The sequence below is a fragment of the Puma concolor genome, chromosome C1 (genome assembly GCF_028749965.1).
Source record: "Puma concolor isolate L17-30 chromosome C1, mPumCon1.1.hap2, whole genome shotgun sequence".
Classification (NCBI taxonomy): Eukaryota; Metazoa; Chordata; class Mammalia; order Carnivora; family Felidae; genus Puma; species Puma concolor.
This window is the reverse complement of record NC_141674.1, coordinates 151304645-151376733: the sequence shown is the minus strand read 5'-3', so window position 1 is coordinate 151376733 and position 72089 is coordinate 151304645.

Below are 72089 nucleotides of genomic sequence, written 5' to 3'. Positions count from 1 at the left end.
GCCAAGTCCACTGACCAAATTTCAGTCCTCATCTTCCCTGACACTACCAGTAGCTTTTGACAAAATTGTTGCCTCCTGCCTGAATCATTGCTTTACCAGATGGGTATATTGCCCCTATTCAAAACAGAGCTTGGCTCCTGGTATCAACCCAAAAAATATTTGTTATAGCAGCCTCCCACAAATTCTGACATGTTTTGGTTTCGTTTTCATTCAATTCAAAATATTTCCTAATTTTCGCTGTGTCTTTTTCTTTGACCTGGAGTTGTGTACAAGTGTATAGTGTTAATTTCCAAGTATTTAGGAATTTCTAGATAGCTTTCTGTTGTTGATTTCCAATTAAATTCTGTTGGGGTCAGAGAATATACTGGGTATAATTCTAATTCTTTTCCTTTTTTTTCGAGATTTGTTTTATGGCCCAGGTATGGTCTGTCTTAGTGAATGTTCCATGTGCACTTGAAATGAATGTGTATTCTGCTGTTATTAGGTGGAGGGTCTTATAAATAGCAATTATGTTGAGCTGATTGATACTGTTGTTCTAGATCTTTATTGATTTTTTTAATCTGTTTGTTTTATTGATTACTGAGAGAGGAGTGTTAAAGTCTCCAATTATCATTGTTTATTTGTTTATTTTTCCTTTCAATTCTGTTATTGCCTCATGTATTTTGGCTCTTTGTTGATACATACACAAATATTTAGAGGTTATGGCTTCTTGATAATTGACCCCTTCATCATCATATACTGTCCCTCAACCTTGATAGCATTACTTGTTCTAAAATTGACCTTGTCTTATATTTTTTTTTAATTTTTTTTAATGTTTATTTATTTTTGAGACAGAGAGAGACAGAGCATGAATGGGGGAGGGTCAGAGAGAGAGGGAGACACAGAATCTGAAGCAGGCTCCAGGCTCTGAGCTGTCAGCACAGAGCCTGACGCGGGGCTCGAACTCACGGACCGCGAGATCGTGACCTGAGCCGAAGTCGGACGCTTAACCGACTGAACCACCCAGGCGCCCCAACCTTGTCTGATATTAATATAGCCAGTTCAGTGTTTAAAAAATTAGATTTGCATGGTATATCTTTTTTCATTATACTTTTAACCTACCTATGTCTTTATATTTAATGTGAATTTCTTATATAACATATAGCATATAAATGGATACTGCTATCTAATTTAATTTAATGATCTTTGCCTCTTAATAGTTAAGGGCATTTAGACAATTCATATTTAATATAATTATTGACATTATTGTAATTAAATCTGCAATCTTTTCATTTCTTTATCTGTTCTTTGTTCTTTTTTAATATTTAAATATTTTTTCATAATTTCATTTTGTATTCATTTTCAAATATTTTCTGTGATTGCTTTAGGGTTTACAATATACATCTTTAACTTATCATAGTCTACCTTCCATCATTATACAACTTTTTTTTAAGTTTATTTATTAGTTTTTTGAGAAAGAGAGAAAGAGAGAGAGAGTGGGGGAAGGGCAGAGAGAGAAGAAGAGACAGAATCCCGAGCAGGCTCCACACTGGCAGCTCAGAGCCCAATGCGGGGCTCTAACTCACGAACGGTGAGATCAGGACCTGAGCTAAAACTAAGAGTCCGATGCTTAACGGGACTGAGCCACCCTGGTGCCCCCATTATACAACTTCTAAAGTGGAAGAGCCTCAAAACATTGTATATCCTTTTCTCCCTCTCATCTACTTCTCTCATATTATTGTTGCCATACGTCGTACTTCTACACGTGACTCACTATAGTTACTATTTTTAATTTCTCTCAGGGGGACAGCAAAATATGGTCTGCAGTCCAAATCGTGCCCATGGCCTGGTTTTATACAGCCTGTGAGTTAAGAATGGTTTTTATATTTGTAGTGGGTTATGCAAATGATAACAACCAGAAAGTGGGTTATGTAACAGAAAACCTATATGGTCTGCAAGCCTAAAGTACTATTTTGTCTTTCACAGAAAAAAAATTGCCCATTCTTGTTTTAATTACCTTTTAAAATATTAAAATTAAAGAAAATATTTTTTATGTATACTCTTATTTTTACTATTTATGATTCTCTTCTTTTTGGGGGCAGGTGGTTTGGTAGATCTAAATTTCCATTTGATATCATTTTTCCTTGCATGTGAAGAACTTTCTGTAATGTTTCTTTTTGTACAGATATGCTGACAGTGAATTCTTTCAGCCTTTGCTTATTTGAAAAAAATACCTTCAGCTCACTCTCATTGTTGAAAGGTATTTTCAGTGGGTATAGATTTCTGGGTCAGCAATTTCTTTTTCTTTTATCATGGTGCATTGTTCTCTAACTTGCAGTTTCTAATGAGTAGTGTCCTATCATTCTTTGTTCTTCTGTGTGTAATGTTTCTTTTTACTTTTGTTGCCTACAAAATTTTCTCTCTGTCTTTGGTTTATAGCAGTTTGATTAGTGGTGTGGACATTTGTGTGTTTGTTGGTGTTCACCCTGCTTGTGGTTCTCTGGGCATCTTAGATCTATGACCTGTTGTCTTTTACAAATTTTAGAAAATTTGAAGTAATTTCTTCAAATATTTCTTCTGCTCCATTTTGTTTCCTCTTTCTGGGACTCCATTTTCATGTATGTTAGAAATTTAATATTGTGTTCAGCTTTTGGATGCTCTGTTCTTTTTTTTATTATTATTATTCTTTTTTCCTCTTTGTGTTTAATTTTGAGTAATTTCTATTGATCTACCTTTAAGTTTACTGATTTCTTATTTCTTTCCAGACTGCTGATAAGCCTGTCATTGGAATTCTCTATCTTTGATATTTTTTATTTGTAGCATTTTAATTTGTATATATTTTTTAGTAATTTCTGTCCCCCTGTTTGAATTCCTTGTATGTTCATGAAAGTTGCTACCTATTCTATCAGATCCTTTAGCATATTAATTATAGTTGTTTCAATGTTTTTGGCTGATGGTTTCAAAATTTGGGTCATCTCTGAATCTGGTTGTATTGACTGCTTTATCCCTTAATTTTCTTTCTTTCTTTTTCTTTTTTAAAATTAATTACCAGGTATTGTGTATATAATAGAAGAGATTGAGTTAAATAGTATCCACACCCAGAAATTTGCTTGCCTCTTTTGTCAGGCCCATAGTGTGTGGGATTAAGTCAACTAGTCAGGAGTCAAACTGGGTTTGGGTTTTTTTGTTGCTATTTTCACCTGTTCACCACAGGCTTCAAATTTCTCCAGAGTTTAGTTGCTCCTATTTTGTACTTAGAGTAGAGCCTAGTGTGCTCCAGGGTTTTCCTCTGTGTTCCTGCTCCATCTTCAGCTTTAGCAATCCCTTTGCCTGTGCCAAAGATGGCGTCTCTCGCCATGCTCTTGCATGTGGTTGACTGCTTTTGCTTGCTACTCCCTGCTAGTATCGTAGCAGATATGGAAATCTGAATCAAGATTTGAAGCAGATATGGAAAGCCTGAATCAAGCAGGCTTTTTATACCTTGCCTGCTTTTTCAACATTCCTGCCTGCCTTCCCTCTTGCTCCCAAGCTCTGCCTTGTATCTGTGCTTGGTCGTGGGTGGGGTGGAGTTTTCTGCCCCACCCTCATGGTAGCTAGTTTCTGCTTAATGGTGCAGGATCCTGCACCCAAGATGTTTTTCCTGCCCTACTCTCAGGAGCAGAGGGTTTTTACTGATATACTTCCCCTAGGAGCAAATTGATCTGTGCCTGTGTTCCACACCCCAGACAGACACAGGTTTTGTTTCTACTCTCCCCCAGAAGCAATGGTCTTTTACTTGGGCCCCAGGGATGAGAAGATTTGCTGTCCTCACTCAAAGGCTTAAGCTGTTTTCTTCATAGAAAGATGCCGAGGAGCAAAAGATAGTGTTATTTATCTACCAATTACTATGATTTGTTGAGATTTCTATTCCAGAGAGCATTAACTCCTTGGTAATTTTGGCCTACCCCAAATGTGAGTCAAGTATCTGCCTGAGGTTGAAGAGAGCCATCTGGAAGACAGTTCCACGTATTTTCAGTAGGAGTCATCAGAGTGTAAGGAACAGTGAGTGCTCAAATGATATGGTGAAGGCACACACACACACACACACACACACACACAAGACATTGACTACTACACAAGATTCACCAGGTGACAGAAATTCCCGTTCTGTTTGCCTCTCCCAAACCTCAACTCTTGGTCTGGGAATCTGTGAATTATATGTGATCATGGTTTGCTCAAGTGGCCCAAGTGAACTAAAGTGAGCCAAAATAAAAAATTATGGGCAGAAAAAACACTCTAAGATGAAAGGCCATCAAGCATCAAAGCCTTCCTGACAGAAAACAATAAGAAACTATGACATTTTTTCCCTTTGATCAGGCCTCAGAGAATGAGATTGAGAAATAGTTCAAGTTTTTCTAGAGAAAAACTGGAGCCACTAATAGAAAAATATCAGTTTTCATCCCATAGTAGGGAACATGTTGTTGGTTTGTAGGAGGGCTATAAAACCACACCTACAAAGGAATGGCTAATACTGCTTATAACACCAACTTCTAATTCTAAAAATGAATTAAAGAGTAGACATGGGAAGGGGAAAATGTGGCTGGCATCAAGGAAGGTTTACCAGCATTCCTAGGGCAGGTAAACTATAGTATATCCTGACACTATGGTGAGTGAGTTACAGGTGGACATAAGAAAGGCATAGAAGAAGCATGGCTACCTCCCTCTCTATAGAAAAGTACTGGTTATGAGCCAGGGATGGAGGTCTGGAAAAGCAGCCTAGTTTAAGGGAAATGCACTGTAGGAAAGGTAGATGTCTGTTCTTTTTGCTTTCCTATGTCCATTCAGTCAGCTCCTTGTAACAATGCTTGCCTTTCCCTTTGAGAAACAACTATCAGCTCATGAACATCCAGGGGAGTTAACTCTGCTCTCACTTGAGGAGTGGACTTGTGTCTCAAGTCTGATAATCAAAACATTGCATTTTCTAGTTATAGTGAATTAAATTTGCTCCAACTTTTGGAAAGAGGGACATAGTCTCTTTTCTGGTGAACTTGAATCCAGAGGGTGTAAACCCAGGGTTTCAAAGAGTCATGATAAAGGGCTCCAGGATGCAGCCACAGAGCAAAATGCAGGGCTAAGCGATTAGGAAAAACTAGTGACAATACTCCTTTTTTCTCTAGAGCCAGTAGAACCATGGATTTTCACTTGTATGAACTGAGAAATTCCCATTTTTGTTTGTGGATTGAAATTGAAATTTTTGTCACTTGCAGCCAAAAGATTCCTTCCTGACTGAAATATTGACTCAGGACAGACCCTCTTAGGGCTACAAGGTAGTACAAAACAAAAGTCTTCACCTGGAACTTTGTTAGATGTCCAAAGCATATTAATAAGTTGCTTGACTGAAGAAGCTAAATTAGGCAGGATATCCAGGAAGTTAATTTTAGCACAATTAAAAAAATTTTGTTTTACTTTAAATAATTTTTTTATTTTCAAGTAATTACATATTTACAAAAAATTACAAAGACATTATAGAGAATTCCCATATTTTTTTGCCTGTTTTCTTCTACTATTAATGTCTCACACAACCATGGCACATTTGCCAAAATAGTGATACATTGTTATTACCTAAACTATAGAGTTTATTTGAATTTCACATGTGTTCCTACTAATGTCCTTTTTCTGTTCCAGGATCCCATCTAGGATACCACATTGCATTTAGTTGTCATATTTTCTTAATCTCCTCTGGCCTATGGCAGTGTTTCCATTTACCCTTGGTTTTCATGACCTCAACAGTTTCAAGGAATACTGGTTTTATATTTTGTGGAATGTCCTTCAGTTTGAGTTTTCTGACATTTTTTTCATGATTAGAATAAGATGATGGATTTGGGGGGAAAATACCAGAGAGGTGAAGTTGGGTAAAAATCCTAACAGAGTTGATTAGATGATGAGAAAGTGAATGTACTGTGCATACCATTGAGTCAAGGAGGCCTCTGAGTATGAAATATGGTGGTCCTCCCAGGGTTGACTGTCATTCAGAATCATATTGCATTGAATACTAAGCATGGAGCTCTTTGTATTTCAAGGAGACAAAAGTGCATAGTGATTTTCTGGGAGTTTTTTTATAATCATGAGTTTTTACTTTCTGGAAATTTAAGATACAGAGTTACTAATTCATTTCAATAAGTAAAAAGCCCTGTCTTTCCAAACCAAAACTGGAAGGAAAGGCCCGTTACTAACCATGAGAAAGGCACCTTCATTTTGCAGAGACCTCTCTGCTACAAGAGTTCTCTGAGTGGATTTATGCCTGTGCCTCCAAATGATTTTCATAAAATGGTTCAATAGTGCTATAGACTGAATGTTTGTCTGCCCCCCCTACCCCCACCAATTCATATGTTGAAATCCCAACCTCTAAGGAGATAGCAGTTGGAGGTGGAAACTTTGGGATGTGATTAGGTCATAAGGTGGAGCCCTCATGAATGGCATTAGTACCCTTAAAAGAGGCCTCAGAGAGCTCATTGCTTTTCATTGTGTGAGGACACAAAGAGAAGGTGATCATCTATGAATCTGGAAGCAGGTTTTCACCAGACACTATCTGCCAGCACTTTGATTTTGGACTTCCCAGCCTCCAAACTTGTGAGAAATAAATTTCTGTTGTTTATAAGGCACCTAGTCTAAGGTAGTTAGACTGAACAGCAGCCAAACAGACCAAGACAAGTAGTATTGACCAAATATTTTCATACATAGACACACACACACACACACACACACACACACACACACACCACACACACACCACACACACAATTATCAAGGGCTATATAGTTTCAAACAGAAATGTATTATTGAATTATCTTGCTGTAATACCAGGAAATAGTAAGTGGATCATCTACTTCCTTCTTTTTATGAATCAATTGATTATTGGAATAGTTATCAAACTCACTGGGCAAACCACTAGGAAAAAATCAGTAGAAGAGAAACCAAAGATTCAGTGCTAATCCAAATGCCTTATGTTCTAACACAGATATTTATCATTCACATGTCCAAATTAGGTCATGTATATGAAGCATTGTAAAAGTAATGTAACAATATTGAATATTGTACTTTCAATGAGTTCTCCTGCTGAAGACACATTAGAAAAAAAAAGAAACTGATTTTCTGCATCTTTTCACCCACTGTTGTTTCTGAAGTGTGGTCAATTTCCCCTAACTCCAGTTAGGAGTAATTACCTTTTATTTTTAAATTCTAGGATTAGAGGGGCACCTAGGTGGCTCAGTTGGCTAAGCGTCTGACTTCAGCTCTGGTCATGATCTCATGGTTCATGAGTTCGAGCCCTGCATCAGGCTCTGTGCTGACAGTTCAGAGCCTGGAGTCTGCTTTGAATTCTGTGACTCCCTCTCTCTGTCCCTCCCCTGCTCTTGCTCTCTCTCTTTCTCAAAAATAAATAAACATTAGAAAAAATGTTAAATTCTAGGATTAGAAAGTAGAATCTTCCAGAAAGAATTTGTGTTTACTAAACAAATATGTGAATTCAGAAGATCTTTTTAAAAGGTTTCAAAATCATTGCCCATTGATTACAGATTTTTCTTTTGGTTTGGTATGAAAAGCATTTTAAATTATTTTAAAATAGTCACTAACTTTTGAAACTTGAGAGAATTCTCCTAAGAGATGTCTTCTTGGTTTCTCTTGTTGAACCAAAAGACTTGGTATGGTTGGGTATGCTGTACCCTATAGACAGGGTTTGTGGTCCCTACCTTGTCAGCCTTATACCTGGACAGCTTTACTCACTTGCTTTCAAATTCTGGTCAACAGAAGTTAGAATTCCTGGTCTACATCTATCCAAATAATTTAGACAATTATCTGGAAGGGCAAAGGGAACAGAAGTTTGTACTTTGAAGGTAAAGAAAGGAATAATTTAACTTCAATGGAGTTGCATATCCCAGGAATGGAAAAGAGACAAGAGAGATGGTGGTAAAGAGCCTTCTGGCAGGTACTTGACTGAAATGTCCAGATGCAGAAGAGGCATGAGCCTTTGAATCCTGTGAACCAACTTCTCTGCCTTGGTAAAGGCCTCTAGTAACTGAGTTTGCCACAAAGGACTAGAGCCGCTGAATAGTTGTCATCTTTTTTCAGCCTCCAAGGGCATCTGCAAAGCCCAATGGCAGCAGTAATCTCAAAACCCAAGAGCTGGCTTTACTCCCGTTTTGTAGGACCTAATATGCCCCAGAGAGAGAGAGAGAGAGAGAGAGAGAGAGAGAATCCCAAAATACCACTGACACTGGAACCGAACTGCCAATTTCAGTGGGCAGAGAATTAGAGTTAGATTTTATTAGATTTAGAAAAATAAAGAAATGTAATATTACATTTATCCCAGGGTTTAGAACAACTTATTCCTGTGAACCACAGTAAGTGTTGTTTTTTTTTAAAAAAAGAACTTACTTTTTAAAAATAAGAAACAAGAAAGCATAGTAAAATAATAGCAACTAAATTGATTAGGTTCAACTGCATCCACAATTAAGTTCATATTCAAGAATAAGTGATTGGTCTCCAAACTCTTTCTTGATTCTAAAACACAAAATATTGGTAATCTAAGGGAATATTCAGAATATAGTTGATAAATAGAGGTTGAATTATCCAGGCTGGCAGGTAGAATAATTTAACAACCAGATATACAAGGATGGTGATGCAGATATCTATCTTCATTTTGAAGCCACTGTCACTCAACAGACAAATACATTGCATGCAAAAATTTAAATTTAATGGAAATGATGGCTCTTAAACCAAAGTTGACAGTCTAACAAGTTAGAATTTACTATAGGTCACTTTACAACTGTGAGAAATTGTATTTCTTTCTGTCCTGATAAAGAGGTTTTAGTTTTGAGCTCAGGACTTAGGTGTACAACTGCCTTCTAGACATTTCCCCTGATAAGTGCCACAGACACTCCAGGCTCATGTAATCACAATGTTCCAAAATCTCTGGTCCTCCCAAAGTGCCCCTCTGCTCCATTTCCATTTACTAAGTTATCCGAACTAGACACGGGGGAGCTACAATACATCATCAATATCCCATATCCAATTAGTGGCAAGATCCTGTGGACTCTATGTCCTTAACTCTCCAAGGCCATGACACTGCCCTCTATTGTCCCAGCTGCTCTTTTCCCAGACATTCATTATCTCTAGCCAGAACCATTGTAGCAGTCTCTTGACTAAATTTAACATCCAACTTTTAATCCTATTAACACCTGCATGCTGCCACCAGAATGAGCTCTTCATAATTCATTGAAAAATGCATAGAAGCATAGACACTTCGGAAGACAGTTTAGCTGTTTCTTACAAAACTAGATACAGTCTTACCACACAAGCCAGAAATGATGCAATTAGGTGTTTACCCAGCTGATTTGAAATTTTATGTCAACATAAAAATCTGCAAAAGAATGTTTACGACACCTATATTTATGATTAGCAAAAAAATTGGAAGAAATCAAGATGTCCCTCAACAGGTGAATAGATAAACAAACTGTGGTACATCCATACAATGGAACACTAGTCAGAGATAAAAGGGAATGAGTTTTCTAACCTTGCAAAGACATGGATGAATCTTACATGTGTTTGCTAAGTGAAAAAAAGCTACTCTAAAAAAAAGCTACTCTGAAAAAGCTAACTAAAAAGGTTACATAGTAAATTATTTCATTTATATGACATTCTGGGAAAGGCAAAACTATAGAGATGATAGTGTTTGTTGGGAGTTCAAAAGTTGGGAAGAAGAAGAGTTGAACAGGCAAAGCACAGAAGATATTTTAGGATGGTGAAACCATTTTGTTCAATAACATAATGGTGGACACATGACATCATGCATTTGCCAAAACCCATAGAACTTTACAGTGAGTAACTATTCATGGATGCAAATTTTAAAATCCTTCAGGAGGTCAGGGAGGTCCCAGGGTGAATGCAGACTATGGCAAAAGAATCCAACTTACAAATAAATGAAACAGCCTCACTAAAGCAGGTGAAGGAAAAGGTGCTGACAATCATTTTGGAAATGATTGGGATCTCTAAGATTAAGGGAACTGTATATAAGCACTGTAATGTAGTTAATGAAGTTGTTCCCCATGAGTCAATGGGTTAACAATTCTGAAACCACTATACATGTATGATGGTACTGAACAGCTAAGAGAATGTATGGCAGATGGAGTGACCTGGGTTTCTCACTGTTGCAGTGGGAAGTTACAGAAAACAAGGGTGGAAGGAGACTAGAACAATTCTGTGGTAATGGATCAGAGTTGGAAATATGACTTTTAGCTCATGTTTAACTCCATATGGATACATATGGTCACACATAGAAATATTCATGGAAATACATATAAAAATGGGTTAGTATACAAAGGTACTTCCTTGCTCTGTCAGTTGAGAGGGCCTAGAAGCAATGACCCCCTGGTAGTGATGAGCATACCTAGTGCCAAGACCTTAGTTTCTAACCTGGTTCTTCAATAAAAGGAACCAGGGCTCTTTGGAACATGGCCAATTCTAGGACTGGGGCAGGATATATACATCATGAACTTCAAGCATCTTTTCATGCCAGAAAGTAACTAAAAAGGTTTCCAATGGCCAAAGCTGAAACAATTTGAACAAAAAGATAAATAAAGTAGTATCGGATTATAGCACAAAGTGTAAAATAAGCAATCCTGAATCAATACTGATATAAATGATTGAATAAATAAATAAACAGATGAGATTAGACAAGTTTCTCATGCAACAAAAAAATCCATATAATTTGTGTAGGTACTCCAGCTTCAAGAAGGTAAAGCATAAATCGCTACTCCTTATATGTTGGCTGTTCATAGTGACTTCATTCCAAAAATATAATATGCACAGGGTGAAAAAAGAGAATAACTTTACAGTTGAGAAACCTACAAACACTACCTTAGTTAGGTGATCAAGGTTAATATCAGTAGTGGTAAGTCATGTATGCACCTTTGAAATGATGTGATAAAAATGACACTTTACTTTTGTGGTCTTCCTCCCCCAAACCCATAACCCCAGTTTAATCATGGGGATAAGATCAGGCAAATCCCACTGAGAGATATTTTATAAAATATTTGACAAGTACTCCTCAAAACTCTCAAGATTATTCACTGGAAGACAAGTCTGAGAAATAGTCACAGCCAAAAGGAGACTAAGGAGACATGATAACAAAATGTAATGTGATATCCTAGATGGGATCCTGAAATAGAAAAACAGCAGTATATAAAAATGGAAAATTTGAATAAAGTATGGGCTTTAGTTAATAATAGTGTATCAATATTTATTCAATTATTGTGAGAAATGAGCCATACAAATGTTAAGGTATTAATAATAGAAGAAACTGGCTATTGGGTATATGATAAATTTATCTTCATAATTTTTCTGTAAACTAAAACTTTTAAAATAAAAAAATTATTTTAAAAAACTCAGTGTCTACTATGTGCCAAGAATTGAGCTAGACATTGGCAATAGAAATAATAGCTCCCGCACCCATGGAAATCAGTGACTGGTCAGTGAGAGAGGCGTTAGTAAATAATCACATAAATAACTATAGAATACATATAGAGTGTAGAAGAAAATTAATGAATGATATTATATTGTAATGAAAGATTTATTCTAGTTTGAGGATCATATAAATACTCCCAATAAAGTAACATTCAAACCAAGAAAGAGTTATCCAGGTGTGTGTGGAGAAGGGGCTGGGAGAAGGAAAACACCAAAAAACCCCGAAAGGAATAGCATATGGCAAGAACCCAAGGCAGGAGGAAATTCACATTTTGATAGAACAGAGAAAAGGCCATTATTTTTGGAGTTTTGAGCTCAAGATGGAGGGGGAGAGAGAGCAAGAGTGAGAGAGAGAAACAGAACCCAGATCCTTGGTTGGTTTGTAACCTGGGATCCATAGATTCCCAATGGGCTGATGAGTAGAACTTTTTATTTAAATAAAACTCATTATCTCTGGAACCTTATGTACTTTATGTATTTAAAATTGTTATTCTGAGAAGGGGTTTATGGGCTTTAACAGACTGCCAAAGGGGACCAATATGGCACCATGTTAAGGATTTTAAACTTTATCCCAAGTACAAAGATAACACATTGAAGCATTTTACGTTGCTTAAAATGCTTCATTGGTTAAACTTGCCTATAAGACAAAGTCTAAACTCCTTAGCAAATCCTACAAGACTCTCCATGAAATGGTCACCACCGGCTTTTTCAGAATTTTTATTATTCAGCACTTGCTCCCCAGTTTTATCTATCTTGTTCCACATTCAAATCCTAACAAGCCTCTTGAAGTCATCAGACAGGATCTGCTCTTTCCTGTCTTCTTACTTATGCTCATGTTGTTTCCTGTGCCAATAAAAGTCTTTCTTTTTTTAAAAAAATGTTTATTTATTTAATTTTGAGAGAGAGGGAGAGAGAGAGAACGCAAACGGGGGGAGGGACAGATTGAGATGGAGACAGAAAATCCCACGCAGACCCCGTGCTGTCAATGCAGAGCCCCACTCCGAATCCAACAAGAACTGTGAGATCATCACCTGAGCTGATATTGAGCTGACACTTAACCAACTGAGCCACCCAGGCACCCAAAGTCTTTCTTTTTGTATCTGCTCATGTTCCTAGACTTAGGTCAACAATAATCTCTATAAACCTTTTCCTGTGTGCCCAGATTGAAATGAAGTGTCCTTCTTCTGTGGCACATTATATCTAGGTATGGTAAAAAGAATAAGTGCCCCCCAACCCCCACATCAGTGCCCACAGCCTAATCTTGGGACCTTTGAAATACGTTACTTTATATGGTGAAATGCGACTTTGCAGATGCGATTAATTAAAAATTTTTGAAATAGCAAGACTATCTTGAATTATCTGGTATGCTCAGTGTAAACATAAGAGGTCATTAAAACAAGGAAGCAGGAGTGTCAAAGTGGGAGAGGGAGAGGGGACAGTGCAATCGGAGGAAAATGTGGAACTGCAAGGAGGAGGAGGGAGAAGAGATTTGAAATTGCTACACTGCTGGCTTTGACGATGAAGGAAGGGGCCACAAGCAAAGAATGTGGGTGGCCTCTAGAGGCTGAGAAAGGCAAGGAAACATTGTCCTTTAGAGCCTCCAGAAAGAATCCCTGTCAACACCTTGATTTCAGGACTTCTGAGCTCCAGAACTGTAAGGCAACAAATTTGTGTTGTTTTAAGCCACTAACTTTGTGGTAATTTGTCATACCAGCAATACTAAACTGATATAGTAGATACACCTCTATTTGGTTTCTCTTATAGGTTACTGTATTTACTTATGCCCCCCAGTTAGGTGTTATGTATTATATTACCAATTCAACAACACCACGTATGTATTGAGAACCTTGTCTGGGCTTGGTACTGTTCACCATGCTGGAAATTCAATGGTGGACAAAAGACATGAAGTCTCTGATCTTATGAAAAATACAACCCAATGTCTGGCACAAAATGGGTTTTTAAAAACTTTTTTTGAGCAATTCAATCAAGGTGGTTTTATTATTATGACCATTATTTGTATCACTTTTATTCAAATAACAATTCTACAAAAAATTGGTGTTAAAGTTCATCAGAGATGGTAAGGCCACACCCAAATTTTACACCAAAATAAATCTTATACTGTTATTTCTGAACAAGGAGAAATTCATAGAGAGTTGGAATTCTTATTATTAGTTGTTGAGGTTTTTTTTTTGTTTTTTGTTTTTTGGTTTTTTTTTTTTTTAGCTTCTGAAAAACCAAATGTACACATTAGGGTGAACACTATATGTTTTACACATGCATTTGATCCAAGGTGATGATACTTGGGCTGATGAGATAGAACTTTGTACTATTAGGTTAACTTTATACACCAGTAATAACTTGAAAACAAATTCTAAACAAGTAAACAGTTGGGTGAGCCCTCACAGATTTTTATAAGCCTGTTTAGGGGTTGACACATTTCATAGAGGCCAAGAAATAAAACCAGTGTTACAGTAAACACAAAAAATTAATGTCGTTTCTTTTCAATTTTCAGTGAAAAATCTACGAACTTTTCAGATACCATCCAGAATAGCTTCTGAGCTTCAGAATGACCTTCCCCTTTCTTCTCAGTGTTATGCCTTCCAAAGGCTAAAAATCTAACTAATGACTAATTGCTTAGTAGACATTGATCTTCTGGTTTTCTGCAAGGGTCAGGCTCCCAAAGCTGAGATTTAGAGGTGTCTGTTTCTATTTTAAGGTAAAGATCAGCCTGTATGAGCTGTAGGCAATTTGTTGTAAAGCAGATACAGTAAGAGGACAAACCACCATGGGAAATGAGCAGGGAAATAACATAGATCTGGCCATGGAGGGTATATCTGATTACTGAATGAGAGACTCTTAAAAGAGTGAAGAACCAGTCTATGGACTTCTTAGATTTTCAAGCAGAAATTTCTATTGGGAAAGACTGAGTCAAACACCATTTAGCACAAATTCTTCTATGACCAGAATGAAGAAGAAAACATGGCTTTGGAAACTTAGAAAGCTACTCGGACTGAAGGAGAAAGATTTTTAGGGCCCAGGTAAAGGTAATTTCCTTTCCTTTCCATGCCTCTGTAAAATGATAAAAAAATAAGAAAAGCATGAATCCATAAGAACAAGAGAAAGGAAGGCATAACATTAGAAAATATATATTTTTGTGTTTTTTAATGTTTATTTCTTTCTTTTTTTTTTTTTTTAATTTTTTTTTTTTCAACGTTTATTTTTGCGACAGAGAGAGACAGAGCATGAACGGGGGAGGGGCAGAGAGAGAGGGAGACACAGAATCGGAAACAGGCTCCAGGCTCTGAGCCATCAGCCCAGAGCCCGACGCGGGGCTCGAACTCACGGACCGCGAGATCGTGACCTGGCTGAAGTCGGACGCTTAACCGACTGCGCCACCCAGGCGCCCCAATGTTTATTTATTTCTGAGAGACAGAGAGACAGAAAGTGAGTAGAGGAGGGGCAGGAAGAGGGAGACACAGAATCCGAAGCAGGCTCCAGGCCCTGAGCTGTCAGCACAGAGCCCGACGTGAGGCTCTAACTCACGAACTGCAAGGTCATGACCTGAACTAAAGTCAGATGGTTAACTTACTGAGCTAGCCAGGCGCCCCTAGAAGGTTTTTGTGTTTTTAATTTACTTTGCAATGGGAATGGGCTTAGTATTTGGGATACTACATTCCATCACTCTCTTTCCTCTAGTTCACATACACTCACCTAATTCATATGTCTATTCATAATGGAACAAAAATGCTGACTCCAAATATTAAGCTATAAACAATTCTGCTTGGTCATACTGGAATCAAAAGTCCTATTAGAACAACATATCATCTGCTGAGGCATCCAGGGTGCCTGTGAGATTTAAAACAGTCGAAGAGCAGATGGAGCTGTGTGGTAACTGAGCAGGCGAAGCGGCCATGATTTATAGTGCTTACAGAGAGAAAGGCTGGCCGAAGAGAACGGATTAGCACAGCAGAACCAGTGGGAAGCTCAGCATTTGGAGGCAGAGGTGAAGCCCTAGATGAAGCAAATGGGAGCTGAGTTAAAGACTATATAAGAAAACTGTTACCCCCAACACCAGCCCTTCCACACAGAGCACCAGACTGATGCTCACCTCCTACACACTCCTACCCTCTCCACACAGGAAGAAGCCAGAGCTTTATTCTACAGAGCAAAGGCAGATTTGCTGGGCAGGTAATAAAGCTTTAACTTCAAAGTCCCTCATCGGACCCCTTTAAGAGAGAGAGAGCCCGGGACAGGACTGATAATATATTCATATGGCCATAGACGGTTTTTAAACGTTGCAAAAGCAAATATTTTAACTATAATTATTTAAGACTGCTATCTCTTTCTAATTCAAGTTCCTTTCCATCATATTCCCTCTCCTTTCAGATATCTTTGGAGTGGCTATGTGCATTTTATAATATGTCTATGGGAAAGTTGAACTGGAGATGCATTTACTGTGGACTTACTGGGATATGTTTATGTGGTTTGCAGGCACTTCTGTGTATAATGTTGTTAGCCATCCCAATGCAGAAGGGGTTAACTGTTGTATCAACTATCCCTCATTCTATAAACTAAGTCTGCACTATGGCCCAAAGGTGCAGAGATAAAAGTCAAACAATAGCATGAATGTGTCCTATGGTGGTGCCCAGCTCAGGGAAAAAGTAGATAATGGAAAACAAACAAGCTAGTCCATGAAAAATTCTACCAATCATTAGATTTATGAATATGAAGCAAAGGGTTTCATTCCCATCAATATCTAGTTAACATGGAAATTCTCTCTTGTCAGAAACATACTTGATATGTAGTGTGTACAATTATTGCACCATACAATATTTTTTTTATTGGGAATTGCACAAAATAGAATAAGCCAGAATTTCTCTGTGTAGGAACACAAACACATACATACAAATGTGTATGTGTGAAAACATATGATTTAGGTATCCTAATGAACCAGATTATCTTCAAGGCAAATGTCCTAAAACAGTAAGGTGGTTCTAGTGTCAAAACTCTTGGACTGCCTGGGTGGCTCAGTCAGTTAAGCATTTGACTTTGGCTCAGGTCATGATCTCACATTTTGTGAGTTCGAGCCCCGCGTCGGGTGCTGTGCTGACAGCTCAGAGTCTCGAGCCTGCTTCAGATTCTGTGTCTCCCTCTCTCTCTGCCCCTCCCCTGCTCATGCTCTGTCTCTCTTTCTTTCAAAAATAAATAAATATTAAAAAACTCTTATATATATTGGGCTTCAGTGTGGAGCCCAATACAGTGCTTGAACTCATGACCCTGAGATCAGGACATGAGCTGAGATTAAGAGTTGGATGCTTAACTGACTGAGCTACCCAGATACTCCAAAACTGGCATATATTAAAGAATAAAACAAAATATGTAATATAAGTGTTCTTTAGATAAACATTTAAAAGAATATGAAACTAGAGTGATTACAGTGAAATTGGTAGAAATTATTCTGAGATGAAGAAACAACTCCAAAGAAGCAATTTTCAGTTTAGACTAAGGCAACAATTCATTAAGAGAGAAAATTTTTAAATAGAAATAATAGTTTTTGGATAATTGATAACCCAATTAATGAAAACATGAGAATCATGTGAACACATTGACAAAAAATTTGTTTTCTGGCTGTTTTACATGAAATATTGACATTGTAAAGATAACATGAAACTCACAATATACTACCACGATGAAGACATGATGACAAGCTGGTTAATGAATGTCATCAATTTAAAGATTTTTTAAGGTTAGTCATCACACAAGGCATCTTGAAATGCCCTGAAATCTCTCAGCTTGTAATGGAAGAAATATAATACATGGTTCTCCAAACTGGGCAGCAATCTTAATTTATATGACATTACCAATGAATTGTGAAATTCAAAGAAACACCTCCAAATTACCAACATTTGTTTTAAATCAATAAAGCTGGAGGAATTATTTTCCTAGTTTCTGTACAGAAATGACAATAAACTATTGTTATATAAATAGGCCAAGACCCTATAGAAAAAAAAATTGAATAAAAAGTATCATACAGTGAATTAATAAAAACTGTTATTTTCCTGGATTTTGTGACATTTGTGGAATTTGGCAGCTTTTTAGAATGTGCTATTTGTTGTAACCTTTCTTTTTCATTATAAATAGTCACTTTTGTACTAAATTTGGATTCATGGTTTGGTATCATTTTCATTTATGACAGTCCCATATTGTAAAACTTCAGGTTCCACAAAACCTGTATCTGTCCCTACTCAAGCCATCCTGAAAGGGACAGACTTGGGGCTCACGAGGGGATGCCAGCCTGGGCAGAGGATCAGCTGAAGCCTGCAGACCTGCCTGTGCAGTCACCCAACTGGGAAGTTACTAGTCTGTAGGCCTTATCCACAAATGTGGAGCTCTTCCGAGGTCTTTAATATCATGATTAAAAAGGGCAAAAGTGAAATATGTCAGAGAACTGCAGAGAATACTATGAACACATGCAACCCAGACTCTCTTTGGATATGTTTTTTAAAGAAATAAAAGATCATACTTACCATTGAGGGCCCCCCCTTGAAATCCTTCTTTTTCCCTCATATACTGCAGGCTAATTTAGGAGTTCTTGTTGGATTTGCTTCTCAAATATATGCCAGATCCGCTCACTGCTCATACCTCCCCAGCTACCACCACCGCCCAGGCCACCGTCACCTGTCATGGAGACTAGAACAACAACTACCCTCAAAACTGGCCCCATTGCTTCTACTCTTACAGTCAGTTTTCCACACAGCGTGATCTTTCGAAAACTTATATCAGATTGTTTCATTACCTCGTTTAATACCTCCCGGCGGCTTTCTGTTTTAATGAAGAAAAGCATCCATGTTCTGTAAAAATCAACTCCCCTCTCATCGCTGCTCCACTAGGCTCCAGTCACATGGCTGCTTCAGACAAGCCAAGAGAATTCCACCACTGACCCCCCACACCTTGCGCTGCTTTTCCCTCCAGATCACCCCCGCCCCGGATCCTTTGGGCATTGTCCAGGTTTGGGCATCAATGACACATCCCTAGCACAATCTGCCCTGAGCACTGTCCTAAAGCAGCACCTTCAAACCCACCCCTTTACATTGTTTTATTTTCTTCACGGACTTTTTGTAATCTGTAATTATCTCATTTATTTATTACTTGTTTTTTCTTTTCTGTCTGTTTTCTTTTTTTTTTTTTTAATTTTTTTTTTCAACGTTTATTTATTTTTGGGACAGAGAGAGACAGAGCATGAACGGGGGAGGGGCAGAGAGAGAGGGAGACACAGAATCGGAAACAGGCTCCAGGCTCTGAGCCATCAGCCCAGAGCCCGACGCGGGGCTCGAACTCACGGACCGCGAGATCGTGACCTGGCTGAAGTCGGACGCTTAACCGACTGCGCCACCCAGGCGCCCCTTCTGTCTGTTTTCAATATTGAAAATGCAAACTCCATGAAGGTGGGAGATATGCTACTTTTTATATTGCTATATTTTGAGCAGTGCCTGTTACATTGCAGGCAGTCAATACATCTTTGTGGAATAAATTCATATTAGACTCTTCAACACCACCACTGGATGTTAGCCAATAATGGAGAAATGACTTCAAAAATCTGAGAGAACATGATTTTCAACTTGGAATATAATAGGCAGCCAAATTATTAATCAAGTGTGAGGGCTGAAAAGGACATTTATTAACATGTTGGGAGTCAGAAAGTTTACATCCCATACTCTTCTCTTGCGAAGCTGGATAGGTTCCAATGAAAAGAAGTACTAAACTAGGCAAGAGGTAGACATGGGATCCAGAAAGCAATGTATCAAACCCAAAGCACAGGAAAGAGATGTCTCAGGATACCAGCTAAACAACAGGCTTACTGAGCAATTGGTCCAGAGGACAGAGGATGCTAGGAGGAGGCCACCGGGAAAAGGACCATCTGATAAAAAAGGTCACTTGGAAAAACAAAAGAAAACAAAGCAAAAACAAGGTCAGTGGTTGGAAGATATTATGGTGCTTTGGGGAAAAAAATTAAGAAATAATATTTGCATAGTCATAAAATGTAAACTGAAAATAGCTCTATCATTTTTATTTAGGAAATAAGAGAGTTAAATCCTATTTATAATAGGAGGAAGTTAATGTCTAAAATCAACAAATTGAGGAATATGCAATTATTTGGAAATAAGAAGGTAACTTTCTGATGGAGTAGCCAAGAGAATAAAAAGTAGCTGTCACTGGTAAATAAGCTGGGAAGTTAGGAAGTGTGGGGACTGCAAGGGAACATTGTCTTCCTTGTCAGTCTTTTAGTGCTACCTGACATATGACTTCGGTAAAAATTAAAATATCTAAAAATTTGAGAACTGTAACTTCTTATAATAACAACAATGATGACCACAGAAAAAGCAAATAAACAATTCAGGCTTATACTAGCCATTGTCTATGAATTTGGAAAAGATGTATACTGTCCTGGAAATCCTTCTGTCACACTTGTGAACTATATCCATTCACTGCTTTGGGTAAGACAACCTTACACATTTTAAAACCAAATTGTGCAAAGCATTTTTCAATGCTGTATAGTTTAGAAACTATACAGCTATGCCAGGTGTCTGTGTGTGTGTGTGTGATGTTTTTGAGAAATGTCAGTAGATACAGCCCAGAACAAGAGAAACTTGAATTCTTCCAATAGAATTCCCAATTGGCCTGCAGTGGTAATGCTTATGGGAAGATCAAAACTGTGCATGTGGTAATGTCTAAGACTTTGGAAAAAACCTTTTAAATATTAGACAAACTCTTTGAAGTGAATTCAAAATACCGAAAAATAATTTACAAAGAATGTTTTTTGGGAAGTGAGGGGTTGGACAAGAGCAGGAATGGCTTTCATTTTCATGACTGTTTTTGGAGATAAATAAGCAGATTTTACAATAAAACACAGAAAGATTATAGTTGGAGTTTTTGTGCATCTAATAGTAATGGGGAATACAATAAAACTTTTTAAAAAGTGGCAACTTTCAACTTGACTTTTGTCCAAACCAAATAGAACCTAAAATGTAAACGTTTTGACATTTGTAAAATGAAAAGTCTTTATACTTTTGCATGGTCCTGAATAGTTCCCCATTCGTAACTCAATAGTTGTTAGTAACAGAATATGAGCTTGCATCATTTTCACTGGTATTGGGCAATGCAGCCTGGGTACATTCAACTATTTGTTGACTAGTTTTCACCCACAGGGGTAGATTGAACTACCCCTTGGTGGGGGAGGGAACCTGACAAAAAATACCAAAAAACAAAAACAAAAACAAAAACAGGCAGCCTCTGCCAAGGGTCACTTCCTTTCTGAGTCATTTTGTATGCAAATATCCTTGGCTTCATTGGATGAAGAGAGTATGAGAAATCTATTTGGGAGATGAAACATTGCAACCACTATTTTGTAATAAGATGGGAAAATTGAGCATTACCTTAGTTTTCTGGCTTTTTGGGTGAGGAAAAGAGAATGAGAAAAGAGTTCTAGATGGGCAGGGAGGTGATTTCAAGGGCTCTATTGGCCGTGTTACCTACTTCATAAGGCTGTTCTGGAAAAGGAATCCATGTCTGGTCCCACAGCCAGTAAAAGCAAAACAAAACAAAACAAAACAAAACAAAACAAATCACAACAGTTTTTATATCTTACAAGAGTTTGAGATTCAGGCTGGTACAAGACAATATCCTGAAGTAGAAAATTCATTGTATATGGCTCTTCACTTGGACTCACTCTCCCCTTACTTCTACCTTCTTGGGTATACAGTGTAGAATTTTCAGGTACTACTCTGCCAGTCACAGTGAACCTGCTCACTCATTAGAATTAGCCTGGAATCCAAGCTGGGTTTTGGGGGATTTTTTTGATCTGGAGTTATGGAAAAACTCCCTTTTTTCTTTGGCTATGAAACCTTAAGAAGGTAAGCTAGACCTGACTGGGACCATTGTTCTGCCTCTTGGGGACAGCCAGTTTGAGAAAATTAAGCCAAATAAGAACATTCCAGAAATTTAAAGAAGAAGGTGAGAGAGAGCAAGCAATGGGAGAGTTAGGGGAGAATGAGTCAGTAAGTGTCTGCAATCGAATGCATGGGTGTGCTACTGAGGTTATTTCCAGGTAAAATCCCTCTTGTAATTTAACTTAATTCAAGTTGGGTTTCAATTTGAGGCTAAAAGATGCAAACGGCAGTCCTGTTTTGAATGACAGTAATGATCTCAAAGGGAATGAAAAAATCAATGGTGGGTTTTTAGATATTATAACACTGGGACAGAGGACATCTTGATCGGGGACACTTCATCTTCCCCCCTTCGATATTACTGATGCTACTGAAGAGAGAAAAGTAGCAGTGGCTAGATATTTTAAAATACATTTTTGAGACATAATTGATGTAAAATAACCTCCATACACTTAAATGTACAATTTGATGAATTTTGATATAATATACACCTGTGAAACCATCAACAACATAAAAATAATGAATCCATTGCTCTCAGAAGTTTGTATGTGGATGCTTTGTAATCTCTCCATTCACCTCCTAACCTTTTACCCTCATCCCAGCGAAACAATGACTTGCTTTCATATAAAAGGAGTTATACTCTTTGTACTCTTTTATTATTAATTAATTAATTAATTAATTTATTTATTTTGAGTCTGGAATCTTTCACTCAGTATAATTATTTTGTGATTTATCCAGGTTGTTGTGTGCTTCCATAGGCATTTCTTTTGTTTTCACTGCTGAGAGTATTCCATTGTATGGATGTACCACAAACAAACACCTGTTCCCATGAGAATCAGATCATTGGACCATAACACTCTTTACCAAACTCTTCATTTCTGTATCCTTCTATATCCTTATCCATTGAATACCCAGGAATCAGTCTGCCTCTCCTCAGAGATTACCTTCATATAGGCAACCCACTCAACTGCCTTGCTTCCTAATACCTTGAACTCCTCATCTCCAATGCTTGTCTCCTCCACTCCACTCCAGCCAACTTTTTCTAAGTCATACTTTGAAACTTGTCACCACTACTGCTCCACCTCTGAGATTACTGATTTGAACACTTTCCTTTCTGACAACAACTTCCTAAATTTCCAACTTGTTTGGTAAAGTGCCCCCTATGGAAGATTCTTTTATCTCATCAGGACTTCCAAACATTGATAACTGGACTCTTAATCTATCAAACTCCTCTTGTCTTCACTTCCCTCTTTACTGCTCAGAATCCATGTTCCATTTCAATCACTCTTTTTTATGTACTATAATTTCCCATACTTTGTCCTTCCTTCACACTCACCTTTAAAAAGAAAGCAATTTGAGAACTCCACCATACATTCTCTTCACACATATGCACAGGCAACTGAGGGCACAGGTCTCACTGTGTATTCATCACCTCTCACCTAAACTGGGAGCCCAGTTTAGTGCCTGGCAACACTTCTCACTACTCTCTTTAGCAATCACCTGAAAGCTTTTCTACTGCCCTCAAACCTTTGACCACTCCCCAACATGTGCTTCCCTACTGTCACCCTGTGACTTTGCCTCCTGGATCATAGAGAAAGTAGAAGCCTTTAGATACTGAGTTGTTGAATTTTCTATCTTCCATGTTTACAGCAACACCTGTGAGGTTTTTTCATCCCTTGTCTTCCCTTCTATTACAATGCAAGAAACATCCTTTCTTTTGTATTTCTTTGTGTTTTCTGGACCTTACACGTGGCCACTTTCTCAGGAACTTTTTTTTTCTTAAGTAGGCTTCATGTCCAGTGTGGAGCCCAGCATGGGGCTTGAACTCATGACCCTGAAATCAAGACCTGAGCTGAGATCAAGAGTCAGATGCTTAACTGACTGAGCCACCCAGACGCCCCTCAGGAACTCTTAATTTGTCCTATTTTTCACTTGTGTTTTTTTATCTTTAAATTTTTCTTTTTACTGGATTCTTCCCAGTATCACTTAAAAATATTGTATACTCTTCAATATTAAGGGAAATTGTCTGTCTTTTATCCCCTTAACAAAAACCTTTCTATAAACCTCCCTGGACCCCACATCCTCCTCCAACTGCTGACCTCTCTCTTCCTTTATCTTCAGAGCCAACGTCTTTAAAGAGCTGGCTGTCTTTAATTGTATATTCTAGCTTCTGTACCTCACCATGTCACTAAAAATGAGTTTACTAAGGTCACTAAGAAACTCCTCAAGGCTAAATATAATGGATCCTTGAAGCCTTTTCTTATTTGACCATTTAATTCATTTGATGTGTTGTTCATACCCTCATTCTTGAAACAAATTAGGCTGGCCAAGAGACAGAGTGCATAGCAAAGAAATTCATTACAATTGGGCAACTGGAGACCTAGGTTCTAGGTATCTTTCTCTGACATCGACCTTTCTGCTATCAGGTCTCTTATACTCTGGGCTTTAGGTGCTTCATTTTTAAACTGAAGAGAAGACTTGAAGTACGTGAAATTGGAAGTCAGGGAGACCAAATGGCTTCTTGAGATTCTTTTTAGCCCCTGGAATCTATGGTTGCTGATTCTGAGTCACACACGAGTTAGCAGTCACATTTGTACGCATGGCTCAGCATTCCCATCTTTGAAGTGAGACATTTTCTCTTGCTGCCTAAATTACTTCTAGGTTATAAATTCACCTTTCGAAGCAATATTAACTCTTTCAGGTCTCCAACCTGCTCTTTACTAATGACTAGATTTTTTAGAGAGGAGTAACTAGTCAATTGAAATATCAAGTTGGCTATTTCAGTATGCTAAGAATCCTAAGCCTTTTAAATTCATAGAAACAAAAGTTTGGTCATTGGTCAAAGCACTAGGGGGTAACATTTTTTCTGCCCCACAGATTAGAGCTATCAGGAAGATCTATACAATGTTTATACCGGCCTCGGTACTGCGATCACTATTTTTTTTTTTGACCATTCAATGTGGTGTGGTAGAAAGACAATGGACCAACAGCTAGAACTGCATTTAGACTTGGTACAATCAACAGTGTGCTCTGTAAAAGTGGGCAAGCCATCCCAAGTTGCTCGTCTATTAAAATGGGGAAGTAACATACTTATTGAATGCCCCAGCATGACTGTGAAAATCAAGTGCGCCAAGGAATAGAAAATACTTTAAAGAGTAGAAAGAGCTTTATAACTCAAGACATTTACTAACAGAGAAATAACAATATCCTAGTAAGAAAAGTCTATTGGAAGAAGGAATCTCTGAATCAATTTGTAGTAGATAGGGCATTGATTAATACTTCAGTATTCCTAGGTAGCAGAATATTGATTGGGGCAGTTTTTGTCAGGGAGAAGCACCTGAGAATTGTTGGTTCTAATGTTGATCTTTTAGCTTACAGAAGTTGAGCTATACACCTGAGGAAATGACTTTATGACTTTTCAGCTATAGAGATTTCATTTCCAGAGGTTTTTCAAAAAGGATTATTGCTTGAAAAAGAACAGCTCAGAAAGAACTACAAGTCTTAATGGAGCAAAAAGTAGGTAATTTAGATATGTTAATTCCTTCAGAGGTTTAATGATTTGGCAGAATATGGGCCTGTGTTTCACTAATGATTGTCAGGGAAAATGTTCTTTTCTCCATACCTTAAGTTTCTCTCCCTGGAAGATACAATGTAGAAAGAGGTACAAGATCTCTCAGTCTTTCTTATTCGGACTCATCTCAAATATACTAATGTGAAAGACAGCCGAGGTACATTAGATTGTGTGAATTTTCCACTTTCTTTTCATGTGTTTGTCCCTTGTCATAGAGTTCCACACAAGTATAGTTGTAATCTTACCTTTTCTTTATAAATTTAACAAGGAAAACCCAATAGCTGAATTATTTTGTACATAGAAATTTACCTTTAATTTACCTTTCTCCCTCCACTATCTATGATTTTGAAGGGGGCCACATGCAGGATTTTTTTTTTTAACATGTTTTCCTCCCCACTCCCTTTCATTTTCGTAAACTTGCTACTTACTCCATAGATGGTTAAAGTTCACCATCAGTTCACAAGTGGCTTTATGAAAAAATTATTTAATGATTTCATGAGTCATCTCTATTCCATCCAATTGAAGGAATTATCTAGTAATATTTGGTCTCAAGGATTAATATGCTTTTTGGCATTATAGAGTAGAAGAAGAGAAAGCTTTTTATAAATTCACGGGATATGCTACTCTACTTACTTATATCTGCAAGATTCTTACTTGCAATAACAGAATCCATTATAGCTGGTTTAAGCAGAAGGGATCAATTAAGGATTATCAGATCACTGATAGAATTCTCTGGGATAGTCAAAGAGAGAACCATTTTAGCAAAACAACCGCAGTAGGCAAAAATCTACCATTTGGCGCTTTCAAAGCTGGTGGTTTGTGTGGGGGAGCTGAGGTCTCACTACAATCAGTACTCTTTTTGTCTGGTATTCTTTGAAAATGTGGAGGAGGAACACAAAATGGATTTATGTCTTTTTTTTTTTTATTCCAGTATACTGAACATACAGTGTAATGTTAGCTTCAGGGGTGCAGTAAGAGTGATTCAACAATTCTACACATTACTCAGAGCTCATCAGGATGAGTGTACTCTTCATCCCCTTCACCTATTTCACCCATCCCCCCTCCCACCTCCCCTCTGATAATCATCAACTTGTTCTCTATCATTAAGAGTCTGTTTTCTGCTTTGTCTCTTTTTCCCTTTGTTTGTTTTCTTTCTGGGTGAAAGAATATAGTATTTGTCTTTCTTTCACTGACTTACGTCACTTAGCAGTATACTCTCTGGATTCATCATATTGTTGCAAGTGGCAAGGTTTCATTTTTTTTACGGCTGAGTAATATTGCATTATATTCAGATACCACATCTTCCTGATCCATTCACCTGTCAGTGGACACTTGGGCTGCTTCCATAAGTTGACTACTGTAAATGACGCTGCGACAAATACGGGGGGTGCATACATCTTCTTGAATTCGTGTTTTTGTATTCTTGGGGTAAATTCCCAAAAGTGGAGTTACTGGATCACACGGTGATTCTATTTTTAATTTTTTGAGAACCTCCATACTGCTCTCCACAGGGGCTACACCAGTTTGCAGTCCCACCAATTGTACACAAGGGTTCTTTTTCCTCCACGTCCTCGCCAACACTTGTTTCTCATGGGTTTTTTTTTGGTTGTTGTTGTTTTTTAAATTTTAGACATTCTGACAGGTGTGAGGTGATATCTCATTGCGGTTTTGATTTGCATTTCCCTGATGATGACTGATGTTGAGCATCTTTTTGTGTGTCTGTTGGTCATCTGTATGTCTTCTTTAGAGAAATGTCTGTTCATGTCTTTGGCCCACTTTTAATTGGACTATTTGCGGTGGGTTTTTTTTGGGGGGGGGTTGAGTTGTATAAGTTCTTTATATATTTTGGATACTAACCCTTTCATGGATATGTCATTGGCAAATATCTTCTCCCATTCATCAGGTCGTCTTTCTGTCTTTTAGATTGTTTCCTTTGCTGTGCACAAGCTTTTAATTTTGATGTAGTCCCAGTAGTGCACTTTTTCTTTTGTTTCCCTTGCCTCAGGAGACATATCTAGAAAAATGTTGCTATGGCCAATGTCAGAGGAATTACTGCCTGTGCTCTCTTCTAGAATTTTTATGGTTTCAGGTATGACATCTAAGACTTTAATCCATTTGAGATTATTTTTGTGTATGGTGTAAGAAAGTGGCCCAGTTTCATTCTTTTGCATTAGCTGTCCAATTTTCCGAGCACCGTTTGTTGAAGAGACTGTCTTTTTCCCATTGCATATTCTTGCTTCCTCTGTTAAAGATTAATTGGCCACACAATTGTGGGTTTCTTTCTGGCCTCTGTATTCTGGTCTATTGATCTATGTGTCTACTTCTGTGCCAGTACCATACTGTTTTGATTTCTTCAGCTTTGTAGTGTACCTTGACATCTGGGATTGTGATTCCTCCAGTTTTGTTCTTCTTTGCCAGGATTTCTTTGGCTATTCAGGGTCTTTAGTGGTCCCATACAAAGTTTAGGACTATGTGCTCTAGTTCTGTGGAAAATGCTCTTGGTTATTTTGATAGGGTTTGCATTCAACCTGTAGACTGCTTTGGGTAGTACAGAATGGACATTTTAACAACATTTCTTCTTCTAATCCGTGAGCATGAGATCTCTTTCCATTTGTTTGTGTCATCCTCAATTTCTTTCACTGAGGCTTTATAGTCGTCAGAGTGTAGGTCTTTCGCCTCCTTGGTTACGTTTATTCCCAGGTATTTTACTATTTTGGGCACAATTGTAAATGGCATTGTTTTCTTAACTCCTCTTTGGGCCACTTCCTTATTAGTGTATAGAAATGCAATGGAGTTCTGTATATCGACTTTGTATCTAGTGATCTTACTGAATTCATTTATCAGTTCAAGTACATGTTTGGTAGAGCTGTTAGGGTTTTCTATATCTAGTATCATATCATCCTCAAATAGTGATAGTTGAGCTTCTTCCTTGACAATTGGGGTGCCCTTTATTTCTTTTTCTTGTCTGATTGCTGTGGCTAGGACTTCCAGTACCATGTTGAGTAAAAGTGGTGAGAGTGGACATCTTCGTCTTGTTCCTGATCTTAGGGGAAAAGCTCTCAGTTTTCCCCATTAAGTAGGAGGCTCGCTGTGGGATTTTCAGGTAAGCTGAGGTAAGTTCCCTCTAAACCTACTTTGCTCAGGGTTTTTATCATGAACGGATGTGGTACTTTGCCAAGTGCATTTTCTGCATCTATTGAAATGATTGTGTGGTTTTTATCCTTCCTCTCGTTGATGCAATGTATCACGTTGATTGATTTGCAAATAATGAACCACGCTTGCATCCTGGGGATAAATCCCTTGTTGAGGATTTTTGCATCCGTATTCATCAGAGATATTGGCCTGTAGTTCTCTTTTTGGTGGCGTCTTTATCTGGTTTTGGTATCAGGGTAATGCTGGCCTCATGGAATGAATTTGGGAGTTTTCCTTCCTCCGCAATTTTTTGTAACAGTTGGAGAAGAATAGGTGTTAACTTTTCTCTAAACGTTTGGTAGAATTCACCCAGATTTGGGGGGTTTTCAGCGGGGCTCACAGTGCCAGTAGGGTCTGAGCTGGTCCACTGCAGGGGGAGACCTGCAGGAGCCTGGGAAGCCTCCCGCTGAGGCCTGCCAACATTGAGGGGGCAGAGCCACAGAACTGCCTGAAGGCGGGGCGCTCTGTTAGCAAGCTAGATGGAGAGTGTTTTGCTGTGCTGGTTCCCACAGGTGTCCATATAGCTAGGCTGAGGGGTGGGGGAAGGAAGTGGCACCTGCCAGCTCTTTGGTTTGGAGAGGTCTCCCAGAGATCCCTGCCTCTCCAACCCAGGGTCGGAGATTGGTAAATAAATCTCCTTCCCATATAGCCCACGCGATTTTTAAACTGCTGTTTATGTGCTGTATCTTAGTGAAGCTGCCTGTTGCGCTGATTCTTTATGGGTTGGTACTTGGTTTCCTTTCACCCTCCAGCTCTCCCATAGCTGAGTCTGCACATTTTTAAAGTTTCAGGTGTTAAGCCCCAGTGAATGTAAGAACTCCTGAAGGTTGACCCTGTGTTTTTCAAATCCAGTTGTTATGGTGATTAATCTTCCCAGTGTTAGTCCCACTGCCTAGGGTGCCTGGTGTTGGTGTCTGTTTCTCTCCCCTGTCCATGTCTGTAGCCTCCCTCCCTCCTGTGGACTGGTGTTCAGTCCCATAGATCCATATGGCTCCCGATTGTGTCATTGCCCTTCCTACCCTCTTGAAGGTGGCTTCTCTATATTTAGCTGTTGAGATCCTGTTCTGCCAGACTTTGGGTCATTTTGTGGGGTTTTTTTTTACACTGATATGGGTGTTTTCTGTTGTATCCATGGCATAAGGTGAGTTTAGGATCTCCTACTCTGTCATTCTTCCCTCTATTCTGCCACCTTCAACAAAATGTAATCTTTAAATATTGATGGGTATAGAGTGTTCATTGCACAATTGGTCTATTATGTTTGAAATTTTTCATATTAATGCATCAGTGGCAAAGGAAACTGAATTCGAATCCTGGATGCATCATGGAGTTCCCCTCCTGCTTCTCAATATATTCATCTGTTAAGGGAGAGAACTGAACCTGAGTGCCTTTGAACTTCTTCGGGTGTTCATATTCTATAAGTTGAGAGAAGTTGGTTTCCTTTGTGAGAAATTTTATTACCAATAGTCATTTTCTCCTTCAAAATCTGTCACTCCAGGAGACGAAGGAGCAATTCATCAATCCAGTTGACTAAGTGGGTTCCACTTTCTCCCTCACAACTCCCCATGTGTCTTACCCAAAACAGAAATCAGGAGGCTTTTCTAGACTATACTATGGTCATAGCCAACTCTACTTCCTGACATAGCTATTTCTTAAGGAGCTTAAGAAGGTATTTCAAAACTCAGTTCATTCTGTTTGTTTGTATCATTCCTCCATGTTTTAAAACAGTTTTAGATGATCAGAAAAGTGGCAAATATAACCACCCCAAAAAGTCCCATATACCTCACACTTAATTTCTCCTAGTGTTAGTAAGGTACTTATTAACCAAAAAATAAACCGATATTGATGCATCACTATTAACCATAGTTTATAGTTTATTCAGGTTCCTTAGCATTTACCTAGTAATTTTTTCTGTTCCAGCATCCCATCCAGGATGCCACATTACAGTGAGTCATCATATTCCTTAGGCTCCTTTCGACTGTGACAGTTTCTCAGGCTTTGTTTGTCTTGATGACTTTGTTTTGAGGAGTACTGGTCAGGTATTTTGTAGATGTCTCTCAATTGGGGTCTGTCTAGTGTTTGTTTTTCTCAAGATTAGACTGGGGTTATGGGTTTTGTGGAGGAAAAGCACAGGGGCGAAGTGCCACTCTCGTCACACCATATCAAAGCTAAATATTAACAACATGACATACGGTGACTTCTCCTTGGTATATTTCCAGGTGGTTACATTTGCCTTCCCCTTGCCCCAAACTCAAAGGGATTGTTCTCTAATCTTCATAGAGAATCTGTTGGGTTTCCTAGAGGTAAAATCCGTGAAAGTGTGGTTCCCTCCAATCCTAATACTGGGATTCCAGGAGTTTTAAGTCTGGTTGGTCCACACCATTAAGTGTTTCTACTAGTTTATGGTTCTGTGGCTTCAGCTCCAGGTAAGTAAATCATGACTCCCTCTTTCTGGATTCACCTGCCTCTCCAAGTTTCAGGGTGACTTAGATCTCTGATGGGTTCAAGAAAAGTCATTCATTTTTTCAGTTTATTTAATTTTTCTTATTGTAAGGCTAGGAGTGATGTCTTCCAAAGTCTTTACATGTCAAAGCTGAAGAGTTCAGTCTGTTTTTATGCAAGTTTATTCAGCAATGATCCTAAAGGAAATAAAATTAGTGGTCTAAAACCTTTGCTTTAACAGGCAAGTAATCTTTGAAGTGAATTTTCTGTTAAGCTTGTTTCACTGTATGATATTTAGAGTGCCTTGGAAACCAGCTCTCAATAAAAATGTGTTTCTCTTGACTAATTTGGCTCCATTATGTTTAGAGGCACGTGATAAAAGAATAAAATCATAAGATTTTGAACACAAAGATACAGATTTGGGGGGTTTCAAGTAAAAACCTCCTAGACCATCTCTACCTCTGAGACTTATTTCCTTATTTGTTTATTTGTTAAATTTCGTGGCTACAGGGATTTCATCTATCTTTTTATCTTAAGTGTCTGGCATAAAACCTGACCCAGAGTAGGCTTCACTGAAAATTGAATTGAAAGGCCTGCCCAATCAATCTCATAGTGTTGTTACGAGGATTAAACAAATGATGTACATGAAAGCTCTTTGCAAACTTCAAAGGGCCTTACAAACGCTGCTCCTTTATTTTTTTTTATCAGTCATTAATCTTGAATGCCTGTCTACATGTAGGCATTTTTTTTGATGCCGCGCAGATAAGGAGGAAAGCGCTATAAAGAGTTAATTTTTACTCAGATTGCGGGTTGATTCCTCTTATAGCAACAACAATATACATTCCTCAACTTGTTCAATTTAAAATCCTGGCAAGTGTTTTGATATTTGACAGCACTCCTGTCAAGGAATTCTGTTCTACAATTAATCATGCCATAGCCATTTCTTCCACTACTGCCACAATATAATGGCATCATTGTATATGCATACATAGTACACTTGTATACTGCTGAAAAAGAGGTAGAGCAAATGAACTTGAAAAATTTACTACTCTGTAGATCACAGTTATATTGCCAAGATTTATTATTAAACCCATTCTATTTTAATGCCATTACTGCTCCAATATGAGCTTAGATCAAAACATTCAGACATTGCAGTTTTCTATTTCCTTGCTTGGGAAATTAATATTCTGCCTTCTTTAAGATGTTTTGAGTGTCAGCTAGGTGTACCATAAATGGCCGGAATTTTGATTATGGCTTTGTCTAAATCAGTGCTGGACGTGGCTACAGAGTCTACTCCATTCCCTCCCCCACTGTCAGAGATTTCCTGAGGCAAATGAGTTTGCCACAAATCAAGATGCATGCAACAAACATCTCTATGAACCTGTTCCATCTCTCCTTGGCGACTTGCCACCTCTCCTTACTCTTAACATTGAAAAATCCGTATTTACCAAATGTCTTAGCTTCCTTAGTAGATTAACCATTTCATGGGAATCCTAGCCCACTACCACAACCATGTGTTCCTCATAGAGAGACATCTTACATTTTAAACAATCTCAGACGGTTTTGGGCAAATACATTACCACGGTTTTTCAGTAGAATCATTTCCTGTTTATGTGTCTAATTTGTCAAGAAATCAGATCACAAATTACAGAAAAGGCAATCCAGAAAGTACAGATATGGTGGTCAAAAATAGATTTAATCTTTACCCTTGCAGGTAATTGTAACTACTTATACTGATGACATCTTGTGGCTTTCAGACTTTCATCTTTTGGAACTTCCATGTGGAATTGTCATGACCAATACTTTCATACAACTGCACAGTCACCCCATGACACCCCATGCATGGCGTGAGTTGGTATCGAATTGCTCAAGAAACATGTGACACAAACACAATCACAATTTCATATTAAGGATTGAAAAAAATCCATTAACTGAAAAATGAACTTTGTATACATGGTGATAAATAGCATAATAAGGTACTGCTGTCACTTAGGAAAGCAAGCGAATGTAATTATTGAGTAAACAAAGTCCAGACCATAATGACTACATGTGTAGACAAGGAAGATGTGGCAGTGCCCAAGACTGCAGATGCAAGAGGTCAAGGTTTTCAAGCTTCTAAATTTATTTCTTTTTTAAAAACATTTTTAAGTTTATTATTTTTTAAAGTTTATTATTTTTATTATTTTTTTTAGGTTTAATTTTGAGAGAGAGAGAGAGAGAGACAGAGTGTGAGCAGGGGAGGGGCAGAGAGAGAGGGAGACACAGAATCCGAAGCAGGCTCCAGGCTCTGAGGTGTCAGCACAGAGCCAGACGTGGGGCTCGAACTCACGAACCTTGGGATCATGACCTGAAATGAAGTCGGTCTCTCAACCAACCGAGCCACCCAGGTGCTCCTCTTATTTGTTTTCCCCACTGATTCATGGTCTGATCTTAAATCTGTTCTGAGGAGTTATTTTCAAATGAAACAGATTATTTCTTAATCCAGAAATGCCAGAAAAATAACATAATTTCACATTTTGAGACTGCCAGATCTGCATTTATCAAGAGAAGGTAAGCTCAGTTTTGTATACCAACCTGGCTTTGTCAGAGAGACTGCATGGCATGGTGCCTTGCGAGATAATAATAATTTGGGGTAAGGTTACTCTTACTCTGATCCTTGTTCCTGATGTCTAGTCTCTTGACTCCTGTGTGCACAACTATTCCTAAATCAATACTCCTAAGGGGCTCTCTGGCTCTGCTACCAGAGGGGGACAAAAAAGAAAAAAGAAAAAAAGACATAGCTCTTACTTACACTTTTGTTTTCCACTAGTGAAGATTATTTTCATTGTTGTGCCCTCTCATTCAGCTCCTTTTGTCACCAAAAGGACTTAGGTGATAACTATACTCCATAGTGGCAAAAGTGAACAAATTCAAAAGGATCTCTCAAGAATCAATTTTACATACATAGCAGCAACAAACTGATGTCTGTCTACCTGAGGTAACCTGCAATGTATTAAAAGTGCTACCAAATCAGAAATGGAGTCAAAATCTTGGTGTATACCTTCCTAGCTATCATTTTATCAGAGATGTGATAAAATGTGGCTTTGAAATTTTAAATCGATGCTCAATAATTGATTGCAACCACAGTATGCTATTTCATTTATACCAGTCACATAATTTCTCCTATTCTGAACTTTCTCATCTGTAAAATGAATGCCTAATACCTACCCTTAAAGGGCCAGCACAACAGGCAGCTTCACTAAGATACAGCACATAAACAGCAGTTTAAAAATCGCGTGGGCTATATGGGAAGGAGATTTATTTACCAATCTCCGACCCTGGGTTGGAGAGGCAGGGATCTCTGGGAGACCTCTCCAAACCAAAGAGCTGGCAGGTGCCACTTCCTTCCCCCACCCCTCAGCCTAGCTATATGGACACCTGTGGGAACCAGCACAGCAAAACACTCTCCATCTAGCTTGCTAACAGAGCGCCCCGCCTTCAGGCAGTTCTGTGGCTCTGCCCCCTCAATGTTGGCAGGCCTCAGCGGGAGGCTTCCCAGGCTCCTGCAGGTCTCCCCCTGCAGTGGACCAGCTCAGACCCTACTGGCACTGTGAGCCCCGCTGAAAACCCCCCAAATCTGGGTGAATTCTACCAAACGTTTAGAGAAAAGTTAACACCTATTCTTCTCCAACTGTTACAAAAAATTGCGGAGGAAGGAAAACTCCCAAATTCATTCCATGAGGCCAGCATTACCCTGATACCAAAACCAGATAAAGACGCCACCAAAAAGAGAACTACAGGCCAATATCTCTGATGAATACGGATGCAAAAATCCTCAACAAGGGATTTATCCCCAGGATGCAAGCGTGGTTCATTATTTGCAAATCAATCAACGTGATACATTGCATCAACGAGAGGAAGGATAAAAACCACACAATCATTTCAATAGATGCAGAAAATGCACTTGGCAAAGTACCACATCCGTTCATGATAAAAACCCTGAGCAAAGTAGGTTTAGAGGGAACTTACCTCAGCTTACCTGAAAATCCCACAGCGAGCCTCCTACTTAATGGGGAAAACTGAGAGCTTTCCCCCTAAGATCAGGAACAAGACGAAGATGTCCACTCTCACCACTTTTACTCAACATGGTACTGGAAGTCCTAGCCACAGCAATCAGACAAGAAAAAGAAATAAAGGGCACCCCAATTGTCAAGGAAGAAGCTCAACTATCACTATTTGAAGATGATATGATACTAGATATAGAAAACCCTAACAGCTCTACCAAACATGTACTTGAACTGATAAATGAATTCAGTAAGATCACTAGATACAAAGTCGATATACAGAACTCCATTGCATTTCTATACACTAATAAGGAAGTGGCCCAAAGAGGAGTTAAGAAAACAATGCCATTTACAATTGTGCCCAAAATAGTAAAATACCTAGGAATAAACGTAACCAAGGAGGCAAAAGACCTACACTCTGACGACTATAAAGCCTCAGTGAAAGAAATTGAGGATGACACAAACAAATGGAAAGAGATCTCATGCTCACGGATTAGAAGAAGAAATGTTGTTAAAATGTCCATTCTGTACTACCCAAAGCAGTCTACAGGTTGAATGCAAACCCTATCAAAATAACCAAGAGCATTTTCCACAGAACTAGAGCACATAGTCCTAAACTTTGTATGGGACCACTAAAGACCCTGAATAGCCAAAGAAATCCTGGCAAAGAAGAACAAAACTGGAGGAATCACAATCCCAGATGTCAAGGTACACTACAAAGCTGAAGAAATCAAAACAGTATGGTACTGGCACAGAAGTAGACACATAGATCAATAGACCAGAATACAGAGGCCAGAAAGAAACCCACAATTGTGTGGCCAATTAATCTTTAACAGAGGAAGCAAGAATATGCAATGGGAAAAAGACAGTCTCTTCAACAAACGGTGCTCGGAAAATTGGACAGCTAATGCAAAAGAATGAAACTGGGCCACTTTCTTACACCATACACAAAAATAATCTCAAATGGATTAAAGTCTTAGATGTCATACCTGAAACCATAAAAATTCTAGAAGAGAGCACAGGCAGTAATTCCTCTGACATTGGCCATAGCAACATTTTTCTAGATATGTCTCCTGAGGCAAGGGAAACAAAAGAAAAAGTGCACTACTGGGACTACATCAAAATTAAAAGCTTGTGCACAGCAAAGGAAACAATCTAAAAGACAGAAAGACGACCTGATGAATGGGAGAAGATATTTGCCAATGACATATCCATGAAAGGGTTAGTATCCAAAATATATAAAGAACTTATACAACTCAACCCCCCCCCAAAAAAAACCCACCACAAATAGTCCAATTAAAAGTGGGCCAAAGACATGAACAGACATTTCTCTAAAGAAGACATACAGATGACCAACAGACACACAAAAAGATGCTCAACATCAGTCATCATCAGGGAAATGCAAATCAAAACCGCAATGAGATATCACCTCACACCTGTCAGAATGTCTAAAATTTAAAAAACAACAACAACCAAAAAAAAAAAACCCATGAGAAACAAGTGTTGGCGAGGACGTGGAGGAAAAGGAACCCTTGCGTACAATTGGTGGGACTGCAAACTTGTGTAGCCCCTGTGGAGAGCAGTATGGAGGTTCTCAAAAAATTAAAAATAGAATCACCGTGTGATCCAGTAACTCCACTTTTGGGAATTTACCCCAAGAATACAAAAACACGAATTCAAGAAGATGTATGCACCCCCCGTATTTGTCACAGCGTCATTTACAGTAGTCAACTTATGGAAGCAGCCCAAGTGTCCACTGACAGGTGAATGGATCAGGAAGGTGTGGTATCTGAATATAATGCAATATTACTCAGCCGTAAAAAAAATGAAACCTTGCCACTTGCAACAATATGATGAATCCAGAGAGTATACTGCTAAGTGACGTAAGTCAGTGAAAGAAAGACAAATACTATATTCTTTCACCCAGAAAGAAAACAAACAAAGGGAAAAAGAGACAAAGCAGAAAACAGACTCTTAATGATAGAGAACGAGTTGATGATTATCAGAGGGGAGGTGGGAGGGGGGATGGGTGAAATAGGTGAAGGGGATGAAGAGTACACTTATCTTTGTATTTTTTATTTTTTATTTTTTTAATTTACACCCAATTTAGCACATAGTCAACATTGATTTCAGGAGTAGATTCCTTAGTGCCCCTATCCATTTAGCCCATCCCCCCTCCCACAACCCCTGCAGTAACCTTCTGTTTGTTCTCCATTCTTAAGAGCAAGAGTACACTTATCTTGATGAGCATTGAGTAGTGTGTAGAACTGTAGAATCACTCTATTGCACACCTGAAACTAATGCCTTCTGTGATATATACCAGAATTTTTAAAAAATAGTAATTAAAGTAAACATTTTTTCATAATTGCTTCCTATATTTGCATACCATGTAAAGTAATTTTTATGCTTATAACACTTCATCTCTAAATATTTCAGTACATATTTCCTAAGTATAAAGAGTTTTCTGCATATCTACAATATCATATTAACAATAATTAGAAATAATTTCTTAATATATTTAATAGCTGCCTCACTTTCTTATTTTTCCAGGTGTCTCCAAAATGTCTTTTATAAATTTGTTTTCCAAATCAAGATGCAATCAAGGTAGCTTATGCATTTGGTTTTATGGGTTTAATTCGTATAATTTCTTTCATCTGGAATGTTACCCAAACATTTCTTTCTTGACTTTTTGTAAAATGCCCCACAATCTGGAGATACCTGATTATTTTCTCTTTGAGTCTTTTAATGTGTTTGTCTTTCACTGTATTTTTTATAAAAAAAAAAATTTTGGGTGTGAAGGTTTAACTAGATTCACATAAAATTGTTTTGGTGAAAATGCTTTATACTTTATGCTGTGTCCTTACTGCATCATCAGAAAGCTCATCCTGTGAGACTCTTTCCCTCTGAATAATGGGACGTTTGATGACTGAGTTAAGGTGGTGACCTGAGGCTCTCCCCAGTGTTAGAAACATTGTATTTTCCCATGGTCTAGCAAGGAATGTGTGGGGTATTTCTTGGAACTAAGCGCATATCCTGTTTCTTAACAACCTGACACCTAATGGTTTTAACATCCAATGATATTCCTTACTTGAATCCATTATCCCACTGCAGTTGCAAAATAGTGATATTTCTAGTTTATCATTCCTTCTACATGTGTGTGCTGAGATTCTTCAGTACCGAAGAGCTTTTCTTCATCAACTGTGGGTGAATGACTGTTAATACTGCAAAAAAAAAAAAAAAAAAAAAAAAAAAAAAAAAAAAAGGCCTGACAAAGGTTTAATTCCTTTTAGTTATAAGTAAATTTTGAGTAATAAGTTGATATAAAACTATATCCAAAAATGGCAAAAGAGTGAAAAAAATTCTCTCTCTTCTGTATTTCTTTTTTTAAAAATTTTAATGTTTATTTTTGGAAGAGAGAGAAAGAGTGCGAGAAGGGGAGAGGCAGAGAAAGAGAAAGAGAGAGAGAGAGAGAGAGAGAGAGAGAGAGAGAGAAACAGAATCTGAAGCAGGCTCCAGGCTCTGAGCTGTCAGCACCGAGCCTGGCGTGGGGCTCAAACTCACAAGCCGTGAGATCATGACCTGAGCTGAAGTTGGAGGCTTAACCAACTGAGCCACCCAGGCGCCCCTCTCTTCTTTATTTCTATATCTAGCTCTCAATCTGTCTGTTTTGGTGAGTCACTGGAGAGTCATAGGTTGTTATACATTTTCATTCTTCTTTCTATGACTCCCCAGTGATCAAATTTGGTCAGTGGAAGTTTCTTCAAGTTGTCCTATTGTCATGTCCCCACTAGTATGTTAAAGCCTCCTCATTTTCTAGCAAAATATATCCCAGGATCATTTATATCTTGTCTCTGACCTCTTTCTCCATGGGCTTGGATACTTTTTGAGGGAAATGATATTTAGAAACTGAAGCCTGGACACTAAGGTGTGCTCATTTCTGGAGTCCTTTCAGTGAATAAACAGGAACTATATTTTATAAAAGGGCTTATTTGAAGGTGAGCTGAGAATACCTATGTAGGCTCAGAGCACAATAGACAATGCATTGTGACATAGTATCATTATCATTTTCCAGATGAAAAAATGAGGCTCAGAGAAGATCATTTTCTTCAGCTTACATAGCTCATAAGTAACCAAGCTGCGTTTTGTACCTGTCTGTAATTCTAACGCTGTCTCTAAAGGAGCATTATATCATGTTTATGTCCATCCAGAGTCCTTACATATTTTGGAATTTTCCATATTTTGTTTCCCATTTCCCCAAGTCTGGAGCAAGGTTTTACTTTTTCGTTCTCCCTTTCAGCGAGGGTGAAGGTACTGCTAATTAAACGCATGCACTAAGATTTCCATTTGATGAATAGTGTGAATTTTCAGGTACTACACACAACCCATTTTGGTAAAGGTGGTAGAGAAGGCGTCTGGTTTTGGTGGCTTCAGGGGAAGAGTTACTGGCATCTACGGTCCAGTGTCCAGGGTACAAGCAGTATGATCCCTCAGTGGCAAAAAAGAGTGGGATCTTTGTGAGAGCAACCCTGTAGCATAGCTTGGCCATCATGCCTGGTTGTTGCACTTCTGGAATTTCAATAAATTCAATTTCTGCTTAAACTAGCTATGGTGAGTTCTGTTTAAAACTAAAACCCTTGGCTATGCACTATGCCACTTTCCCAAACAGTGTGCCATAGCTGGTGAAGATGAGCAACAGGTGTGTTATGAGTTTGCATTTTTTTTTTCTGAAACAGCTCACATCTCATGATCCAAATGCCCCTACCCGAAGTGGGTTGCTCTCCTCATTCTGAACCCTGGTATCTTACCTTCATACTCAAATTAGATCTGACCTTGACCTTCCTTTAATAATATCAAGGAGAGTGATGCCAGAGGGACAGTACAACAAGAGAGGAGATTTCAGACACCATCAGGAAGTCACTGTTGCCCAGTGGTGGAGACAAAGATGCATTGATCCCAGATGAAGATGTTCCCATTTGAGCATTGTTGACCACTTGCAGCTACATACACTTTCTTAATCTTCCCAACCATTCTGTGAGGTGGTTTTTAAATAACCATTTTATGGCTAAACAGTTGAGAGTTCAGAGAGAATAGGTGACATACTGAAGGATAAATTACTTAGTCACTTATTTTATTTTACTTACTTTTATTTTTTTAATGTTTATATATTTTTGAGAGAGAGAGAGACAGACAGAAAGAGACAGAGAACAAGCAAGGAAGGAGCAGAGAGAAAGACACAGAATCTGAAGTGGACCCTAGGCTCCAAGCTGACAGCACAGAGCCTGATGCGGGGCTCGAACTCACAAACCGCAAGATCGTGACCTGAGCCGAAGTCAGACGCTTAACTGACTGAGCCACCCAAGTGCCCCAAACTTAGTCATTTATTTTAAATATGGATGTTGCATGATGTGGTTTGCTGTTGAGCAAATACCTTGGCAGCGATGAAGATAATGGAGATGCATCTAGTTATAAGGCTACTGCAAAGCTCCAGGGAAGAAGAGACTAACGCTAATAAGCTCCCAGCCTATAATTCTCTTATGGATTTAAATGTGTCTTTTAAAGAACCAAGGATTTCTGCTACACTGACCTTCCAATTTCAGAAGACCATTAGTTACCGTACGTTTTATTTTTTTTTTTCTTTTGTTCCGTCTCTTTATTCAATTTTTTTTTATTTATATATGAAATTTATTGTCAAATTGGTTTCCATACAACACCCAGTGCTCATCCCAAAAGGTGCCCTCCTCAATACCCATCACCCACCCTCTCCTCCCTCCCACCCCCCATCAACCCTTAGTTTGTTCTCAGTTCTCAACAGTCTCTTATGCTTTGGCTCTCTACCACTCTAACCTCTTTTTTTTTTTTTTTTGTTCCCCTCCCCCATGGGTTTCTCTTAAGTTTCTCAGGATCCACATAAGAGTGAAACCATATGGTATCTGTCTTTCTCTGTATGGCTTATTTCACTTAGCATCACACTCTCCAGTTCCATCCACGTTGCTACAAAAGGCCATATTTCATTTTTTCTCATTGCCACGTAGTACTCCATTGTGTATATAAACCACAATTTCTTTATCCATTCATCAGTTGATGGACATTTAGGCTCTTTCCATAATTTGGCTATTGTTGAGAGTGCTGCTATGAACATTGGGGTACAAGTGCCCCTATGCATCAGTACTCCTGTGTCCCTTGGATAAATTCCTAGCAGTGCTATTGCTGGGTCATAGGGTAGGTCTATTTTTAATTTTCTGAGGAACCTCCACACTGCTTTCCAGAGCGGCTGCACCAATTTGCATTCCCACCAACAGTGCAAGAGGGTTCCCGTTTCTCCACATCCTCTCCAGCATCTATAGTCTCCTGATTTGTTCATTTTGGCCACTCTGACTGGCGTGAGGTGATATCTGAGTGTGGTTTTGATTTGTATTTCCCTGATAAGGAGCGACGCTGAACATCTTTTCATGTGCCTGTTGGCCATCCGGATATCTTCTTTAGAGAAGTGTCTATTCATGTTTTCTGCCCATTTCTTCACTGGGTTATTTGCTTTTCGGGTGTGGAGTTTGGTGAGCTCTTTATAGATTTTGGATACTAGCCCTTTGTCCGATATGTCATTTGCAAAGATCTTTTCCCATTCCGTTGGTTGCCTTTTAGTTTTGTTGGTTGTTTCCTTTGCTGTGCAGAAGCTTTTTATCTTCATAAGGTCCCAGTAATTCACTTTTGCTTTTAATTCCCTTGCCTTTGGGGATGTGTCGAGTAAGAGATTGCTACGGCTGAGGTCAGAGAGGTCTTTTCCTGCTTTCTCCTCTAAGGTTTTGATGGTTTCCTGTCTCACATTCAGGTCCTTTATCCATTTTGAGTTTATTTTTGTGAATGGTGTGAGAAAGTGGTCTAGTTTCAACCTTCTGCATGTTGCTGTCCAGTTCTCCCAGCACCATTTGTTAAAGAGACTGTCTTGTTTCCATTGGATGTTCTTTCCTGCTTTGTCAAAGATGAGTTGGCCGTACGTTTGTGGGTCTAGTTCCGGGGTTTCTATTCTATTCCATTGGTCTATGTGTCTGTTTTGGTGCCAATACCATGCTGTCTTGATGATGACAGCTTTGTAGTAGAGGCTAAAGTCTGGGATTGTGATGCCTCCTGCTTTGGTCTTCTTCTTCAAAATTACTTTGGCTATTCGGGGCCTTTTGTGGTTCCATATGAATTTTAGGATTGCTTGTTCTAGTTTCGAGAAGAATGCTGGTGCAATTTTGATTGGGATTGCATTGAATGTGTAGATAGCTTTGGGTAGTATTGACATTTTGACAATATTTATTCTTCCAATCCATGAGCAGGGAATGTCTTTCCATTTCTTTAAATCTTCTTCAATTACCTTCATAAGCTTTCTATAGTTTTCAGCATACAGATCCTTTACATCTTTGGTTAGATTGATTCCTAGGTATTTTATGCTTCTTGGTGCAATTGTGAATGGGATCAGTTTCTTTATTTGTCTTTCTGTTGCTTCATTGTTAGTGTATAAGAATGCAACTGATTTCTGTACATTGATTTTGTATCCTGCAACTTTGCTGAATTCATGTATCAGTTCTAGCAGACTTTTGGTGGAGTCTATCGGATTTTCCATGTATAATATCATGTCATCTGCAAAGAGTGAAAGCTTGACTTCATCTTTGCCAATTTTGACGCCTTTGATTTCCTTTTGTTGTCTGATTGCTGATGCTAGAACTTCCAGCACTATGTTAAACAACAGCGGTGAGAGTGGGCATCCCTGTCGTGTTCCTGATCTCAGGGAAAAAGCTCTCAGTTTTTCCCCGTTGAGGATGATGTTAGCTGTGGGCTTTTCATAAATGGCTTTTATGATCTTTAAGTATGTTCCTTCTATCCCGACTTTCTCAAGAGTTTTTATTAAGAAAGGGTGCTGGATTTTGTCAAAGGCCTTTTCTGCATCGATTGACAGGATCATATGGTTCTTCTCTTTTTTTTTGTTAATGTGATGTATCACGTTGATTGATTTGCAAATGTTGAACCAGCCCTGCATCCCAGGAATGAATCCCACTTGATCATGGTGAATAATTCTTTTTATATGCCGTTGAATTCGATTTGCTAGTATCTTATTGAGAATTTTTGCATCCATATTCATCAGGGATATTGGCCTGTAGTTCTCTTTTTTTACTGGGTCTCTGTCTGGTTTAGGAATCAAAGTAATACTGGCTTCATAGAATGAGTCTGGAAGTTTTCCTTCCCTTTCTATTTCTTGGAATAGCTTGAGAAGGATAGGTATTATCTCTGCTTTAAACGTCTGGTAGAACTCCCCTGGGAAGCCATCTGGTCCTGGACTCTTATTTGTTGGGAGATTTTTGATAGCCGATTCAATTTCTTCTCTGGTGATGGGTCTGTTCAAGCTTTCTATTTCCTCCTGATTGAGTTTTGGAAGAGTGTGGGTGTTCAGGAATTTGTCCATTTCTTCTAGGTTGTCCAATTTGTTGGCATATAATTTTTCATAGTATTCCCTGATAATTGTTTGTATCTCTGAGGGATTGGTTGTAATAATTCCATTTTCATTCATGATTTTATCTATTTGGGTCATCTCCCTTTTCTTTTTGAGAAGCCTGGCTAGAGGTTTGTCAATTTTGTTTATTTTTTCAAAAAACCAACTCTTGGTTTCATTGATCTGCTCTACAGTTTTTTTAGATTCTATATTGTTTATTTCTGCTCTGATCTTTATTATTTCTCTTCTTCTGCTGGGTTTAGGCTGCCTTTGCTGTTCTGCTTCTATTTCCTTTAGGTGTGCTGTTAGATTTTGTATTTGGGATTTTTCTTGTTTCTTGAGATAGGCCTGGATTGCAATGTATTTTCCTCTCAGGACTGCCTTTGCTGCGTCCCAAAGCGTTTGGATTGTTGTATTTTCATTTTCGTTTGTTTCCATATATTTTTTAATTTCTTCTCGAATTGCCTGGTTGACCCACTCATTCGTTAGTAGGGTGTTCTTTAACCTCCATGCTTTTGGAGGTTTTCCAGACTTTTTTCTGTGGTTGATTTCAAGCTTCATAGCGTTGTGGTCTGAAAGTATGCATGGTATGATTTCAATTCTTGTAAACTTATGAAGGGCTGTTTTGTGACCCAGTATATGATCTATCTTGGAGAATGTTCCATGTGCACTCGAGAAGAAAGTATATTCTGTTGCTTTGGGATGCAGAGTTCTAAATATATCTGTCAAGTCCATCTGATCCAATGTCTCATTCAGGGCCCTTGTTTCTTTATTGACCGTGTGTCTAGATGATCTATCCATTTCTGTAAGTGGGGTGTTAAAGTCCCCTGCAATTACCACATTCTTATCAATAAGGTTGCTTGTGTTTATGAGTAATTGTTTTATATATTTGGGCGCTCCGGTATTCGGCGCATAGACATTTATAATTGTTAGCTCTTCCTGATGGATAGACCCTGTCACTATTATATAATGTCCTTCTTCATCTCTTGTTACAGCCTTTAATTTAAAGTCTAGTTTGTCTGATAGAAGTATGGCTACTCCAGCTTTCTTTTGGCTTCCAGTAGCATGATAAATAGATCTCCATCCCCTCACTCTCAATCTAAAGGTGTCCTCAGGTCTAAAATGAGTCTCTTGTAGACAGCAAATAGATGGGTCTTGTTTTTTTATCCATTCTGATACCCTATGTCTTTTGGTTGGCGCATTTAGTCCATTTACATTCAGTGTTATTATAGAAAGATATGGGTTTAGAGTCATTGTGATGTCTGTATGTTTTATGCTTGTAGCGATGTCTCTGGTACTTTGTCTCACAGGGTCCCCCTTAGGATCTCTTGTAGGGCTGGTTTAGTGGTGACAAATTCCTTCAGTTTTTGTTTGTTTGGGAAGACCTTTATCTCTCCTTCGATTCTAAATGACAGACTTGCTGGATAAAGGATTCTCGGCTGCATATTTTTTCTGTCTAGCACACTGAAAATCTCGTGCCAATTCTTTCTGGCCTGCCAAGTTTCAAAAGAGAGATCAGTCACGAGTCTTATAGGTCTCCCTTTATATGTGAGGGCACGTTTACCCCTTGCTGCTTTCAGAATTTTCTCTTTATCCTTGTATTTTGCCAGTTTCACTATGATATGTCGTGCAGAAGATCGATTCAAGTTACGTCTGAAGGGAGTTCTCTGTGCCTCTTGGATTTCAATGCCTTTTTCCTTCCCCAGTTCAGGGAAGTTCTCAGCTATTATTTCTTCAAGTACCCCTTCAGCACCTTTCCCTCTCTCTTCCTCCTCTGGGATACCAATGATGCGTATATTATTTCTTTTTAGTGTATCACTTAGTTCTCTAATTTTCCCCTCATACTCCTGGATTTTTTTATCTCTCTTTTTCTCAGCTTCCTCTTTTTCCATAACTTTATCTTCTAGTTCACCTATTCTCTCCTCTGCCTCTTCAATCCGAGCCGTGGTGGTTTCCATTTTGTTATGCATTTCGTTTAAAGCGTTTTTCAGCTCCTCGTGACTGTTCCTTAGTCCCTTGATCTCTGTAGCAAGAGATTCTCTGCTGTCAGCTATACTGTTTTCAAGCCCAGCGATTAATTTTATGACTATTATTCTAAATTCACTTTCTGTTATATTATTTAAATCCTTTTTGATCAGCTCATTAGCTGTTGTTATTTCCTGGAGATTCTTCTGAGGGGAATTCTTCCGCTTGGTCATTTTGGATAGTCCCTGGCGTGGTGAGGACCTGCAGGGCACTTCCCCTGTGCTGTGGTGTATAACTGGAGTTGGTGGGCGGAGCCGCAGTCAGACCTGATGTCTGCTCCCAGCCCACCGCTGTGTCCACAGTCAGACTGGTGCGTGCCTTCTCTTCCCCTCTCCTAGGGGCGGGATTCACTGTGGGGTGGGGTGGTCCGTCTGGGCTACTTGCACACTGCCAGGCTTGTGATGCTGGGGATCTGGCGTCTTAGCTGGGGTGGGTAGGCAAGGTGCACAGGGGCAGGAGGGGCAGGCTTAGCTTGCTTCTCCTTAGGTGATCCACTTCAGGAGGGGCCCTGTGGCAGCAGGAGGGAGTCAGATCCGCTGCCGGAGGTTTGGCTCCGCAGAAGCACAGAGTTGGGTGTTTGCGCGGAGCGAGCAAGTTCCCTGGCAGGAACTGGTTCTCTTTGGGATTTTGGCTGGGGGATGGGCGGGGAAGATGGCGCTGGCGAGCGCCTTTGTTCCCCACCAAACTGAGCTCTGTCGTCCGGGGGCTCAGCAGCTCTCCTTCCCTTTGTCCTCCAGCCTTCCCGCTTTCTGAGCAGAGCTGTTAACTTATGACTTCCCAGACGCTAAGTCGCGCTTGCTGTCGGAACACAGTCCGTCAGGCCCCTCCGCTTTTTGCAAGCCAGACTCGGGGGCTCTGCTTGGCCGGCGAGCCGCCCCTCCGCCCCGGCTCCCTCCCGCCAGTCCGTGGAGCGCGCACCGCCTCGCCGCCCTTCCTACCCTCTTCCGTGGGCCTCTCGTCTGCGCTTGGCTCCGGCGACTCCGTTCTGCTAATCCTCTGGTGGTTTTCTGGGTTATTTAGGCAGGTGTAGGTGGAATCTAAGTGATCAGCAGGACGCGCGGTGAGCCCAGCGTCCTCCTACGCCGCCATCTTCCTCTCCTCAGTTACCGTACGTTTTAGACATACCCCTATCCGTGCTGTAATGATGTCCAACTAATGTTGCAGTGGGTGACTTCACAACCTCCTCTTCTGTTGGCAATAGGATCACATGCTTATCTCAGTCAACAGTTGGATAGCAGGAGCAATTTCCATTCACTCAACAAATACTTATTAATGCCTACAATGTACCATGTGCTAGGAAAAGGGTGATAAAACAAGAACAGCCTCTGTCCTCAGAGACAGATAGACACAGACAGACAGAAACCCAAACACATGCACATAGGGAGAAAAGAAATGGTAACATAGCACATTTTTGTCCCTGAAAATAAGTATCACGTTAGACATAAATTCCTAAGTCCCATTCTAAACTCACTGACGATGAATCTCTAGAGAGTTTTGAGAGCCTGAGTGTTTAATAAATGCCCCAGGTGAGTCTTATCACCAGGGAAGTTTATGTGCATTAGGTAAAGTGGAAGGTGCTGTGGGAACTCCTAGAAGGGGCATTCAGCAAGCTTGCTTGTTTATTTTTATTTATTTATTTACTTATTTATTTATTTATGAAGTATAATTAACATACAGTGTTATAATAATATACTATTATATTACTAATATATATACTACTATTATATTGCTATTATACCTTAAAAGGGAAGGAAATTCTGACACATTCAACGACATTGATAAACCTTGAAGATACTATGCTAAATGAAATAACCCAGTCAACAAAAGGACATGTGTTGTATGATTCCACTTATATGAAGATATGAAGTACCTGGAGCGGTGAAATTATATAGCTAGAAAATGGAATGGTGGTTGCCAAAGGCTGTGGGGAAGGGAGAACAGGGACTTAGTGTCTAATGGGGATAGAGTGTTAACTGGGGAAGATGAAAAAGTTCTGGAGATGGATCGTGTTGATGGTTGCACAACAATGTGAATGTACTTAATGTCATAGAACTGTGCCCTTAAAAATTGTCAAAATGGTAAATTTTATGTGATGTATATTTTACCTCAATAAAGAAGCATTAAAGTAATCACGAGGAAGAAATCAGAAATGTGTTGGACTTCCTGACACTTATTTTATATTGTGGTATTATTTTCACATATTTTCTTTATCCATTCTTCCACTGTTGGAATTTGGGTTGTTTCTAGCTCCCATATTATGAGTAATGCTGCTATGAAAATTAGTGTATAAATATCTTTTCAAGCACCTGCTTTCAATAGTTTTGGGTATATACCCAGAGGTGGAATTGCTGGATACTATGATAATTCTATGTTCAATTTTTTGAGAAACCACCATACCATTTCCATAGCAGCTACACCATTTTACATTCCCACAAGTAATGCGCAAGGGGTCAAATTTCTCTACATCTTTATTACACTTGTTATTTTCTGTCTTTTTATAATAGCCATCCTAATGGATATGAAGTGGTATCTCGTGTGTGTGTGTGTGTGTGTGTGTGTGTGTGTGTTTAATAGACTTTATTTTATAGAGCAGTTTTAAATTCAAAGCAAAATTGAGCAAAAAGCACCAAAAGTTTCCTTATGTCCCCTGCTCCCACACACGCATACCCTCCCCACTACTAACATATTAACTATTAGCATCCCTCACTAGAGGGTACATTTATTAACATTGATGAACCTACACTGACACATCAATACCACCCAAAGTCCATAGTTTACCTCAGGTTTCATACTTGGAATTGTATATTCTAAGGGTTTTGACAAATGTATAATGTCATGTATTCACCATTATGATACCATATGGAATAGTTTCACTGCTCTAAAAATCCTCTGTGAAATATCTCTCCAGCTATTTATTCTTTTCTTTCATTCATCAGAGTTTTACAGTTTTCCTCATACAGTCGTATACAGTTTTTGTTAGATTTATACCTAAGTATTTCATTTTGGGATGCTTACGTAAATGGTATTGTGTTTTTAACTTCAAATTCTGCTTATTCATCACTGATTATAAGAAAGAATTGACTTTTGTATATTAACTTTGTAATCTGCAACCTCGCTATAATCTCTTATTAGTTCCAGATGTTTTTGTTTTTTATTTCAGATTTCCAACATAGATAATCATGTTGTCTGTGAACAAAGACAGTTTTATTTCTTCTTTCAAATTTTTTATACGTTTTATTTCCTTTTCTTGTTTTACTGCATTAGCGAGAGCTTCCAGTACAATGTTGAAAAGAAGTGGTGAGAGGGGACATCCTTACCTTATTTATACCCGATCTTAATAGAAAAAGCTCAAATTTCCTGCCATTAAGAATTATTTTAACTGTAGGGTTTTTTGTATATATTCTTTATCAAGTTGATGAAGTTCCATTTTGTTCCTAGTTTTTTGAAACTTTTAAAAATGATTGGGTGTTGGATTTTGTCAAATGCTTTTCTGCATCTGTTGAGATAATCGTATGATTTTTCTTCTTTAGCCTGTTGGTATGATGGGTTGGTTTTTAATTGCTTTATGAATGTTTAATTAGCCTTGCATACTTAGAATAAATACCACCTGGTCGTGGTATATGATTCTTCTCATGCGTTACTGAATTTGGTTTGCTAACTTTTTGGAGGATTTTTGCATGCATGTTCATGGGAGATGTAGGTTTCTAGTTTTCTTGTAATGGCTTTGTCTGTTTGATAATGCCAGCCTCATAGAATGATTTAGGAAGTGTTCCTTCTGCTTCTTTCCTGTGAAAGATATGCCATAGAATTAGTGCAATTTATTCATTAAATGTTTGGTAATAATCACTAATGAACCCATCTCTGCCTGGTGATTTCTGTTTTGGAAGGCTATCAATTATTGATTCAATTTCTTTAATAGAGGCAGGCCTCTTCAGATTGTTTATTTCTTTTTGTGTAAGTTTTGTCAGATTGTGTCTTTCAAGGAATTTGTCCATTTCATTTAGGCCATTAAATTTGAGAGTATAGGGGTTTCTAGTATTTTTTCATTATCTTTTCATGTTCATGGGATCTGTAGGATTTCATTGTGGTTTTGATATTCATATCTCTAGTAATTAGTGATGTTAAGCATTTTTTCATGTGTTTATTGGCCTTTAATGCTTTTAAAATTATATCAAATACCTGAGTCTGGCCAAGAATTTTGCTCTTGCTATTGTGTGACTGAAACACATCTTTATTGTTTTCTTGAGGCCATCCAACATTGATTTTACTTCTAGGGAAGGGAGAGAAATGGACACATTACCATACTGGCAAATACTTTACCTCCATAGTCCAGGTACTTACCATTTCATGATGATGACTGACCTATTGGGTTTAAATACCTCTTTGAAGATAAATGTTTAATAAATTAAAAACAATGCAAACATTATATTAATAAATTTTGCTGTCACACTGAAGAAAGACTTGGAAAGTGCATCAGGTTAGTCCATCACCAGAAAGAACGTCTTTGCTGGAGCTGATAATGAATATATTCTGAGTCTATACAGTGATTAAGAACAGTTCCTCCTACTAACCTCAAGTAGTCTTTTCGTCACCAGAAAAATCCATGTGCTTCTTTATTTCAGGGGGTTATTCATCTTTAATCTTCACCTGTGACTTGTAGTCAAGTCAGCAGGTCCCCCTATGCCCCAATCTCTCCTCTCCTCACTTCCTCTTCTCCCTTATTCCCTCTCTCTTGCTCTGTTTTTCCTCTCAATCAAATCCATTCATTGCTGCAGGCTATTACTCTCAAAGCTAAAAGAGAATAGACAAAAAAACCCACCTGGCCACATTTAACTTATTTTAAAATAAATGTGCTCAGAAGAGAATAAGGGAGAAAATTTTCTTGCGATATTGATTCTGGGTTTCAGAGAACTACTTTTCCCCCATAGAACTATATTTAAATAACTAGAATTATGCAATAAAAGAAAGGCACTCCCCATCCTGGATATACGCAAAGTTTAAGGAACATCATCTATGAAATGACTGCTTTTGCAAAAAATTGCATTTAAAAGATGAGATTGAGGGAAGACAGCTAAAATTTTTTCTCCTCCCACTTCATCCACATATAGAGCTTCAAGTGTTCCTAGATTCATGTGCAAAAAAGGACATGTTCTTTCCTGTTTATTCACAAGGCAGAGAACCTATACTCTGATAAGAGCTGCCCCTTCTGTTACTAATGTGTCTTTTACTTCCTTCAGAAGCCTCACAACTAAGGAGATGACTGTTTTCTAGCATGGCCTCATATTTGACATATGACTTTACATCAAGTGATTCTAACTCAGCTCAAAGTCAATGAATATTTACCTTCTTTGAACCCATAATCTTTATTCAAAATCTTCCAACATCCTACAATAATTTGTAAACATCTGCAAAAATACAAGAAAAGATGAGACGGTTACCCAAAAGCCGAGCATACAGTTTAACACAGAGGTTTCTGGAAACTGCTGGCTTCAGATGAGATGACAACAATGGATTTTTTTTTTTTTTTTTGTATTATGTTGCAGGGTAAACCTGGTTTCAGAAGCAGCAAAGGGAAATGGGAGAGAATCTAGACAGGGCTCATAACATCTGTCTGAGTCCCTTGGCAGCTATTGGTCTTGGTCACATGACTTAACTAACTTGGTCTTAACTAACTTCTCTGAGTCTGAGTTTCCTCAACCGAATTGGAGATAGCATGGGTTAAATGACATGATTTACATTATAGTGATTATGTTTTAAGTTCCATAGTGCTACATGAATACGAAACAAAGGTTGGGTTAATATATGTTGTCATTTCCCCCACTTTCTCCTCTCTTCCTGCTTCACTATAATTCTACAAATTAGTAAATTTGTAGTAAATTCTACTAATTTGTAGAATTGAAAAGACATTTCTACAACAGCCTGTAAGAATATGTCATTCCCTACCCTGTTAGCTTGCTCATTGGCTTGTTTTTTTCTATTTGATAATTATGAGGATTGTATTAGTACATACGTACCTACCTGCTCTTTATAACACTGGCTCACATGTGTTAAATAAATAGCTGATGCTTATGTGTTAGATACAGGCTCATCAAGGGAGAGAGGTCTCAGGCTTGTCTTTATTAATAGTGTTCTGTGTTAGCCTAGCTACATTCCTGCTAGTGTACCAGTCAAATCAGCTGTTTTATTAAGATGCTGAGGTTCACAAAAACATCATTTTTCTCTTTGATTGCACTTTTCTTGTACTGTGTAGACAATGACAATAGGAACAAGGAGTCAGATAATACTCATCATGTTTCTCCAACAGAAGCAGCCAAATGGAGCCGGCGTGTCTTGTAGTGCCTTGGTGCTCAGACAAGTCTACCATTTTAGCACAAAATAGCAAGGCACAATATCGCCTTTGTGCTCAAATCTAGTGTGCTCTGGGTCCAAACCTTTGAAAATGCATACAATATTCTCAAGGCTGTTGAAAAGCCCCCCACAAAGAGATGGCTCTTATATATCGTTATGAATGGCTTGGTGTATACAACTGTCCTGAAAAGCCAATGGAAATTCTGAGCCTCTAATTCCTGGCTGAGAAAAGCCTTCATCCAGTCTGAGACTGTTTGTTAAATATGACTAAAACGTGGATTGTGAAGCACTTTATCAAGCATTCAGAAATCACATATGCAAGAACTTGACCAAACAGTTCAGTACCTATGCTATGTAACGTGTGTGTGTGTGTGTGTGTGTGTGTGTGTGTGTGTGTTTGTATGAGTGTGTGTGTGAATCATGACCTCTGGGGTCTTATTTTGTACAAGGGGAGAAAAATATTTTTCTCTTTTGCATACTGGTAGGGAAGGAGTCCTGCCTACAAGTTCAATTATATTAGAATAGAAACTGAAATTTCAATATTTCCGCTGGTTCTTTAGGCTGATGAAGGCTACAAATGATCACTCTGTGTTTACTAGAGTTTCCCAAAAGTTTTTGGAGATGTAAAAGTAGACTGAAAACATATTGGAGGTGGAATGAGCATAGAGACAGTTAAATTCCTCTGTTCAAAATATAAGTATATAGGAAAACCATGAGCTGGCAGCTGGAATATCTCAGTAGGAAAAATGGAGACCAGAAAAGGAGACAAGCTCTGGACTAATAAATTCTGGCTAGGAAGGAATTCCTTTGGCAGGAAAAGATGCTGACATTTTATGACAGTGATGTCTAATATTAATTTTTACGTTATTGCTTGGAATATGCTACACTATTTCCCTTAAACTTTAGTAAAAACTGGTTTACATACAAGTCTATGCTAGTAGTTCCCTAGATAAATTAAAAATTCTGGGCCATACCAACAAAAGAAGGGGTGTGTGGGCTTAAAGGAGAGAGGACAAGGGATTCAAAAGTGAGTTTTAAACCAGAGATCAAAATGCAGCATGACCAATTAAAATCAGTTAATCAGGAAAAACATCAGGCACCCAAGAATCCTTAAAGATATGGGGGGGGGGGGAAGGAGGTTATTTGAACCACTTTGAGTATTAAAGATAAAAATGACTGCTAAAGGTGAAGAACTTGGGGATACCCACGTAGTTACCTCTGGAAGATACTCTGAACACTGAAATACATACATTCATAAACATTTTCCCCTATACATTTTTGCATCTGAAACAAAATATATGAGGTAAAAATCTGATCATATCCAACCCTATCAGAACCCTCTGATTTGTGATGTTATACCCAAGGAAGAGCCAACATACTTCCAAAAGAGCATTTCCAGATCCTCTGGCCTATTCTTCAAACATTTTCTGCCCCGAATCAGATCATTTAAGGAATGTGATATTAAATTATGTGGTTGCTGTGGTATGTTTCTGCCAGTGGGTCATGTTTCATGTTCTGTAGCAATGGGTCCCACAGAGATAACACTTGAAAACATAGTGGGCATTGGAATAAGACCATTTCAGTTTCCAAAGAATTCACAGTGTAGTGGGAGAGAAAGCCAAACACATACTTTAACACAATAAAGTGTGATATTATAATAGAGATATATATTAGGTGCTGTGGGTATACAGAGAACGTAGTTTTTTCCTTTGCCTGGGGAGGGCATGGGAAGGCACATTGTAGGAAGCATTCTTCCACAAGGTAATGTTTGAGCTGTGATTTGAGAGCATTCTACTCAGAAGAAAAGGAGGAGGGAGGCATCCAAGGCTGAAGGAACAGTATGTACAAGGACTCAAGAGGGAAAGAGCTTGAGGACACATAGCCCGCACGGGATAGCTGAGAGGGGAAAATGGTGGAAAATAAGTAGCAATCATCTCATAAAATAGGTAGTAATTATATCATAAAGTATTAGTTGTGACAGGTTAAGAATTTGGACTTTAAATAAAACCAATTTTATTATGCCAAGACATCCACAGGGACTGGGGACAATAACCAGGGTCCTGTTTTGAGAGAGGAGGAGAGAGGACAGGTCTGTAATAGCTGGAAGGCTGCTGTCAGCCTATATTACTTCCAAACTCCCCTTGATTTTTTGCCTTCTGACAGCGTGTTAACCTTGACTGTAATTCTTTTTTACATCACCAATACTACTAATTGATGTTTTAAGCTCTACATTTATCTTGATCCATAACTTTTAACCAGATACGATCTGGGTAAAAATGTTACTTCAGGCAAGGACATGTAAACAGAATGGCTTGTTCTAGAACCTTCTACTCACTCCAAACTACATTCATTCTCACCACCATTTTTTGAAAATTTAATTTTGTTAGAGAAGTGTTAGATTTGCAGAAAAATTGAACAGAAGATATAGATATTTCCCATGTACCTCCTGCCTCAAGGAGGTATTCCAATACAACACATACATATCAAACTCCCTCACCAAAGGGTATTTTGTTATAATTGATGAATCTACATTGACATGGCTCAATAACCCAAATTCCATAGTATACGATGGGGCTCATTCTTGGTGTTGTACATTCTACTCGTTTAGACAAATGTGTAATGATATGCATCCATCATTATAGTATCATACAGAGTATTTTCACTCCCCTAAAAATCCTCTGTGTTCTGCCTAATCATTCTTCCCCACTTTCTCCAACTCCTGGCAACCATTGATCTTTTTATTGTCTCTATAGTTTTGCCTTTTCCAAGATGTCATATAGTTGGAATCATACAGTACATAGCCTTTTCAGATTGACTTCTTTCACATAACAATATGCATTTAAAATTTCTCCATGCCTTTTATGGATTGGTAACTCATGTCTTCTTTTTTTTTAAGTTTATTTATTTATTTTGAGAGAGATAGAAAGTAGGGAAGGGGCAAAGAGAGAGGGAGAGAGAGAGAGAATCCTGAGTAGGCTCCACACTGTCAGCATAGAGACCCATGTGGGGCTCAAACTCACAAACTGTGAGATCATGACCTGAGCCAAAACCAAGAATTGGACACTTAACTGACTGAGCCACCCAGGCACCCAAACTCATGTCTTTTTAGTGTTGAAGAATATTCCATTGTTTAATGGTTCAATATCTACAAATCAATGTGATATACCATATAAACAGAACGAAGGATAAAAATCATATCAGAAAAAGCAGTTGGCAAAATTCAACATCCTTTCATATTAAAAACCCTAAGCAAATGGATATAGAAGGAAGTACCTCAACATAACAAAGGCCATATATGACACACCTAGATCTAGCATCATACTTGATGTTGAAAAACTGAGACCTTTTCCTCTAAGATCAAGAATGGGACATGATTACCCACTCTCATTACTTTTATTCAACATAGTACAGAAAGTTCTAGCTGGAACAATTTGGCAAGAAAAAGAAATACAAGGCATCCAAATCAGAAAGAAGAAAGTAAAACTGCCATTATTTGTAGATGACATGATATTATATACAGAAGAACTCTAAAAACTCCACCAAAAAAACTGTTAGAACTAATACACTAATAAAGTTACAGGATACAAAATCAGTATATAAGTATCTGTTGTGTTTCTATATGCTAACAACAAACTATTAGAAAGGCAAAGTGGGAAAGCGGTTACATTTACAGTATCATCAAAAAATAATAATAAAGTGTTTAGGGATATATTTAACCAAGGAGTTGAAAGATATTTTCACTGAAAACTATAAAATATTGATAAATGAAAATGAAGAAGACACGAAGAAATGAGAAGATATTTTGTGCTTATAGATTGGAAAAATTAATACTGTTCAAATTTCCATACTATCCAAAGCAATCTACAGATTTAAAAAATCCTTATGAAAATTCCAATGACATTTGTCACAGAAATTGAAAAAACAATTCTAAAATTTGTATGATATCCTTGACATTCGTTCTGGCAAAGAATTTTTGGGATTTGACACCAAAAGCAAAGTCAATAAAAGCAAAAATAAACAAATGAGACTACATCAAACTACATCAAACTAAAAAGTTTCTGAACAGCAAAGAAAACCATCAACAAAATTAAAAAACAAGCTATGGAATGGGAGAAAATATCTTTAAATCGTATATCTGATATGGGGTTAATATAAAATATATAACTAACTCACACAACTCAATAGCAAAAAACAAACCATTCAATTAAAAAGTGGTCAGAGAAACTGAGTAGATATTTTTCCAAAGAGAACATTCAAACGGTCAAGAGATACATAAAAAAAGTGCTCACCATCACTAATAATCAGGGAAATGCAGATCAAAATCACAATGAGACATCAATTCACACCTGATATGATATCTATTATCAAAAGTCAAGAGATAACAAATGCTGGTGAGGATGTGGAGAAAAAGGAATCCTTGTACACTGTTGGTGGGAATATAAAATGGTGCAGTCATTATGGAAAACAGTATGAAGTGTCCTCAGTAAATTGAACATAGAACTACCATATGACCCAGCAATCCTACTTCTGAGTATATAGCCAAAGGAAGCAAAATCATTATCTTGAAGGGGTATCTATACTCCCATGTTCATTGCAGCATTATTCACAAGAGTAAGGTATGGAAACAACCTTAGTGTCTGTTGATGGATGAATGGATAAAGAAAATATAGTATATTATTCAGCCTTAAAAAAAGAAGGGAGTTTTGTCCCTTGCAACAACATAGATGAACCTGGAGGACATTATGCTAAGTAAAATAAACCAGACAGAGAAAGACAAATACTGCATAGTATCACTTATTTGTGAAATCTGAAAAAAAAATCAAGCTCATAACAACTGAAATGGTCTTTTGCCTCTCCATTTAAACTTTAGAATGAATTTGTTGATATTTATAAGATAACTTGCTGAGATTTTGATTGGGACAGAATTGAATCTATAAATTGAACTGGGAAAAACAGACATCTTGATGATATTGGGTCTACCTATCCATGAACATGAAATACCTTTCCATTTACTTAAGTTATTGGTTTTATTCTTCAGAGTTTTATAGTTTTCCCCATTATATTGTACATATTTTGTCAGATTATACCTAAGTATTTCTCTCCGTATATATATACATACACAGACATATGCTATATGCTTAAGCATACATAGTTGAATACACAGTTGCTTTTATTAGTTTGAAAAAACTGTTATCTGTTAGATCAATTAAGAATAAGAAAAAGAAGTCTTTATTTTACCTTCATTTATTCCTTCCTTGATGCTCTTCCTTTCTTTATATATAACCAAGTTTCTGACCTATCATTTCCTTTCTCTTTAAAGAACTTCTTTTAGCATTTTCTGTAAGGCAGGTCTACTGGAAAAAAATTCCCTCAATATTTGTTTGTCTGAGAAAATATTTATCCTTTACTTTTGAAGGATAAGTTTGCTGGATACAAAATTCTAGGCTGGTGATTTTTTTCTCTAAATATGTTAAATATTTCACTCCACTCTCTTGCTTGATTTTGAGAAGTTGAATGTGATTTTTATCTTTGTTCTGTTGTAGGTAAAGTGTTTTTCCTCTAGCTTCTTGCAGGAATGTTTTTTATCTTCGATTTTCTGTAGTTTGGAAATGATTTGGCTAGGTGTAGTTTTTTGTCATTTATCTTGCTTGGTGTTCTCTGGTCTACCTGGATTCGTGGTTTGTTGTCTAAAATTAATTTGGGGGAATTCTCAGACATTATTGTTTCAAATATTTCCTTTGCTCCTTTCTCTTTCTTCTCCTTCTGGTATTTCCTTTACATGTATGTTACACTTTTTATAGTTGTCCCACAGGCCTTGGATATTCTGTTCTATTTTTCTTTCTTTCTTTTTTTTTTTAGTCTTTGTTCCCTTTGCTTTTCAGTTTTGGAGGTTTCTATTGAGATATCCTGAAACTCAGAGATTCCTTCCTCAGCTACATCGCATCTACTGAGAAGCCCATCAATGGCATTCTACATTTCTGTTGTGGTGTCCTTTATCTCTAGCATTTCTTTTTGGTGATTTCTTAGGATTTCCATTTTTCTGCTTACTTTGCTCATCTGTTCTGGCATGCCTTCTACCTTATCCATTAGAGTCCCTGGTATATTAGTTATAGTTCTTTTAAATTCCTAGTATGATGATTCCAGCATCCCTGCCATGTCTGGTTCTGATGCTTGCTCTGTCTCTTCAAATTATGTTCTTTGCCTTTGATATGCCTCATAACTTTTTTTTCTTGATAGCCAGGCATGACGTATCAAACAAAAAGAGCTGCTGTAAACAGTTTTGTAATGTGGTGTTGAAATGTGGGAAGACAGAAGTGTTCTATAGTCCTAGGACTAGCTCTCAGTCTTTTAGTGACCTACGCCTCTAGACTGCGAACTTCATCTATTTTTCAGTTTTTTTTAATTTTATTTTTTATTTTTTAAAATTTACATCCAAATTAGTTAGCATGTAGTGCAACAATGATTTCAGGAGTAGATTCCTTAGTGCCCCTTACCCATTTATCCCATCCCCCCCCTCCCACAACCCCTCAAGTAACCCTCAGATCATTCTCCATATTTAAGAGTCTCTTCTGTTTTGTCCCCTCCCTGTTTTTATATTATTTTTGTTTCCCTTCCCTTATGTTCATCTGTTTTGTCTGTTAGAGTCCTTATATGAGTGAAGTCATATGATTTTTGTCTTTCTCTGATTAATTTCACTTAGCATAATACCCTCCAGTTCCATCCACATAGTTGCAAATGGCAAGATTTCATTCTTTTTGATTGCCAAGTAATACTCCCTTGTATATATACACCACACCTTCTCTATCCATTCATCCATCGATGGACATTTGGGCTCTTTCCATACTTTGACTATTGTTGATAGTGCTGCTATAAACATGGGGGTGCATGTGTCCCTTGAAAACGGCACACCTGTATCCCTTGGATAAATGCCTGGTAGTGCAACTGCTGGGTTGTAGGGTAGTTCTATTTTTAGTTTTTTGAGGAACCTCCATACTGTTTTCCAGAGTGGCTGCACTAGCTTGCATTCCCATTTTTTTCAGTTTTTTATTTTCTTCCATCTCAATTGTAAGGGGATAGCTAGAGTGGACTACAGTGGGCTGGAGTTGAGTATTTCCCTTCTTCAAGTTCTCCTTGACTCTGATAACATCCAGCAGGTTAGGCTTTGGTTAGCTAGTTTCTCATGAAGGAAAACTTTTTAACAAAAATAGCATAATATGGCACATTTCAAAATGGTTTCTTTTCCTCTCCCCCTGCTAGAAGATCAAGGGGATTTTTTTCTGGTATTTACTGTGGGAACCCATTAAAAATTCTTGAGATAGGGGCGCCTGGGTGGCGCAGTCGGTTAAGCGTCCGACTTCAGCCAGGTCACGATCTCGCGGTCCTTGAGTTCGAGCCCCGCGTCAGGCTCTGGGCTGATGGCTCAGAGCCTGGAGCCTGTTTCCGATTCTGTGTCTCCCTCTTTCTCTGCCCCTCCCCCGTTCGTGCTCTGTCTCTCTCTGTCCCAAAAATAAATAAACGTTGAAAAAAAAATTAAAAAAAAAAAAAATTCTTGAGATAAATCTCATAATGTTGTGTGACTCCCCCTATGACTGGGACCTCAGAGTATTTAACTCTTAGAGTTGTCCACACTGAGTCTCCAGCAATTTATCAATTACAGTTCAAGGTAGTTTTTCTATCCTGGCACTGATAGCCACAATGATTTCTGGTGTGCTTCTGTCCTGTTAAGCTGTGACTCCCTGTATTTACCTTTTTTTTTCAATATCAGGAACAGCAGTTTGTCCTGTGTCTTCACATCTTTTATGGATTTAAGAAAGGTTGTTGACTTTTCAACCTGTTCAGCTTTTTTTACTTGATATTATGATGCAGTGGTGACTTCCATGCTTTTTACATATAGGATTGGAAACCACACCATCATTTTTGGAATGTTTCAAAAAATAATACAGGCACAGAATTGAACTACAAAGTTAGGGTTAGGTATTATTACATCCATAATGATCATTGGTATCAGTGTGGTCATCCTTAAATTGATAGTGACATTTCAGAAAATGGAAGAATTGATTATGTGTCAAGATTATTTTGAGGGTGAAAATTCATATACAAATACATTTGGATTACAGGATGCACAAATTTTCTTTTTGGTGCATGAAGATAAAAAAGACTGACATTTGAAATATTTGTTGACCTTTTACTTGCAAATTACAGTAATTGAAATACATAATTGTTATAATAAATACCTTTGGGAGAAATATTTCTAATAAAGATGAGTAATACTAAATATACTAGTTAGAAGTAGGTTTGGCTGCAAGTAACAAGCACCCAAAAAACAGTAGTTGAAACAATGTAGAAGTTGATTTTTCTTTATGTAGAATTCCAGAAGAAGGCAGTTCAAAGAAGAAATCTTCAGGGAAACAGGTACCATTACCAATCTTTTTTCTTGGCTGTATCAGGTCCAACCATCACATCTGCATTCTATCCAGAAGATAGTAACAGATAACAAAGAGCAAAACGTGCACATTAGCTTCTTTTAAGGAAGATTCTCGGATGCTGCCACATAACATTTATACATACCTCTCACTGACCAGAATGTAGTTACACAGCCACATTAAAATTTTTTTTAATGTTTATTTATTTTTGAGAGAGAGACAGAGACAGAGACAGAGACAGAGACAGAGAGACAGAGACACAGTATGAGCAGGGGAAGGGCAGAGAGAGAGGGAAACACAGAATCCAAAGCAGGCTCCAGGCTCCAAGCTGTCAGCACAGAGCCTGAGGTGGGGCTCGAACTCACAAACCGTGAGATCATGACCTGAGCCGAAGTTGGACACTTAACAAACTGAGCTACCCAGGTGCCCTGACACAGCCATATTTAGATGAAAGCAAGTCTGGGGAAGTATTTATTCTGAGTAACCATGTTCTCAGATTAAAACCAAAGACTCTGCTACCATGGAAAAAGAGGAAATTTTGTATTGGTGGAACATTAACTGCCTTTGATACACTGTTCTATGCTTTAGACTATATTTTCTTCTGGAACTCCTACCAATTCTGTGGGTTTGCTTGTTTGTGTTCCTATATTGGAAGAAAGGGGAGTAGGAATGGAAAAAAAAAAGTCTTGAAAGGAGGATATAGGAATAAAAAAAATGGTGTGATTATTAGGGTCTTACTTTGACAGTCTCTCTTTTTTCTCCTAAAAACCTTTTAACGCAAGAATGCTATTTTATTGGTTTTTGTGAAGAGTGCTAAAAGTCTGGGTTTGAGAAGGACCGACACAAGAAAATGTATCAATCTTACAAATATGCATTTTGGGATACCCATCACTCTTAAAGAGAGGAGAGCATACGAAAGGAATATAAAGGCTTTTATTAAGATCTCGGTCAGTGAAGCCCTTAAAGGCAAATGGTAACCCAATCATCGCTACTGTCGTAGCTCTAAAAAAAGAACTCATTGGCTCCTTCAACTTTGTGGTGTATCATTGACCAGCTGCTTCTTTCTTAGGTCTTGAGTTCTGAGCTAGCAAAATCTGCTGTGAAAGTAAGTTCCAAGGGTCCCTCCACATCAGACTTAAACTCACTAAAACTATATGTGGGTATTCAAAAATAATGTAAATTCTATTGTCCAACATGGTAGAATGCAAGAAAATGCCACTGGTGGCATAGTCACTGCACTACTCTGTGTACCTCACTCTTTTATGCACAGAAACATGATTACATTTCAGCCAGGGTGATAAGCTTTCATTTTTCAATGGCTCCATCCTCTCCTAGAGAGAACCTAATCTCTTCAAAAGCATAATAATATTTAATCTGTTCAATGTGCAATGATTTTCAGCCTATCAGGACTAAAGTAATTATGAAGATATTCTAGAATCTAAGGAATATAAAACTGGAACCACCTAAAAGTTGAAATCCTGTTTAAGCTAATCTGTAGCATATATAACCATGATTGAGATCAATCAAATCTAATGAAGTGTAAAACACCATTTTTTTGTAGAATTATGCTCTCTTTACAAATCAGATTTAGTGACTGTGAGGTTAACTGAATTTTATGGCGCTGATATTAAGCCAATCCAACTCATTACAGTTCAGTCAACTTTAAAATATTCTAGAAAATATATTTGAAAACAATATATACCCTTTTTCAAAAGCTTTTGCAATTGGCTGCCGCTTTAGTAAATTAAAATACTAAGACACAAAGAGATTAAGCAAATGCCCAAAGTCAAGTTGGAAAACCTAAGCAAAATGAAAGTAAGATTATACAGCTCTGAAATGTCTGCAACTAAAAAAATTCTTTTACACTAGAACCATAATCTTTATCAGATTCTGTTATTAAATGATACAGAATACATGCAATTATAGATAAAATTCTGTGAAACAAGCAGCCATTAGGGAATGGAAGAAAGCCCTCAGGTGGTTCCCTTGGTAATATTATATCTGATCTGTCCCAACCAGGAATGGCAAAAGGGAAATTTTTTTCTTCAAAAGATGCATTGCTGGCTTGTTGCAATGCTGGAGCAGGAGAACTATTCTTAGAGTAATCTGTACCCTGTCCAAATGTGTGTTCCCTACACTGCTTCCTGGACCAAAATAGTGAGATACCAGCCAAAACTGTATGTCAGTACAGTTGCTAGAGTTTAGTATCCTAACCCCATACAGACACTAAGCATAAGAAAGTTGATAGGGAAAGGAAAAAAAAAGCTGATGGGGCTATATTAATATCAGACAAAAGTCATCTTCAATATAAGGCATATTAGCAGAGATAAAGAGATATATTTCATAATGATAAAATGGCCAATTCCAAAAAAAAGATATAACATTCCTAAAGGTATATGTATTTAATAATAGAACTCCCAAATATATGATGTAAAAAGTAATTACATGGAGAATTAATTGAGAATTAATTAAGAATTAATGGAGAATATGGACATATCTACAATCATAAGCAGATATTTGACTCCACCTTATCAGTAATTGAGCATGTATGTTGACAAAAAAAATCTGTAAGGATACAGAAGATTTTAATAACTTTCAACCAATATGTCCTCACTGACATTTATAAAATACAATACCCAATCATTGTATTCTTCTCAAACGTTTATGGGATTATCACCAAAATAGACTTCATAAATCAGCAAAAGAATATAAGAGGCCAACAAGTATATGAAACTGTACTTCAGAGAAATGAAAAAAAAAAAAAACCCATAAGATACCACATCACACCTATTAGGATGGCAAAAATAAGAAAGGCTGACAATATCAGATGCTGGTGAGGAGGAACTGAAACCCTCATATGTTGTTGGTGGGAAGCAGTTTGGCAGTCTGTTTTAATTGTAATCGTGACCCTAAGAGAAATAAAAACATTTTTTCAAAAAGTCCTGTACAAGAATGTTCACAGTAGATTTTTAGAAAAAATTCCCCAAACAGGAAACAGTCTATTGAGCATCAAACTGAGAATGGATAAGCAAATTGTGGTATATTTAATCAATGAAATTCACTCAACAGCAACAGCAAAAAAGTGAATTTCTGATCCTGTAACGACATAGATGAATCACAAAAACATTACATTGGGCAAAAGCCAATCAGTAAAAGAGTATATATTGTATCATCACATCCATATAAAGTTCTGAATAAACAACAAAAAATTATGATCCGAACAATGGTTGCCTCTTGGAAAAGTATTGAACTGGAAAGGAGTATGAGGTAACTTTCTGGGTTATGGATTGCACAGGTGTGATGATTTCAAATATAATTCAATTAGACACTTAAAAGCTGTGCTTTGTATTACATGCAGATCATATCTCAATAAAAAGGAATATGAATGAGAGGAAAAGATTTTCTCACTTTACTAGAAAAGAAAAATGCACCCCCCCCCATTATCCCAACAGTTTGACAAAAAGCTTAAGCCATTTTCAAGTACTTTGTTTTGTTTTTTTACTTTGTTTTTTTACAGAAAAGAAATTAGAACAAATTATCTGACGGATACAGTGTTGAGAGGGTTTTTGTTGATGCTGATATCAAGTTAGGACTTTGAAAATAAAATTCTCAAAGAAATTGATTTGAGAATTTGATCTCAATTCACATGAAGATGCAGCTTTGAATTTTTAAAAAGAAAAAAAAAGGATGGAGCATAAATATTTTCTATACATATTGCAAAAATACAGATAGACAGCATTATTTCATGAAAGTGCTGTTAATTTCCAGCTTAATTTCTGCTCCTAACTTCTTATGCCTTTGATTTTTCTTGGAAAACCTATTGAGAAAGGAATTCTAAGTCAAATTCCCCTATCCAGTGGAATGTTAAGAAAATTCTTGGCTTGGCACAGGGCAACCAACCTAGAAAAAAGAAAGCAGGATTCCTGCTATTGATTATAAACCTTCCCCTTGGCCTTTAATCTTGTTCTAACTCATTTATTCATCCATTCATTCATTCATTCATCCATCCATGCATTCATTCAAGTTCAAGAGGCTTTTACCCAAAATCCTTTTACTAAATCATACATCAATTAATTCAGCAAACATTTTTATCCAATACCAAGGAAAAGTAATTATTTTTGAAACATGCTATTTCAATCAAATTCCTTGAACCTGGAAAATCTGACAGCCATGTTTTAGAGAATTTGATGACTCTTTTAAAATCCTTTAGAAAGGAGGCTGCCAGATGTATTGCTGTGTTCACATATGTCCATGCATGAGTGAATAAAGTAATTAAATGATCCTTAGGTAGTTTGCTAAACCCTCACAGAGAGACTTTGTTAGGAAACTTGGCATCTTCACCTAGGCTACTGATCTTGTTTCCCTGTTTGCACCAAAGCATTTCGTTTCTAAAAATTATGCTTAGGAATTAATTTACCTTATGCCAACTGATGAGTGAGATTTATCTTAATTTGAATAAACCATAAATGTCCATTCATCAGTTACGATCCTTCTTAAGGCAGGCTGCCAAGAAACGCCAGGTGTCTGGGCCAGAGTTTACTCAAATATAAGATGAACCCTTTTGCTATGTTTGAAAGCTATGAATCCTCCATTTGACTTTGGGCCAAATATTTAATGGCTCTAAGTCTTGGTTTTCTTGTCTGTGAAGTAAAAAAAGTTGATTATATGGGATGTAAGTTTCAGTTCTACAATTCTGTGAACATAAGATTGATAGCAAAGGTAGGGGTTATTGATACCATTAGCACAGAACCTGACTCAAAACTCGGTGAACACATAAAGTTAAAGCCCAACTACGCCTTGATGATGTATCGGAGTCTGACGTTATACTAAAGAAGTACTAAAGAAAGTGGTCCTTATCTTCAAGAAACTTATCTTCTAGTTTGGACCTAAGACAAACATAAAATAACAAAAACAAATGGCAATATATAATGAAGTGTAAGAATAAAATTCACTAAATTCTAAGGGTCAGAAGAGTGCACTCAGATTATAACTGACAACTAACAGTTACAACTAACAATGCCATCATGTGCCCTATGTCTCTTTCTTTTTCCATAAGACGTTGGTATAATGTGAACAACAGAATCTCAGTAACTAAGTAGGATTATGGCGAGTAGAAAATATTGCGACCTAGTATTCAATGATGATTCAAACTTTAGTGTATTAGAAGGAAAAACAGTGGAAAATAAGGAAGGATTATATTATGTAATACCAATATTTTCTTTTTTTCCTCCACGTAGTTTTCATACATTAAAAATGATGGCTTATAAACACTGCTTTACCTTGTTGGCTTTGTTCTACAGCTGAGTGAAAAGAGAAGCCATTAAAACATATTTGGTATAATATGAAATATTTATGACCTGTGTGATTATGTGGCACAAGTAGCTGATGGCTTTTACAGAAGGCTCACAATCCTAGTGAAGAAGGGTGCCTTAATTCTACTACTGGTGTCCTTTTGGCTAGTATAGGTCATAAAAATGCTTTCCTTCTTTTTGTTAATGTAAAACAACAGGAAGCATCCTTGTTTTCAGTCACTTCAGAAAACTCCTTTGTCCAACGTATCCTATATTTTGCTGCTCTTTTGCGGGCAATCATTTTTTAAAATGATTTCCTTTGACCTTTTTACTAGCATGTGTGCTGAAATAACTGCCTCTTGCTACACTTAAAAAAAAACATTTTAGGGGCGCCTGGGTGGCGCAGTCGGTTAAGCGTCCGACTTCAGCCAGGTCACGATCTCGCGGTCCGGGAGTTCGAGCCCCGCGTCAGGCTCTGGGCTGATGGCTCAGAGCCTGGAGCCTGTTTCCGATTCTGTGTCTCCCTCTCTCTCTGCCCCTCGCCCGTTCATGCTCTGTCTCTCTCTGTCCCAAAAATAAATAAACGTTGAAAAAAAATTAAAAAACAAAACAAAACATTTTATTTGATCATCTTTTAAAATTTGTTAAATTCGGAGTGCATGCTAGTATACTTCAAATAGATCTTCATCCATCATGAAAATCACCAAAAGAAAACAAAGAAGTCAAAAGTATCTTTCTGATTTGTGCTTGGAGTAGATTCTGCCTATACAATTTATGCTTTCTGAATCTTTAGCTTTATATTTAAGATATTTTTCTTTTCAAGTTGATTTGAATTACTAGGCTAGTGGTCAAAACATGAGAGAAGGCAAATTGAAAAAAAAAGCAAAGGTAAATAGAAAAAAAGAAAACTCACAAGTGTCTTGGTTCTCTGGAAAAGCAAGTTCAAAAAGTGAAGGCGTCATTTGTCTTATTTTTTTCTTTTTTAAAATTTAGTGCAGTACCCAAAGTCTAGCACTATTTTTGATCTTGCACTGTATTAAGAATGCACTTAGCTCAGAAGTACCTCTAATACAATAGATCCCAAATGCTTTCTTTTAAAATTCAGCCCAGGTTTTCTGAAATTGAAATGCACATGCAACTCATTTGTAGGATTGAACATACATCTTACAGTACATACTGGCATTAAATTGAAACCTGAACAATGAGAAGTCATTTGTGTGGGCAGGATGCCAAATCGTTCCTGGAGTTCTACATGCGGGCAATAATTTACATCGACAGGTAGAAAACATGTTATGTGCTTTTGGTACGATGATGCCGAAGAGCTTGGCAATGACTCATAACTCAGCTATCATTTTAAAATGCTCAAAAACATTGGAGAATGAATGAAAACTTGTTCCTGTCTAGCCAAAGGCAAAGGAGTCCTTGGGATCTGACAAGGTAAATCATGAAACAGGACCAAAATAAATAGATGATAGATAGATAGGTAGGTAGATAGGCAGGTAGATAGATTGATGGATGGATGAATGGATAGATAGATAGATAGATATGGATAGATATACAGACATACAATATTATGTCTTGAGTTTCATCTCCCTCTTATTTCTTATAACCATGAAGGAGCTGAAAGGAGAGTTAGTAACATCTGTTTTTTCTACTATTTTCTCATTTAAGATAAATTGACTATCTACCCTTCTCATTTTTATCATTGTAATTATCTCCATTATTTTCCATTATCTCCTCCCTTTTTCCCCATGGAATTGTTAATCATAAACTTAAAGAATATAAGCCATTTCTCTTAAAATTACTTATATTTATGTTTTATGAACCACCTAGTGGGAGCAGGATAGACAGATGGAATAAAGGAACAAACCCCATCTGTGGCTCCTCCTATGCCAGAACAGTCAGAATTCCAAAGGCAGTCCCCATGCCATGATCACTGTAGATTTATGGTGAATTCCACTTTTCTAGGGTCAAACTACCGAATTTTCCTGAATAACAGGGAGTGGCCATTGTACTTTTTCCTTGAACTTGTCTTGCCCAGAAAATGTCCTATACACATAACTCTTTTTTAAAGAAAAAGATATTTCAACCCTCACTGTAGTTAACCAACTAGCTAGGAACTGAACAAAAGCAATCAGTGAAAGCATCTAGAATGACCACATCTAACAGTGGCTTCAAATCTGACAGCTGTTTCCCATCCAAGCACCCTGCAAGGTTGCCGCCATTACTCCCAAGTAACTCTGCACGTTAAACAGTCATCCTGCCGGGGTTTGGGTTCCAGGGTACACCGTAAAGTGAAATCAGGCACGTTCCATCTGGTTGACACAACGTTCCTCAGCTGCTGGTGTGGAAAGCTGTTCTCCCTGAAGCTCCCAGAAATGTCTGGCTTACAGGGACAGAGGATCTTGTCATTATTTTCTTGGCAGTGCTCACAACAGCTCTCATGCGACTAGTTTAAATCTTGAATTCTGAAGCATCCCAAGCAATAGTATTACAAGTTTCAACAGGTGGTACTGTTCAGATATTCACACAAAGTGCTTCCTTTGTCATTAAAACCTAACCTGTAATCTCTCTGCAGTAAAATGGTGTATTTTTTTTTAATACGAGATTTATTGTCAAATTGGTTTCCATACAACACCCAGTGCTCATCCCAACAGGTGCCCTCCTCAATGCCCATCACCCACTTTCCCCTCCCTCCCACCCCCCATCAACCCTCAGTTTGTTCTCAGTTTTTTTTTAAAAAAATTTTGTTTTCAACTTTTTTTTTTATTTATATATGAAATTTATTGTCAAATTGGTTTCCATACAACACCCAGTGCTCATCCCAAAAGGTGCCCTCCTCAATACCCATCACCCACCCTCTCCTCCCTCCCACCCCCCATCAACCCTCAGTTTGCTCTCAGTTCTCAACAGTCTCTTATGCTTTGGCTCTCTCCCACTCTAACCTCTTTTTTTTTTTTTTCCTTCCCCTCCCCCATGGGTTCCTGTTAAGTTTCTCAGGATCCACATAAGAGTGAAACCATATGGTATTTGTCTTTCTCTGTATGGCTTATTTCACTTAGCATCACACTCTCCAGTTCCATCCACGTTGCTACAAAAGGCCATATTTCATTTTTTCTCATTGCCACGTAGTATTCCATTGTGTATATAAACCACAATTTCTTTATCCATTCATCAGTTGATGGACATTTAGGCTCTTTCCATAATTTGGCTATTGTTGAGAGTGCTGCTATGAACATTGGGGTACAAGTGCCCCTATGCATCAGTACTCCTGTGTCCCTTGGATAAATTCCTAGCAGTGCTATTGCTGGGTCATAGGGTAGGTCTATTTTTAATTTTCTGAGGAACCTCCACACTGTTTTCCAGAGCGGCTGCACCAATTTGCATTCCCACCAACAGTGCAAGAGGGTTCCCGTTTCTCCACATCCTCTCCAGCATCTATAGTCTCCTGATTTGTTCATTTTGGCCACTCTGACTGGCGTGAGGTGATACCTGAGTGTGGTTTTGATTTGTATTTCCCTGATAAGGAGCGACGCTGAACATCTTTTCATGTGCCTGTTGGCCATCCGGATGTCTTCTTTAGAGAAGTGTCTATTCATGTTTTCTGCCCATTTCTTCACTGGGTTATTTGCTTTTCGGGTGTGGAGTTTGGTGAGCTCTTTATAGATTTTGGATACTAGCCCTTTGTCCGATATGTCATTTGCAAATATCTTTTCCCATTCCGTTGGTTGCCTTTTAGTTTTGTTGGTTGTTTCCTTTGCTGTGCAGAAGCTTTTTATCTTCATAAGGTCCCAGTAATTCACTTTTGCTTTTAATTCCCTTGCCTTTGGGGATGTGTCGAGTAAGAGATTGCTACGGCTGAGGTCAGAGAGGTCTTTTCCTGCTTTCTCCTCTAAGGTTTTGATGGTTTCCTGTCTCACATTCAGGTCCTTTATCCATTTTGAGTTTATTTTTGTGAATGGTGTGAGAAAGTGGTCTAGTTTCAACCTTCTGCATGTTGCTGTCCAGTTCTCCCAGCACCATTTGTTAAAGAGACTGTCTTTTTTCCATTGGATGTTCTTTCCTGCTTTGTCAAAGATTAGTTGGCCATACGTTTGTGGGTCTAGTTCTGGGGTTTCTATTCTATTCCATTGGTCTATGTGTCTGTTTTTCTGCCAATACCATGCTGTCTTGATGATGACAGCTTTGTAGTAGAGGCTAAAGTCTGGGATTGTGATGCCTCCTGCTTTGGTCTTCTTCTTCAAAATTACTTTGGCTATTCGGGGCCTTTTGTGGTTCCATATGAATTTTAGGATTGCTTGTTCTAGTTTCGAGAAGAATGCTGGTGCAATTTTGATTGGGATTGCATTGAATGTGTAGATAGCTTTGGGTAGTATTGACATTTTGACAATATTTATTCTTCCAATCCATGAGCAGGGAATGTCTTTCCATTTCTTTAAATCTTCTTCAATTACCTTCATAAGCTTTCTATAGTTTTCAGCATACAGATCCTTGACATCTTTGGTTAGATTTATTCCTAGGTATTTTATGCTTCTTGATGCAATTGTGAATGGGATCAGTTTCTTTATTTGTCTTTTTGTTGCTTCATTGTTAGTGTATAAGAATGCAACTGATTTCTGTACATTGATTTTGTATCCTGCAACTTTGCTGAATTCATGTATCAGTTCTAGCAGACTTTTGGTGGAGTCTATCGGATTTTCCATGTATAATATCATGTCATCTGCAAAAAGCGAAAGCTTGACTTCATCTTTGCCAATTTTGATGCCTTTGATTTCCTTTTGTTGTCTGATTGCTGATGCTAGAACTTCCAGCACTATGTTAAACAACAGCGGTGAGAGTGGGCATCCCTGTCGTGTTCCTGATCTCAGGGAAAAAGCTCTCAGTTTTTCCCCGTTGAGGATGATGTTAGCTGTGGGCTTTTCATAAATGGCTTTTATGATCTTTAAGTATGTTCCTTCTATCCCGACTTTCTCAAGGGTTTTTATTAAGAAAGGGTGCTGGATTTTGTCAAAGGCCTTTTCTGCATCGATTGACAGGATCATATGGTTCTTCTCTTTTTTTTGTTAATGTGATGTATCACGTTGATTGATTTGCGAATGTTGAACCAGCCCTGCATCCCAGGAATGAATCCCACTTGATCATGGTGAATAATTCCTTTTATATGCCGTTGAATTCGATTTGCTAGTATCTTATTGAGAATTTTTGCATCCATATTCATCAGGGATATTGGCCTGTAGTTCTCTTTTTTTACTGGGTCTCTGTCTGGTTTAGGAATCAAAGTAATACTGGCTCCATAGAATGAGTCTGGAAGTTTTCCTTCCCTTTCTATTTCTTGGAATAGCTTGAGAAGGATAGGTATTATCTCTGCTTTAAACATCTGGTAGAACTCCCCTGGGAAGCCATCTGGTCCTGGACTCTTATTTGTTGGGAGATTTTTGATAGCCGATTCAATTTCTTCGCTGGTTATGGGTCTGTTCAAGCTTTCTATTTCCACCTGATTGAGTTTTGGAAGAGTGTGGGTGTTCAGGAATTTGTTCATTTCTTCCAGGTTGTCCAATTTGTTGGCATATAATTTTTCATAGTATTCCCTGATAATTGTTTGTATCTCTGAGGGATTGGTTGTAATCATTCCATTTTCATTCATGATTTTATCTATTTGGGTCATCTCCCTTTTCTTTTTGAGAAGCCTGGCTAGAGGTTTGTCAGTTTTGTTTATTTTTTCAAAAAACCAACTCTTGGTTTCGTTGATCTGCTCTACAGTTTTTTTAGATTCTATATTGTTTATTTCCGCTCTGATCTTTATTATTTCTCTTCTTCTGCTGGGTTTAGGCTGCCTTTGCTGTCCTGCTTCTATTTCCTTTAGGTGTGCTGTTAGATTTTGTATTTGGGATTTTTCTTGTTTCTTGAGATAGGCCTGGATTGCAATGTATTTTCCTCTCAGGACTGCCTTCGCTGCGTCCCAAAGCGTTTGGATTGTTGTATTTTCATTTTCGTTTGTTTCCATATATTTTTTAATTTCTTCTCTAATTGCCTGGTTGACCCACTCATTCGTTAGTAGGGTGTTCTTTAACCTCCATGCTTTTGGAGGTTTTCCAGACTTTTTTCTGTGGTTGATTTCAAGCTTCGTAGCATTGTGGTCTGAAAGTATGCATGGTATGATTTCAATTCTTGTAAACTTATGAAGGGCTGTTTTGTGACCCAGTATATGATCTATCTTGGAGAATGTTCCATGTGCACTCGAGAAGAAAGTATATTCTGTTGCTTTGGGATGCAGAGTTCTAAATATATCTGTCAAGTCCATCCGATCCAATGTCTCATTCAGGGCCCTTGTTTCTTTATTGACCGTGTGTCTAGATGATCTATCCATTTCTGTAAGTGGGGTGTTAAAGTCCCCTGCAATTACCACATTCTTATCAATAAGGTTGCTTATGTTTATGAGTAATTGTTTTATATATTTGGGCGCTCTGGTATTCGGCACATAGACATTTATAATTGTTAGCTCTTCCTGACGGATAGACCCTGTCACTATTATATAATGCCCTTCTTCATCTCTTGTTACAGCCTTTAATTTAAAGTCTAGTTTGTCTGATATAAGTATGGCTACTCCAGCTTTCTTTTGGCTTCCAGTAGCATGATAAATAGTTCTCCATCCCCTCACTCTCAATCTAAAGGTGTCCTCAGGTCTAAAATGAGTCTCTTGTAGACAGCAAATAGATGGGTCTTGTTTTTTTATCCATTCTGATACCCTATGTCTTTTGGTTGGCGCATTTAGTCCATTTACATTCAGTGTTATTATAGAAAGATATGGGTTTAGAGTCATTGTGATGTCTGTATGTTTTATGCTTGTAGTGATGTCTCTGGTACTTTG